This window comes from Osmerus eperlanus, chromosome 7 (assembly GCF_963692335.1).
Source record: "Osmerus eperlanus chromosome 7, fOsmEpe2.1, whole genome shotgun sequence".
NCBI lineage: Eukaryota > Metazoa > Chordata > Actinopteri > Osmeriformes > Osmeridae > Osmerus > Osmerus eperlanus.
This window is the reverse complement of record NC_085024.1, coordinates 7,195,139-7,267,227: the sequence shown is the minus strand read 5'-3', so window position 1 is coordinate 7,267,227 and position 72,089 is coordinate 7,195,139. Positions and strand designations below refer to the sequence as shown.

The 72,089-nt window shown below is 38.6% G+C and overlaps 2 protein-coding genes across 3 annotated transcripts; one reads left to right on the top strand and one right to left on the bottom strand.

The window, feature by feature from the left end:
- Positions 1–28,627: 28,627 nt before the first annotated feature.
- Positions 28,628–67,972, bottom strand: LOC134023903 (transmembrane protein 42-like). Its single transcript, XM_062466267.1, has 3 exons — positions 67,632–67,972; positions 29,493–29,639; positions 28,628–29,415 (listed from the first exon to the last, which is right to left on the bottom strand). The coding sequence occupies exons 1-3, from the start codon at positions 67,806–67,808 to the stop codon at positions 29,278–29,280; spliced, it is 462 nt and encodes a 153-aa protein (XP_062322251.1). The 5' UTR covers positions 67,809–67,972; the 3' UTR covers positions 28,628–29,277.
- A 741-nt stretch (positions 67,973–68,713) lies between these two features.
- Positions 68,714–70,750, top strand: kiaa1143 (KIAA1143 ortholog). 2 transcript variants are annotated; one of them, XM_062466265.1, is made up of 3 exons: positions 68,714–68,922; positions 69,611–69,752; positions 70,114–70,750. In XM_062466265.1, the coding sequence occupies exons 1-3, from the start codon at positions 68,815–68,817 to the stop codon at positions 70,305–70,307; spliced, it is 444 nt and encodes a 147-aa protein (XP_062322249.1). In that variant the 5' UTR covers positions 68,714–68,814; the 3' UTR covers positions 70,308–70,750. The 2 variants fall into 2 exon arrangements, with proteins under 2 accessions (XP_062322249.1, XP_062322250.1); XM_062466266.1 differs by having other exon boundaries at positions 68,782–68,965.
- Positions 70,751–72,089: the final 1,339 nt, after the last annotated feature.

Sequence of the window (72,089 nt, the reverse complement as noted above, 5' to 3'; positions counted from 1 at the left end):
ATGTTAATCTTGGTGGTTTATACATGAGAAAAGGGTTTTGGCATTGAAATTGAATGTTACTAGTCAGTCATATCATGTTTACTTCTGACAAGATCTTCAGACACGATTTTAGCTTCAGAATCCGTTTTCGAGACTTTCAGTTTTTTATTCCTTTAAAGTGCTTTTCAGCTCCTGAATAGCGTTTTCAATGCATTTGCAATGTTTTGTATGAAACTTCTGGGTGAATGGTTTCCCATCACTATGACTATTCTACCATGTTAATATTGGTGGTTTATACATGAGAAAAGGGTTTTGGCATTGAAATTGAGTGTTACTAGTCAGTCATATCATGTTTACTTCTGACAAGATCTTCAGACACGATTTTGGCTTCAGAATCCGTTTTCGAGACTTTCAGTTTTTTATTCCTTTAAAGTGCTTTTCAGCTCCTGAATAGCGTTTTCAATGCATTTAAAATGTTTTCTATGAAACTTCTGGATGAATGGTTTCCCATCACTATGACCATGTTAATCTTGGTGGTTTATACATGAGAAAAGGGTTTTGGCATTGAAATTGAGTGTTACTAGTCAGTCATATCATGTTTACTGTTAAGAAGATCTTCAGACACGAATTTGGCTTCAGAATCCGTTTTCAAGACTTTCAGTTTTTTATTCCTTTAAAGTGCTTTTCAGCTCCTGAATAGCGTTTTCAATGCATTTAAAATGTTTTCTATGAAACTTCTGGATGAATGGTTTCCCATCACTATGACCATGTTAATCTTGGTGGTTTATAGATGAGAAAAGGGTTTTGGCATTGAAATTGAATGTTACTAGTCAGTCATATCATGTTTACTTCTGACAAGATCTTCAGACACGATTTTGGCTTCAGAATCTGTTTTCGAGACTTTCAGTTTCTTATTCCTTTAAAGTGCTTTTCAGCTCCCGAATAGCGTTTTCAATGCATTTAAAATGTTTTGTATGAAACTTCTGGATGAATGGTTTCCCATCACTATGACTATTTTACCATGTTAATCTTGATGGTTTATACATGAGAAAAGGGTTTTGGCATTGAAATTGAGTGTTACTAGTCAGTCATATCATGTTTACTTCTGACAAGATCTTCAAACACGAATTTGGCTTCAGAATCCGTTTTCGAGACTTTCAGTTTTTTATTCCTTTAAAGTGCTTTTCAGCTACCGAATAGCGTTTTCAATGCATTTGCAATGTTTTGTATGAAACTTCTGGGTGAATGGTTTCCCATCACTATGACTATTCTACCATGTTAATCTTGATGGTTTATACATGAGAAAAGGGTTTTGGCATTGAAATTGAGTGTTACTAGTCAGTCATATCATGTTTACTGTTAACGAGATCTTCAGACACGAATTTGGCTTCAGAATCCGTTTTCGAGACTTTTAGTTTTTTATTCCTTTAAAGTGCTTTTCAGCTCCTGAATAGCGTTTTCAATGCATTTGCAATGTTTTGTATGAAACTTCTGGGTGAATGGTTTCCCATCACTATGACTATTCTACCATGTTAATCTTGGTGGTTTATACATGAGAAAAGGGTTTTGGCATTGAAATTGAGTGTTACTAGTCAGTCATATCATGTTTACTTCTGACAAGATCTTCAGACACGATTTTGGCTTCAGAATCCGTTTTCGAGACTTTCAGTTTCTTATTCCTTTAAAGTGCTTTTCAACTCCCGAATAGCGTTTTCAATGCATTTAAAATGTTTTGTATGAAACTTCTGGGTGAATGGTTTCCCATGACTATGACTATTCTACCATGTTAATATTGGTGGTTTATACATGAGAAAAGGGTTTTGGCATTGAAATTGAGTGTTACTAGTCAGTCATGTCATGTTTACTTCTGACAAGATCTTCAGACACGATTTTGGCTTCAGAATCCCGTTTTCGAGACTTTCAGTTTTTTATTCCTTTAAAGTGCTTTTCAGCTTCTGAATAGCGTTTTCAATGCATTTGCAATGTTTTGTATGAAACTTCTGGATGAATGGTTTCCCATCACTATGACTATTCTACCATGTTAATCTTGATGGTTTATACATGAGAAAAGGGTTTTGGCATTGCAATTGAGTGTTACTAGTCAGTCATATCATGTTTACTGTTAACGAGATCTTCAGACACGAATTTGGCTTCAGAATCCGTTTTCGAGACTTTCAGTTTTTTATTCCTTTAAAGTGCTTTTCAGCTCCTGAATAGCAATGTTTTGTATGAAACTTCTGGGTGAATGGTTTCCCATCACTATGACTATTCTACCATGTTAATCTTGGTGGTTTATACATGAGAAAAGGGTTTTGGCATTGAAATTGAGTGTTACTAGTCAGTCATATCATGTTTACTTCTGACAAGATCTTCAGACACGATTTTGGCTTCAGAATCCGTTTTCGAGACTTTCAGTTTCTTATTCCTTTAAAGTGCTTTTCAACTCCCGAATAGCGTTTTCAATGCATTTAAAATGTTTTGTATGAAACTTTTGGGTGAATGGTTTCCCATGACTATGACTATTCTACCATGTTAATATTGGTGGTTTATACATGAGAAAAGGGTTTTGGCATTGAAATTGAGTGTTACTAGTCAGTCATGTCATGTTTACTTCTGACAAGATCTTCAGACACGATTTTGGCTTCAGAATCCCGTTTTCGAGACTTTCAGTTTCTTATTCCTTTAAAGTGCTTTTCAACTCCCGAATAGCGTTTTCAATGCATTTAAAATGTTTTGTATGAAACTTCTGGGTGAATGGTTTCCCATGACTATGACTATTCTACCATGTTAATATTGGTGGTTTATACATGAGAAAAGGGTTTTGGCATTGAAATTGAGTGTTACTAGTCAGTCATGTCATGTTTACTTCTGACAAGATCTTCAAACACGAATTTGGCTTCAGAATCCGTTTTCGAGACTTTCAGTTTCTTATTCCTTATAAGTGCTTTTCAGCTCCCGAATAGCTTTTTCAATGCATTTAAAATGTTTTGTATGAAACTTCTGGATGAATGGTTTCCCATCACTATGACCATGTTAATCTTGGTGGTTTATACATGAGAAAAGGGTTTTGGCATTGAAATTGAATGTTACTAGTCAGTCATATCATGTTTACTTCTGACAAGATCTTCAGACACGATTTTAGCTTCAGAATCCGTTTTCGAGACTTTCAGTTTTTTATTCCTTTAAAGTGCTTTTCAGCTCCTGAATAGCGTTTTCAATGCATTTGCAATGTTTTGTATGAAACTTCTGGGTGAATGGTTTCCCATCACTATGACTATTCTACCATGTTAATATTGGTGGTTTATACATGAGAAAAGGGTTTTGGCATTGAAATTGAGTGTTACTAGTCAGTCATATCATGTTTACTTCTGACAAGATCTTCAGACACGATTTTGGCTTCAGAATCCGTTTTCGAGACTTTCAGTTTTTTATTCCTTTAAAGTGCTTTTCAGCTCCTGAATAGCGTTTTCAATGCATTTAAAATGTTTTCTATGAAACTTCTGGATGAATGGTTTCCCATCACTATGACCATGTTAATCTTGGTGGTTTATAGATGAGAAAAGGGTTTTGGCATTGAAATTGAATGTTACTAGTCAGTCATATCATGTTTACTTCTGACAAGATCTTCAGACACGATTTTGGCTTCAGAATCCGTTTTCGAGACTTTTAGTTTTTTATTCCTTTAAAGTGCTTTTCAGCTCCTGAATAGCGTTTTCAATGCATTTGCAATGTTTTGTATGAAACTTCTGGATGAATGGTTTACCATCACTATGACGTTTCTACCATGTTAATATTGGTGGTTTATACGTGAGAAAAGGGTTTTGGCATTGAAATTGAGTGTTACTAGTCAGTCATATCATGTTTACTGTTAAGAAGATCTTCAGACACGAATTTGGCTTCAGAATCCGTTTTCAAGACTTTCAGTTTTTTATTCCTTTAAAGTGCTTTTCAGCTTCTGAATAGCATTTTCAATGCATTTGCAATGTTTTGTATGAAACTTCTGGATGAATGGTTTCCCATCACTATGACTATTCTACCATTTTAATCTTGGTGGTTTATACATGAGAAAAGGGTTTTGGCATTGAATTTGAGTGTTACTAGTCAGTCATATCATGTTTACTGTTAACAAGATCTTCAGACACGAATTTGGCTTCAGAATCCGTTTTCGAGACTTTCAGTTTTTTATTCCTTTAAAGTGCTTTTCAGCTCCTGAATAGCGTTTTCAATGCATTTAAAATGTTTTGTATGAAACTTCTGGATGAATGGTTTCCCATCACTATGACCATGTTAATCTTGGTGGTTTATAGATGAGAAAAGGGTTTTGGCATTGAAATTGAATGTTAGTAGTCAGTCATATCATGTTTACTTCTGACAAGATCTTCAGACACGATTTTGGCTTCAGAATCCGTTTTCGAGACTTTCAGTTTCTTATTCCTTTAAAGTGCTTTTCAGCTCCCGAATAGCGTTTTCAATGCATTTAAAATGTTTTGTATGAAACTTCTGGATGAATGGTTTCCCATCACTATGACTATTCTACCATGTTAATCTTGATGGTTTATACATGAGAAAAGGGTTTTGGCATTGAAATTGAGTGTTACTAGTCAGTCATATCATGTTTACTTCTGACAAGATCTTCAAACACGAATTTGGCTTCAGAATCCGTTTTCGAGACTTTCAGTTTTTTATTCCTTTAAAGTGCTTTTCAGCTTCCGAATAGCGTTTTCAATGCATTTGCAATGTTTTGTATGAAACTTCTGGGTGAATGGTTTCCCATCACTATGACTATTCTACCATGTTAATCTTGATGGTTTATACATGAGAAAAGGGTTTTGGCATTGAAATTGAGTGTTACTAGTCAGTCATATCATGTTTACTGTTAACGAGATCTTCAGACACGAATTTGGCTTCAGAATCCGTTTTCGAGACTTTTAGTTTTTTATTCCTTTAAAGTGCTTTTCAGCTCCTGAATAGCGTTTTCAATGCATTTGCAATGTTTTGTATGAAACTTCTGGGTGAATGGTTTCCCATCACTATGACTATTCTACCATGTTAATCTTGGTGGTTTATACATGAGAAAAGGGTTTTGGCATTGAAATTGAGTGTTACTAGTCAGTCATATCATGTTTACTTCTGACAAGATCTTCAGACACGATTTTGGCTTCAGAATCCGTTTTCGAGACTTTCAGTTTCTTATTCCTTTAAAGTGCTTTTCAACTCCCGAATAGCGTTTTCAATGCATTTAAAATGTTTTGTATGAAACTTCTGGGTGAATGGTTTCCCATGACTATGACTATTCTACCATGTTAATATTGGTGGTTTATACATGAGAAAAGGGTTTTGGCATTGAAATTGAGTGTTACTAGTCAGTCATGTCATGTTTACTTCTGACAAGATCTTCAGACACGATTTTGGCTTCAGAATCCCGTTTTCGAGACTTTCAGTTTTTTATTCCTTTAAAGTGCTTTTCAGCTTCTGAATAGCGTTTTCAATGCATTTGCAATGTTTTGTATGAAACTTCTGGATGAATGGTTTCCCATGACTATGACTATTCTACCATGTTAATATTGGTGGTTTATACATGAGAAAAGGGTTTTGGCATTGAAATTGAGTGTTACTAGTCAGTCATGTCATGTTTACTTCTGACAAGATCTTCAGACACGATTTTGGCTTCAGAATCCCGTTTTCGAGACTTTCAGTTTTTTATTCCTTTAAAGTGCTTTTCAGCTTCTGAATAGCGTTTTCAATGCATTTGCAATGTTTTGTATGAAACTTCTGGATGAATGGTTTCCCATCACTATGACCATGTTAATCTTGGTGGTTTATAGATGAGAAAAGGGTTTTGGCATTGAAATTGAATGTTACTAGTCAGTCATATCATGTTTACTTCTGACAAGATCTTCAGACACGATTTTGGCTTCAGAATCCGTTTTCGAGACTTTTAGTTTTTTATTCCTTTAAAGTGCTTTTCAGCTCCTGAATAGCGTTTTCAATGCATTTGCAATGTTTTGTATGAAACTTCTGGATGAATGGTTTACCATCACTATGACGTTTCTACCATGTTAATATTGGTGGTTTATACGTGAGAAAAGGGTTTTGGCATTGAAATTGAGTGTTACTAGTCAGTCATATCATGTTTACTGTTAAGAAGATCTTCAGACACGAATTTGGCTTCAGAATCCGTTTTCAAGACTTTCAGTTTTTTATTCCTTTAAAGTGCTTTTCAGCTTCTGAATAGCATTTTCAATGCATTTGCAATGTTTTGTATGAAACTTCTGGATGAATGGTTTCCCATCACTATGACTATTCTACCATTTTAATCTTGGTGGTTTATACATGAGAAAAGGGTTTTGGCATTGAATTTGAGTGTTACTAGTCAGTCATATCATGTTTACTGTTAACAAGATCTTCAGACACGAATTTGGCTTCAGAATCCGTTTTCGAGACTTTCAGTTTTTTATTCCTTTAAAGTGCTTTTCAGCTCCTGAATAGCGTTTTCAATGCATTTAAAATGTTTTGTATGAAACTTCTGGATGAATGGTTTCCCATCACTATGACCATGTTAATCTTGGTGGTTTATAGATGAGAAAAGGGTTTTGGCATTGAAATTGAATGTTAGTAGTCAGTCATATCATGTTTACTTCTGACAAGATCTTCAGACACGATTTTGGCTTCAGAATCCGTTTTCGAGACTTTCAGTTTCTTATTCCTTTAAAGTGCTTTTCAGCTCCCGAATAGCGTTTTCAATGCATTTAAAATGTTTTGTATGAAACTTCTGGATGAATGGTTTCCCATCACTATGACTATTCTACCATGTTAATCTTGATGGTTTATACATGAGAAAAGGGTTTTGGCATTGAAATTGAGTGTTACTAGTCAGTCATATCATGTTTACTTCTGACAAGATCTTCAAACACGAATTTGGCTTCAGAATCCGTTTTCGAGACTTTCAGTTTTTTATTCCTTTAAAGTGCTTTTCAGCTTCCGAATAGCGTTTTCAATGCATTTGCAATGTTTTGTATGAAACTTCTGGGTGAATGGTTTCCCATCACTATGACTATTCTACCATGTTAATCTTGATGGTTTATACATGAGAAAAGGGTTTTGGCATTGAAATTGAGTGTTACTAGTCAGTCATATCATGTTTACTGTTAACGAGATCTTCAGACACGAATTTGGCTTCAGAATCCGTTTTCGAGACTTTTAGTTTTTTATTCCTTTAAAGTGCTTTTCAGCTCCTGAATAGCGTTTTCAATGCATTTGCAATGTTTTGTATGAAACTTCTGGGTGAATGGTTTCCCATCACTATGACTATTCTACCATGTTAATCTTGGTGGTTTATACATGAGAAAAGGGTTTTGGCATTGAAATTGAGTGTTACTAGTCAGTCATATCATGTTTACTTCTGACAAGATCTTCAGACACGATTTTGGCTTCAGAATCCGTTTTCGAGACTTTCAGTTTCTTATTCCTTTAAAGTGCTTTTCAACTCCCGAATAGCGTTTTCAATGCATTTAAAATGTTTTGTATGAAACTTCTGGGTGAATGGTTTCCCATGACTATGACTATTCTACCATGTTAATATTGGTGGTTTATACATGAGAAAAGGGTTTTGGCATTGAAATTGAGTGTTACTAGTCAGTCATGTCATGTTTACTTCTGACAAGATCTTCAGACACGATTTTGGCTTCAGAATCCCGTTTTCGAGACTTTCAGTTTTTTATTCCTTTAAAGTGCTTTTCAGCTTCTGAATAGCGTTTTCAATGCATTTGCAATGTTTTGTATGAAACTTCTGGATGAATGGTTTCCCATCACTATGACTATTCTACCATGTTAATCTTGATGGTTTATACATGAGAAAAGGGTTTTGGCATTGAAATTGAGTGTTACTAGTCAGTCATATCATGTTTACTTCTGACAAGATCTTCAAACACGAATTTGGCTTCAGAATCCGTTTTCGAGACTTTCAGTTTTTTATTCCTTTAAAGTGCTTTTCAGCTTCCGAATAGCGTTTTCAATGCATTTGCAATGTTTTGTATGAAACTTCTGGGTGAATGGTTTCCCATCACTATGACTATTCTACCATGTTAATCTTGATGGTTTATACATGAGAAAAGGGTTTTGGCATTGAAATTGAGTGTTACTAGTCAGTCATATCATGTTTACTGTTAACGAGATCTTCAGACACGAATTTGGCTTCAGAATCCGTTTTCGAGACTTTCAGTTTTTTATTCCTTTAAAGTGCTTTTCAGCTCCTGAATAGCAATGTTTTGTATGAAACTTCTGGGTGAATGGTTTCCCATCACTATGACTATTCTACCATGTTAATCTTGGTGGTTTATACATGAGAAAAGGGTTTTGGCATTGAAATTGAGTGTTACTAGTCAGTCATATCATGTTTACTTCTGACAAGATCTTCAGACACGATTTTGGCTTCAGAATCCGTTTTCGAGACTTTCAGTTTCTTATTCCTTTAAAGTGCTTTTCAACTCCCGAATAGCGTTTTCAATGCATTTAAAATGTTTTGTATGAAACTTCTGGGTGAATGGTTTCCCATGACTATGACTATTCTACCATGTTAATATTGGTGGTTTATACATGAGAAAAGGGTTTTGGCATTGAAATTGAGTGTTACTAGTCAGTCATGTCATGTTTACTTCTGACAAGATCTTCAAACACGAATTTGGCTTCAGAATCCGTTTTCGAGACTTTCAGTTTTTTATTCCTTTTTTTTTCAGCTCCTGAATAGCGTTTTCAATGCATTTGCAATGTTTTGTATGAAACTTCTGGATGAATGGTTTCCCATCACTATGACTATTCTACCATTTTAATCTTGGTGGTTTATACATGAGAAAAGGGTTTTGGCATTGAATTTGAGTGTTACTAGTCAGTCATATCATGTTTACTGTTAACAAGATCTTCAGACACGAATTTGGCTTCAGAATCCGTTTTCGAGACTTTCAGTTTTTTATTCCTTTAAAGTGCTTTTCAGCTCCTGAATAGCATTTTCAATGCATTTGCAATGTTTTGTATGAAACTTCTGGATGAATGGTTTCCCATCACTATGACCATGTTAATCTTGGTGGTTTATAGATGAGAAAAGGGTTTTGGAATTGAAATTGAATGTTACTAGTCAGTCATATCATGTTTACTTCTGACAAGATCTTCAGACACGATTTTGGCTTCAGAATCCGTTTTCGAGACTTTCAGTTTCTTATTCCTTTAAAGTGCTTTTCAGCTCCCGAATAGCGTTTTCAATGCATTTAAAATGTTTTGTATGAAACTTCTGGATGAATGGTTTCCCATCACTATGACTATTCTACCATGTTAATCTTGATGGTTTATACATGAGAAAAGGGTTTTGGCATTGAAATTGAGTGTTACTAGTCAGTCATATCATGTTTACTTCTGACAAGATCTTCAAACACGAATTTGGCTTCAGAATCCGTTTTCGAGACTTTCAGTTTTTTATTCCTTTAAAGTGCTTTTCAGCTTCCGAATAGCGTTTTCAATGCATTTGCAATGTTTTGTATGAAACTTCTGGGTGAATGGTTTCCCATCACTATGACTATTCTACCATGTTAATCTTGATGGTTTATACATGAGAAAAGGGATTTGGCATTGAAATTGAGTGTTACTAGTCAGTCATATCATGTTTACTGTTAACGAGATCTTCAGACACGAATTTGGCTTCAGAATCCGTTTTCGAGACTTTTAGTTTTTTATTCCTTTAAAGTGCTTTTCAGCTCCTGAATAGCGTTTTCAATGCATTTGCAATGTTTTGTATGAAACTTCTGGATGAATGGTTTACCATCACTATGACGTTTCTACCATGTTAATATTGGTGGTTTATACGTGAGAAAAGGGTTTTGGCATTGAAATTGAGTGTTACTAGTCAGTCATATCATGTTTACTGTTAAGAAGATCTTCAGACACGAATTTGGCTTCAGAATCCGTTTTCAAGACTTTCAGTTTTTTATTCCTTTAAAGTGCTTTTCAGCTTCCGAATAGCGTTTTCAATGCATTTGCAATGTTTTGTATGAAACTTCTGGGTGAATGGTTTCCCATCACTATGACTATTCTACCATGTTAATCTTGATGGTTTATACATGAGAAAAGGGTTTTGGCATTGAAATTGAGTGTTACTAGTCAGTCATATCATGTTTACTGTTAACGAGATCTTCAGACACGAATTTGGCTTCAGAATCCGTTTTCGAGACTTTCAGTTTTTTATTCCTTTAAAGTGCTTTTCAGCTCCTGAATAGCAATGTTTTGTATGAAACTTCTGGGTGAATGGTTTCCCATCACTATGACTATTCTACCATGTTAATCTTGGTGGTTTATACATGAGAAAAGGGTTTTGGCATTGAAATTGAGTGTTACTAGTCAGTCATATCATGTTTACTTCTGACAAGATCTTCAGACACGATTTTGGCTTCAGAATCCGTTTTCGAGACTTTCAGTTTCTTATTCCTTTAAAGTGCTTTTCAACTCCCGAATAGCGTTTTCAATGCATTTAAAATGTTTTGTATGAAACTTCTGGGTGAATGGTTTCCCATGACTATGACTATTCTACCATGTTAATATTGGTGGTTTATACATGAGAAAAGGGTTTTGGCATTGAAATTGAGTGTTACTAGTCAGTCATGTCATGTTTACTTCTGACAAGATCTTCAAACACGAATTTGGCTTCAGAATCCGTTTTCGAGACTTTCAGTTTTTTATTCCTTTTTTTTTCAGCTCCTGAATAGCGTTTTCAATGCATTTGCAATGTTTTGTATGAAACTTCTGGATGAATGGTTTCCCATCACTATGACTATTCTACCATTTTAATCTTGGTGGTTTATACATGAGAAAAGGGTTTTGGCATTGAATTTGAGTGTTACTAGTCAGTCATATCATGTTTACTGTTAACAAGATCTTCAGACACGAATTTGGCTTCAGAATCCGTTTTCGAGACTTTCAGTTTTTTATTCCTTTAAAGTGCTTTTCAGCTCCTGAATAGCATTTTCAATGCATTTGCAATGTTTTGTATGAAACTTCTGGATGAATGGTTTCCCATCACTATGACCATGTTAATCTTGGTGGTTTATAGATGAGAAAAGGGTTTTGGAATTGAAATTGAATGTTACTAGTCAGTCATATCATGTTTACTTCTGACAAGATCTTCAGACACGATTTTGGCTTCAGAATCCGTTTTCGAGACTTTCAGTTTCTTATTCCTTTAAAGTGCTTTTCAGCTCCCGAATAGCGTTTTCAATGCATTTAAAATGTTTTGTATGAAACTTCTGGATGAATGGTTTCCCATCACTATGACTATTCTACCATGTTAATCTTGATGGTTTATACATGAGAAAAGGGTTTTGGCATTGAAATTGAGTGTTACTAGTCAGTCATATCATGTTTACTTCTGACAAGATCTTCAAACACGAATTTGGCTTCAGAATCCGTTTTCGAGACTTTCAGTTTTTTATTCCTTTAAAGTGCTTTTCAGCTTCCGAATAGCGTTTTCAATGCATTTGCAATGTTTTGTATGAAACTTCTGGGTGAATGGTTTCCCATCACTATGACTATTCTACCATGTTAATCTTGATGGTTTATACATGAGAAAAGGGATTTGGCATTGAAATTGAGTGTTACTAGTCAGTCATATCATGTTTACTGTTAACGAGATCTTCAGACACGAATTTGGCTTCAGAATCCGTTTTCGAGACTTTTAGTTTTTTATTCCTTTAAAGTGCTTTTCAGCTCCTGAATAGCGTTTTCAATGCATTTGCAATGTTTTGTATGAAACTTCTGGATGAATGGTTTACCATCACTATGACGTTTCTACCATGTTAATATTGGTGGTTTATACGTGAGAAAAGGGTTTTGGCATTGAAATTGAGTGTTACTAGTCAGTCATATCATGTTTACTGTTAAGAAGATCTTCAGACACGAATTTGGCTTCAGAATCCGTTTTCAAGACTTTCAGTTTTTTATTCCTTTAAAGTGCTTTTCAGCTTCCGAATAGCGTTTTCAATGCATTTGCAATGTTTTGTATGAAACTTCTGGGTGAATGGTTTCCCATCACTATGACTATTCTACCATGTTAATCTTGATGGTTTATACATGAGAAAAGGGTTTTGGCATTGAAATTGAGTGTTACTAGTCAGTCATATCATGTTTACTGTTAACGAGATCTTCAGACACGAATTTGGCTTCAGAATCCGTTTTCGAGACTTTCAGTTTTTTATTCCTTTAAAGTGCTTTTCAGCTCCTGAATAGCAATGTTTTGTATGAAACTTCTGGGTGAATGGTTTCCCATCACTATGACTATTCTACCATGTTAATCTTGGTGGTTTATACATGAGAAAAGGGTTTTGGCATTGAAATTGAGTGTTACTAGTCAGTCATATCATGTTTACTTCTGACAAGATCTTCAGACACGATTTTGGCTTCAGAATCCGTTTTCGAGACTTTCAGTTTCTTATTCCTTTAAAGTGCTTTTCAACTCCCGAATAGCGTTTTCAATGCATTTAAAATGTTTTGTATGAAACTTCTGGGTGAATGGTTTCCCATGACTATGACTATTCTACCATGTTAATATTGGTGGTTTATACATGAGAAAAGGGTTTTGGCATTGAAATTGAGTGTTACTAGTCAGTCATGTCATGTTTACTTCTGACAAGATCTTCAAACACGAATTTGGCTTCAGAATCCGTTTTCGAGACTTTCAGTTTTTTATTCCTTTTTTTTTCAGCTCCTGAATAGCGTTTTCAATGCATTTGCAATGTTTTGTATGAAACTTCTGGATGAATGGTTTCCCATCACTATGACTATTCTACCATTTTAATCTTGGTGGTTTATACATGAGAAAAGGGTTTTGGCATTGAATTTGAGTGTTACTAGTCAGTCATATCATGTTTACTGTTAACAAGATCTTCAGACACGAATTTGGCTTCAGAATCCGTTTTCGAGACTTTCAGTTTTTTATTCCTTTAAAGTGCTTTTCAGCTCCTGAATAGCATTTTCAATGCATTTGCAATGTTTTGTATGAAACTTCTGGATGAATGGTTTCCCATCACTATGACCATGTTAATCTTGGTGGTTTATAGATGAGAAAAGGGTTTTGGAATTGAAATTGAATGTTACTAGTCAGTCATATCATGTTTACTTCTGACAAGATCTTCAGACACGATTTTGGCTTCAGAATCCGTTTTCGAGACTTTCAGTTTCTTATTCCTTTAAAGTGCTTTTCAGCTCCCGAATAGCGTTTTCAATGCATTTAAAATGTTTTGTATGAAACTTCTGGATGAATGGTTTCCCATCACTATGACTATTCTACCATGTTAATCTTGATGGTTTATACATGAGAAAAGGGTTTTGGCATTGAAATTGAGTGTTACTAGTCAGTCATATCATGTTTACTTCTGACAAGATCTTCAAACACGAATTTGGCTTCAGAATCCGTTTTCGAGACTTTCAGTTTTTTATTCCTTTAAAGTGCTTTTCAGCTTCCGAATAGCGTTTTCAATGCATTTGCAATGTTTTGTATGAAACTTCTGGGTGAATGGTTTCCCATCACTATGACTATTCTACCATGTTAATCTTGATGGTTTATACATGAGAAAAGGGATTTGGCATTGAAATTGAGTGTTACTAGTCAGTCATATCATGTTTACTGTTAACGAGATCTTCAGACACGAATTTGGCTTCAGAATCCGTTTTCGAGACTTTTAGTTTTTTATTCCTTTAAAGTGCTTTTCAGCTCCTGAATAGCGTTTTCAATGCATTTGCAATGTTTTGTATGAAACTTCTGGATGAATGGTTTACCATCACTATGACGTTTCTACCATGTTAATATTGGTGGTTTATACGTGAGAAAAGGGTTTTGGCATTGAAATTGAGTGTTACTAGTCAGTCATATCATGTTTACTGTTAAGAAGATCTTCAGACACGAATTTGGCTTCAGAATCCGTTTTCAAGACTTTCAATTTTTTATTCCTTTAAAGTGCTTTTCAGCTTCTGAATAGCATTTTCAATGCATTTGCAATGTTTTGTATGAAACTTCTGGATGAATGGTTTCCCATCACTATGACTATTCTACCATTTTAATCTTGGTGGTTTATACATGAGAAAAGGGTTTTGGCATTGAATTTGAGTGTTACTAGTCAGTCTTATCATGTTTACTGTTAACAAGATCTTCAGACACGAATTTGGCTTCAGAATCCGTTTTCGAGACTTTCAGTTTTTTATTCCTTTAAAGTGCTTTTCAGCTCCTGAATAGCGTTTTCAATGCATTTAAAATGTTTTGTATGAAACTTCTGGATGAATGGTTTACCATCACTATGACCATGTTAATCTTGGTGGTTTATAGATGAGAAAAGGGTTTTGGAATTGAAATTGAATGTTACTAGTCAGTCATATCATGTTTACTTCTGACAAGATCTTCAGACACGATTTTGGCTTCAGAATCCGTTTTCGAGACTTTCAGTTTCTTATTCCTTTAAAGTGCTTTTCAGCTCCCGAATAGCGTTTTCAATGCATTTAAAATGTTTTGTATGAAACTTCTGGATGAATGGTTTCCCATCACTATGACCATGTTAATCTTGGTGGTTTATAGATGAGAAAAGGGTTTTGGCATTGAAATTGAATGTTACTAGTCAGTCATATCATGTTTACTTCTGACAAGATCTTCAGACACGATTTTGGCTTCAGAATCCGTTTTCGAGACTTTCAGTTTTTTATTCCTTTAAAGTGCTTTTCAGCTCCTGAATAGCGTTTTCAATGCATTTGCAATGTTTTGTATGAAACTTCTGGATGAATGGTTTCCCATCACTATGACGTTTCTACCATGTTAATCTTGGTGGTTTATACATGAGAAACGGGTTTTGGCATTGAAATTGAGTGTTACTATCATGTGTCATATCATGTTTACTGTTAACAAGATCTTCAGACACGAATTTGGCTTCAGAATCCGTTTTCGAGACTTTCAGTTTTTTATTCCTTTAAAGTGCTTTTCAGCTCCTGAATAGCGTTTTCAATGCATTTTCAATGTTTTGTATGAAACTTCTGGATGAATGGTTTCCCATCACTATGACCATGTTAATCTTGGTGGTTTATAGATGAGAAAAGGGTTTTGGCATTGAAATTGAGTGTTACTAGTCAGTCATATCATGTTTACTGTTAACAAGATCTTCAGACATGAATTTGGCTTCAGAATCCGTTTTCGAGACTTTCAATTTTTTATTCCTTTAAAGTGCTTTTCAGCTTCCGAATAGCGTTTTCAATGCATTTGCAATGTTTTGTATGAAACTTCTGGATGAATGGTTTCCCATCACTATGACCATTCTCCCATGTTAATCTTGGTGGTTTATACATGAGAAAAGGGTTTTGGCATTGAAATTGAGTGTTACTAGTCGGTAATATCATGTTTACTTCTGACAAGATGTTCAGAAAACATTCTGGCTTCAGAATCCGTTTTTGAGACTTTTAGTTTCATATTGCTTTAAAGTGCTTTTCAGCTCCTGAATAGCGTTTTCAATGCATTTGAAATGTTTTGTATGAAACTTCTGGATGAATGGTTTCCCATCACTATGACGTTTCTACCATGTTAATCTTGGTGGTTTATACATGAGAAAAGGGTTTTGGCATTGAAATTGAGTGTTACTAGTCAGTCATATCATGTTTACTTCTGACAAGATCTTCAGACACGATTTTGGCTTCAGAATCCGTTTTCGAGACTTTCATTTTCTTATTCCTTTAAAGTGCTTTTCAGCTCCCGAATAGCGTTTTCAATGCATTTAAAATGTTTTGTATGAAACTTCTGGATGAATGGTTTCCCATAACTATGACCATGTTAATATTGGTGGTTTATAGATGAGAAAAGGGTTTTGGCATTGAAATTGAGTGTTACTAGTCAGTCATATCATGTTTACTGTTAACAAGATCTTTAAACACGATTTTGGCTTCAGAATCCGTTTTCGAGACTTTCAGTTTTTTATTCCTTTAAAGTGCTTTTCAGCTCCTGAATAGCGTTTTCAATGCATTTGCAATGTTTTGTATGAAACTTCTGGATGAATGGTTTCTCATCACTATGACATTTCTACCATGTTAATATTGGTGGTTTATACATGAGAAAAGGGTTTTGGCATTGAAATTGAGTGTTACTAGTCAGTCATATCATGCCTACTTCTGACAAGATCTTCAGACACGATTTTGGCTTCAGAATCCGTTTTCGAGACTTTCAGTTTTTTATTCCTTTAAAGTGCTTTTCAGCTCCTGAATAGCGTTTTCAATGCATTTGCAATGTTTTGTATGAAACTTCTGGATGAATGGTTTCCCATCACTATGACGTTTCTACCATGTTAATCTTGGTGGTTTATACATGAGAAACGGGTTTTGGCATTGAAATTGAGTGTTACTAGTCAGTCATATCATGTTTACTGTTAACAAGATCTTCAGACACGAATTTGGCTTCAGAATCCGTTTTCGAGACTTTCAGTTTTTTATTCCTTTAAAGTGCTTTTCAGCTCCTGAATAGCGTTTTCAATGCATTTTCAATGTTTTGTATGAAACTTCTGGATGAATGGTTTCCCATCACTATGACCATGTTAATCTTGGTGGTTTATAGATGAGAAAAGGGTTTTGGCATTGAAATTGAGTGTTACTAGTCAGTCATATCATGTTTACTGTTAACAAGATCTTCAGACATGAATTTGGCTTCAGAATCCGTTTTCGAGACTTTCAATTTTTTATTCCTTTAAAGTGCTTTTCAGCTTCCGAATAGCGTTTTCAATGCATTTGCAATGTTTTGTATGAAACTTCTGGATGAATGGTTTCCCATCACTATGACCATTCTCCCATGTTAATCTTGGTGGTTTATACATGAGAAAAGGGTTTTGGCATTGAAATTGAGTGTTACTAGTCGGTAATATCATGTTTACTTCTGACAAGATGTTCAGACAACATTCTGGCTTCAGAATCCGTTTTTGAGACTTTTAGTTTCATATTGCTTTAAAGTGCTTTTCAGCTCCTGAATAGCGTTTTCAATGCATTTGAAATGTTTTGTATGAAACTTCTGGATGAATGGTTTCCCATCACTATGACGTTTCTACCATGTTAATCTTGGTGGTTTATACATGAGAAAAGGGTTTTGGCATTGAAATTGAGTGTTACTAGTCAGTCATATCATGTTTACTTCTGACAAGATCTTCAGACACGATTTTGGCTTCAGAATCCGTTTTCGAGACTTTCATTTTCTTATTCCTTTAAAGTGCTTTTCAGCTCCCGAATAGCGTTTTCAATGCATTTAAAATGTTTTGTATGAAACTTCTGGATGAATGGTTTCCCATAACTATGACCATGTTAATATTGGTGGTTTATAGATGAGAAAAGGGTTTTGGCATTGAAATTGAGTGTTACTAGTCAGTCATATCATGTTTACTGTTAACAAGATCTTTAAACACGAATTTGGCTTCAGAATCCGTTTTCGAGACTTTCAGTTTTTTATTCCTTTAAAGTGCTTTTCAGATCCTGAATAGCGTTTTCAATGCATTTGCAATGTTTTGTATGACACTTCTGGGTTTCCCATCAATATGACTATTCTACCATGTTAATCTTGGTGGTTTATACAAGAGAAAAGGGTTTTGGCATTGAAATTGAGTGTTCCTAGTCGGTAATATCATGTTTACTTCTGACAAGATGTTCAGACAACATTCTGGCTTCAGAATCCGTTTTTGAGACTTTTAGTTTTATATTGCTTTAAAGTGCTTTTCAGCTCCTGAATAGCGTTTTCAATGCATTTCCAATGTTTTGTATGAAACTTCTGGGTGAATGGTTTCCCATCACTTTGACTATTCTACCATGTTAATCTTGGTGGTTTATACATGACAAAGGGGTTTTGGCATTGAAATTGAGTGTTACTAGTCAGTCATATCATGTTTACTGCTGACAAGATCTTCAGACACGATTTTGGCTTCAGAATCCGTTTTTGAGACTTTTAGTTTTATATTGCTTTAAAGTGCTTTTCAGCTCCTGAATAGCGTTTTCAATGCATTTGCAATGTTTTGTATGAAACTTCTGGATGAATGGTTTCCCATCACTATGACCATGTTAATATTGGTGGTTCATACATGAGAAAAGGGTTTTGGCATTGAAATTGAGTGTTACTAGTCAGTCATATCATGTTTACTGTTAAAAAGATCTTCAGACACGAATTTGGCTTCAGAATCCGTTTTAGAGACTTTCAGTTTTTTATTCCTTTAAAGTGCTTTTCAGCTTCCGAATAGCGTTTTCAATGCATTTGCAATGTTTTGTATGAAACTTCTGGATGAATGGTTTCCCATCACTATGACTATTCTACCATGTTAATCTTGGTGGTTTATACATGAGAAAAGGGTTTTGGCATTGAAATTGAGTGTTACTAGTCAGTCATATTATGTTTACTTCTGACAAGATCTTCAGACACGATTTTGGCTTCAGAATCCGTTTTCGAGACTTTCAGTTTTTTATTCTTTTAAAGTGCTTTTCAGCTCCTGAATAGCGTTTTCAATGCATTAGCAATGTTTTGTATGAAACTTCTGGGTGAATTGTTTCCCATCACTATGACTATTCTACCATGTTAGTCTTGGTGGTTTATACCTGAGAAAAGGGTTTTGTCATTGAAATTGAGTGTTACTAGTCAGTCATATCATGTTTACTTCTGACAAGATCTTCAGACACGATTTTGGCTTCAGAATCCGTTTTCGAGACTTTCAGTTTTTTATTCCTTTAAAGTGCTTTTCAGCTCCCGAATAGCGTTTTCAATGCATTTGCAATGTTTTGTATGAAATTTCTGGATGAATGGTTTCCCATCACTATGACCATTCTCCCATGTTAATCTTGGTGGTTTATACATGAGAAAAGGGTTTTGGCATTGAAATTGAGTGTTACTAGTCAGTCATATCATGTTTACTGTTAACAAGATCTTCAGACACGAATTTGGCTTCAGAATCAGTTTTCGAGACTTTCAGTTTTTTATTCCTTTAAAGTGCTTTTCAGCTCCTGAATAGCGTTTTCAATGCATTTAAAATGTTTTGTATGAAACTTCTGGATGAATGGTTTCCCATCACTATGACCATGTTAATCTTGGTGGTTTATAGATGAGAAAAGGGTTTTGGCATTGAAATTGAATGTTACTAGTCAGTCATATCATGTTTACTTCTGACAAGATTTTCAGACACGATTTTGGCTTCAGAATCCGTTTTCGAGACCTTCAGTTTTTTATTCCTTTAAAGTGCTTTTCAGCTCCTGAATAGCGTTTTCAATGCATTTGCAATGTTTTGTATGAAACTTCTGGATGAATGGTTTCCCATCACTATGACCATTCTCCCATGTTAATCTTGGTGGTTTATACATGAGAAAAGGGTTTTGGCATTGAAATTGAGTGTTACTAGTCAGTCATATCATGTTTACTGTTAACAAGATCTTCAGACACGAATTTGGCTTCAGAATCCGTTTTCGAGACTTTCATTTTCTTATTCCTTTAAAGTGCTTTTCAGCTCCCGAATAGCGTTTTCAATGCATTTAAAATGTTTTGTATGAAACTTCTGGATGAATGGTTTCCCATAACTATGACCATGTTAATATTGGTGGTTTATAGATGAGAAAAGGGTTTTGGCATTGAAATTGAGTGTTACTAGTCAGTCATATCATGTTTACTGTTAACAAGATCTTTAAACACGAATTTGGCTTCAGAATCCGTTTTCGAGACTTTCAGTTTTTTATTCCTTTAAAGTGCTTTTCAGATCCTGAATAGCGTTTTCAATGCATTTGCAATGTTTTGTATGACACTTCTGGGTTTCCCATCAATATGACTATTCTACCATGTTAATCTTGGTGGTTTATACAAGAGAAAAGGGTTTTGGCATTGAAATTGAGTGTTCCTAGTCGGTAATATCATGTTTACTTCTGACAAGATGTTCAGACAACATTCTGGCTTCAGAATCCGTTTTTGAGACTTTTAGTTTTATATTGCTTTAAAGTGCTTTTCAGCTCCTGAATAGCGTTTTCAATGCATTTCCAATGTTTTGTATGAAACTTCTGGGTGAATGGTTTCCCATCACTTTGACTATTCTACCATGTTAATCTTGGTGGTTTATACATGACAAAGGGGTTTTGGCATTGAAATTGAGTGTTACTAGTCAGTCATATCATGTTTACTGCTGACAAGATCTTCAGACACGATTTTGGCTTCAGAATCCGTTTTTGAGACTTTTAGTTTTATATTGCTTTAAAGTGCTTTTCAGCTCCTGAATAGCGTTTTCAATGCATTTGCAATGTTTTGTATGAAACTTCTGGATGAATGGTTTCCCATCACTATGACCATGTTAATATTGGTGGTTCATACATGAGAAAAGGGTTTTGGCATTGAAATTGAGTGTTACTAGTCAGTCATATCATGTTTACTGTTAAAAAGATCTTCAGACACGAATTTGGCTTCAGAATCCGTTTTAGAGACTTTCAGTTTTTTATTCCTTTAAAGTGCTTTTCAGCTTCCGAATAGCGTTTTCAATGCATTTGCAATGTTTTGTATGAAACTTCTGGATGAATGGTTTCCCATCACTATGACTATTCTACCATGTTAATCTTGGTGGTTTATACATGAGAAAAGGGTTTTGGCATTGAGTGTTACTAGTCAGTCATATTATGTTTACTTCTGACAAGATCTTCAGACACGATTTTGGCTTCAGAATCCGTTTTCGAGACTTTCAGTTTTTTATTCTTTTAAAGTGCTTTTCAGCTCCTGAATAGCGTTTTCAATGCATTAGCAATGTTTTGTATGAAACTTCTGGGTGAATTGTTTCCCATCACTATGACTATTCTACCATGTTAGTCTTGGTGGTTTATACCTGAGAAAAGGGTTTTGTCATTGAAATTGAGTGTTACTAGTCAGTCATATCATGTTTACTTCTGACAAGATCTTCAGACACGATTTTGGCTTCAGAATCCGTTTTCGAGACTTTCAGTTTTTTATTCCTTTAAAGTGCTTTTCAGCTCCCGAATAGCGTTTTCAATGCATTTGCAATGTTTTGTATGAAATTTCTGGATGAATGGTTTCCCATCACTATGACCATTCTCCCATGTTAATCTTGGTGGTTTATACATGAGAAAAGGGTTTTGGCATTGAAATTGAGTGTTACTAGTCAGTCATATCATGTTTACTGTTAACAAGATCTTCAGACACGAATTTGGCTTCAGAATCAGTTTTCGAGACTTTCAGTTTTTTATTCCTTTAAAGTGCTTTTCAGCTCCTGAATAGCGTTTTCAATGCATTTAAAATGTTTTGTATGAAACTTCTGGATGAATGGTTTCCCATCACTATGACCATGTTAATCTTGGTGGTTTATAGATGAGAAAAGGGTTTTGGCATTGAAATTGAATGTTACTAGTCAGTCATATCATGTTTACTTCTGACAAGATTTTCAGACACGATTTTGGCTTCAGAATCCGTTTTCGAGACCTTCAGTTTTTTATTCCTTTAAAGTGCTTTTCAGCTCCTGAATAGCGTTTTCAATGCATTTGCAATGTTTTGTATGAAACTTCTGGATGAATGGTTTCCCATCACTATGACCATTCTCCCATGTTAATCTTGGTGGTTTATACATGAGAAAAGGGTTTTGGCATTGAAATTGAGTGTTACTAGTCAGTCATATCATGTTTACTGTTAAGAAGATCTTCAGACACGAATTTGGCTTCAGAATCCGTTTTCGAGACTTTCAGTTTTTTATTCCTTTAAAGTGCTTTTCAGCTTCTGAATAGCATTTTCAATGCATTTGCAATGTTTTGTATGAAACTTCTGGATGAATGGTTTCCCATCACTATGACCATGTTAATCTTGGTGGTTTATAGATGAGAAAAGGGTTTTGGCATTGAAATTGAATGTTACTAGTCAGTCATATCATGTTTACTTCTGACAAGATCTTCAGACACGATTTTGGCTTCAGAATCCGTTTTCGAGACTTTCAGTGTCTTATTCCTTTAAAGTGCTTTTCAGCTCCCGAATAGCGTTTTCAATGCATTTAAAATGTTTTGTATGAAACTTCTGGATGAATGGTTTCCCATCACTATGACCATGTTAATATTCGTGGTTTATACATGAGAAAAGGGTTTTGGCATTGAAATTGAGTGTTACTAGTCAGTCATATCATGTTTACTGTTAAGAAGATCTTCAGACACGAATTTGGCTTCAGAATCCGTTTTCGAGACTTTCAGTTTTTTATTCCTTTAAAGTGCTTTTCAGCTTCCGAATAGCGTTTTCAATGCATTTGCAATGTTTTGTATGAAACTTCTGGATGAATGGTTTCCCATCACTATGACTATTCTACCATGTTAATCTTGGTGGTTTATACATGAGAAAAGGGTTTTGTCATTGAGTGTTACTAGTCAGTCATATCATGTTTACTGTTAAGAAGATCTTCAGACACGATTTTGGCTTCAGAATCCGTTTTCGAGACTTTCAGTTTTTTATTCCTTTAAAGTGCTTTTCAGCTCCTGAATAGCGTTTTCAATGCATTTGCAATGTTTTGTATGAAACTTCTGGATGAATGGTTTCCCATCACTATGACGTTTCTACCATGTTAATCTTGGTGGTTTATACATGAGAAAAGGGTTTTGGCATTGAAATTGAGTGTTACTAGTCAGTCATATCATGTTTACTTCTGACAAGATCTTCAGACACGATTTTGGCTTCAGAATCCGTTTTCGAGACTTTCAGTTTCTTATTCCTTTAAAGTGCTTTTCAGCTCCCGAATAGCGTTTTCAATGCATTTAAAATGTTTTGTATGAAACTTCTGGATGAATGGTTTCCCATCACTATGACCATGTTAATCTTGGTGGTTTATAGATGAGAAAAGGGTTTTGGCATTGAAATTGAATGTTACTAGTCAGTCATATCATGTTTACTTCTGACAAGATCTTCAGACACGATTTTGGCTTCAGAATCCGTTTTCGAGACTTTCAGTTTTTTATTCCTTTAAAGTGCTTTTCAGCTCCTGAATAGCGTTTTCAATGCATTTGAAATGTTTTGTATGAAACTTCTGGATGAATGGTTTCCCATCACTATGACATTTCTACCATGTTAATCTTGGTGGTTTATACATGAGAAAAGGGTTTTGGCATTGAAATTGAGTGTTACTAGTCAGTCATATCATGTTTACTTCTGACAAGATCTTCAGACACGATTTTGGCTTCAGAATCCGTTTTCGAGACTTTCAGTTTTTTATTCCTTTAAAGTGCTTTTCAGCTCCCGAATAGCGTTTTCAATGCATTTAAAATGTTTTGTATGAAACTTCTGGATGAATGGTTTCCCATCACTATGACCATGTTAATATTGGTGGTTTATAGATGAGAAAAGGGTTTTGGCATTGAAATTGAGTGTTACTAGTCAGTCATATCATGTTTACTGTTAACAAGATCTTTAAACACGAATTTGGCTTCAGAATCCGTTTTCGAGACTTTCAGTTTTTTATTCCTTTAAAGTGCTTTTCAGATCCTGAATAGCGTTTTCAATGCATTTGCAATGTTTTGTATGACACTTCTGGGTTTCCCATCAATATGACTATTCTACCATGTTAATCTTGGTGGTTTATACAAGAGAAAAGGGTTTTGGCATTGAAATTGAGTGTTCCTAGTCGGTAATATCATGTTTACTTCTGACAAGATGTTCAGACAACATTCTGGCTTCAGAATCCGTTTTTGAGACTTTTAGTTTTATATTGCTTTAAAGTGCTTTTCAGCTCCTGAATAGCGTTTTCAATGCATTTCCAATGTTTTGTATGAAACTTCTGGGTGAATGGTTTCCCATCACTTTGACTATTCTACCATGTTAATCTTGGTGGTTTATACATGACAAAGGGGTTTTGGCATTGAAATTGAGTGTTACTAGTCAGTCATATCATGTTTACTGCTGACAAGATCTTCAGACACGATTTTGGCTTCAGAATCCGTTTTTGAGACTTTTAGTTTTATATTGCTTTAAAGTGCTTTTCAGCTCCTGAATAGCGTTTTCAATGCATTTGCAATGTTTTGTATGAAACTTCTGGATGAATGGTTTCCCATCACTATGACCATGTTAATATTGGTGGTTCATACATGAGAAAAGGGTTTTGGCATTGAAATTGAGTGTTACTAGTCAGTCATATCATGTTTACTGTTAAAAAGATCTTCAGACACGAATTTGGCTTCAGAATCCGTTTTCGAGACTTTCAGTTTTTTATTCCTTTAAAGTGCTTTTCAGCTTCCGAATAGCGTTTTCAATGCATTTGCAATGTTTTGTATGAAACTTCTGGATGAATGGTTTCCCATCACTATGACTATTCTACCATGTTAATCTTGGTGGTTTATACATGAGAAAAGGGTTTTGTCATTGAAATTGAGTGTTACTAGTCAGTCATATCATGCCTACTTCTGACAAGATCTTCAGACACGATTTTGGCTTCAGAATCCGTTTTCGAGACTTTCAGTTTTTTATTCCTTTAAAGTGCTTTTCAGCTCCTAAATAGCGTTTTCAATGCATTTGCAATGTTTTGTATGAAACTTCTGGATGAATGGTTTCCCATCACTATGACGTTTCTACCATGTTAATCTTGGTGGTTTATACATGAGAAAAGGGTTTTGGCATTGAAATTGAGTGTTACTAGTCAGTCATATCATGTTTACTTCTGACAAGATCTTCAGACACGATTTTGGCTTCAGAATCCGTTTTCGAGACTCTCAGTTTCTTATTCCTTTAAAGTGCTTTTCAGCTCCCGAATAGCGTTTTCAATGCATTTAAAATGTTTTGTATGAAACTTCTGGATGAATGGTTTCCCATCACTATGACCATTCTCCCATGTTAATCTTGGTGGTTTATACATGAGAAAAGGGTTTTGGCATTGAAATTGAGTGTTACTAGTCAGTCATATCATGTTTACTGTTAACAAGATCTTCAGACACGAATTTGGCTTCAGAATCCGTTTTCGAGACTTTCAGTTTTTTATTCCTTTAAAGTGCTTTTCAGCTCCTGAATAGCGTTTTCAATGCATTTTCAATGTTTTGTATGAAACTTCTGGATGAATGGTTTCCCATCACTATGATCATGTTAATCTTGGTGGTTTATAGATGAGAAAAGGGTTTTGGCATTGAAATTGAGTGTTACTAGTCAGTCATATCATGTTTACTGTTAACAAGATCTTCAGACATGAATTTGGCTTCAGAATCCGTTTTCGAGACTTTCAGTTTTTTATTCCTTTAAAGTGCTTTTCAGCTCCTGAATAGCTTTTTCAATGCATTTGCAATGTTTTGTATGAAACTTCTGAGTGAATGGTTTCCCATCACTATGACTATTCTACCATGTTAATCTTGGTGGTTTATACATGAGAAAAGGGTTTTGGCATTGAAATTGAGTGTTACTAGTCAGTCATATCATGTTTACTTCTGACAAGATCTTCAGACACGATTTTGGCTTCAGAATCCGTTTTCGAGACTTTCAGTTTCTTATTCCTTTAAAGTGCTTTTCAGCTCCCGAATAGCGTTTTCAATGCATTTAAAATGTTTTGTATGAAACTTCTGGATGAATGGTTTCCCATCACTATGACCATGTTAATATTGGTGGTTTATACATGAGAAAAGGGTTTTGGCATTGAAATTGAGTGTTACTAGTCAGTCATATCATGTTTACTGTTAAAAAGATCTTCAGACACGAATTTGGCTTCAGAATCCGTTTTCGAGACTTTCAGTTTTTTATTCCTTTAAAGTGCTTTTCAGCTTCCGAATAGCGTTTTCAATGCATTTGCAATGTTTTGTATGAAACTTCTGGATGAATGGTTTCCCATCACTATGACTATTCTACCATGTTAATCTTGGTGGTTTATACATGAGAAAAGGGTTTTGTCATTGAAATTGAGTGTTACTAGTCAGTCGTATCATGCTTACTTCTGACAAAATCTTCAGACACGATTTTGGCTTCAGAATCCGTTTTCGAGACTTTAAGTTTTTTATTCCTTTAAGAAACGGTTGACATTTCAAGGTGAAATTGCATGAAATTGTGCATCGTATTTCAGAATGATGTCATCCTGTTTAACTAAACAGATAATCAAAATTATGACAGGCCAAAAGATAATGGCTGGATTCCAACCAACTACCTTATACTTTACAGGTCACCATGCTAGCCCATTGAGCTATTCTCAGTGTTGAATATTGTCATGTTCAGTTACTGTATAAAAAAGTAAGCTGTTTCTCCTGTGGTAAGCGTTGTTAGATTCAGCCAATGCTGAAACAGCTTTAATTCAATCATATTTTTACATACCAAGGTGAAATTGTTTGTGGTACTTCAGAAAGATGTCATCCTGTTGAACTAAACAGATAATCAAAATGATGACAGGCCAAAAGACTATGGCTGGATTCCAACCTACAACCTTATACTTTACAGGTCACCATACCAGCCCTTTTATCAGTGTTGAATATTGTCATGTTCAGTTACTGTGTAAAAAAGTAAGCTGTTTCTCCTGTGGTAAGTGTTGTTACAGCCTAAGTTGAAACTGCTTGTACATTTCCTATAAAAACGGGATGACTGGGTTGCTGCTGTAAAGAATAACTTTCTCATCGTTTTTTTTAACAGGTTGTTTGGAGTGCCATAACTTGTCATGGAAGGGAATTTTAAATCATGCCTAGCATCAGTGGGAATGTGTCCTGGCTTAGGTTACTGAAATGAATTTGTGCAACAGGGATCCACCTGAACAATCAATTGACTTCATTAGAGAAAACCATTAGAGTTATCTCTACCATGCGTAGACTACAAGTAGCTAGCTACTGTGGTGAACCTGGCTTGTTTTGCAGTGGTTTACACAGTCTCGCTAAACAGATGATCAGAGTGTTGTGATGGGCTCAAATAAACACGCATTGCTATGTTTTTACAACCGGAGGATTGATCGGAAGACTAGAAACCGTTTTGCCAGAATAAAAAATTAAAAACTATGCTTCTGACTGGTTTTGAACCTACAACCATTTGCTTACCAGCCAATTGAGCCATTCCCAGACATGGATTACACAAAACTGGATAATAAAAAAAGCTGTTTCTCCTATGGCGAGCATTGTCAGATTTGGTCGAAGTTCAAACATCTGTAATTCAGTCATATTTCGACATATCAAAGTGAAACTTTGCATGGTACTTCAGGGGCATCTCACCTTGGAGCCTTTTAAGTTTGAACCATCCTTCAAAAATACATTTGATTTAGTGACATAAACATATTGAGGCAATGTGTACATTTACATAAATACACCCATTTCAGCCATTTTGTACTTGGTTCAATTGCCTTAAGTAACGTTTTTAAATACGTCAATGATACATATCTGTACCAAATTTCAAGTCAATTTCACCTTTGGTTCAAGAGAAGAGGAATTTTGAAGGTTTTCCCAAATTATCACAGTACAGGAAAATCCATCATGGCGGACCTTATGGGTCCTTGAGGCTTTTTTGTTCCTCATGAAAAATGAGGCATGCACACCAAGTTTCAGAAGAATTGGAGCAATGGGGTGGAAATGCCATCACTTTGAAAATCGGACTTTTGGGCGTGGCCTGTGGCGCCCCCTATGGTCCGATGTGGCCCATATTTGGTGTGGGGGTACCCACTTGTATGTAGTATCAATGTGCCAAATTAGAAAATTTATGACCAGGGACTTTTTGAGATATTGGGGCGCAAGGAGAAGAAAAATAATAAGAAGAATAAGAATACCAACAATAACAATAGGCTCCCTCCTACCGGAGGAACCTAATAATAAGAATACAAACAATAACAATAGGTTCCCTCCTACCGGAGGAACCTAATAAGAATACCAACAATAACACTAGGTTCCCTCCTACCGGAGGAACCTAATAATAAGAATACCAACAATAACAATAGGTTCCCTCCTACCGGAGGAACCTAATAATAATACCAACAAACACAATAGGTTCCCTCCTACCGGAGGAACCTAATAATAATACCAACAAACACAATAGGGTCCTCCTGACGGAGGAACCCTAATAAGTAGGCCTATATAATCCCTTGGATAGTAAAATGGCTATCCCTGTAATCTCGACCAATGTCAGCAGTCAACTAAGCATGGTTAGTGTCTGTATTAAATTGATGAATTACTGTGCAGGAAAAACAGCACTCTGAAGCTACAGATGTAGAGCAGGTTGGTGATGAATCAGCATCAGGGGTTCAGGTGAGAAGTTAAATTTGTCCATTTTGGTAAAGATTGCATTAAATTGCTGTTTTTAAGGGATGTTTAGACAATGTTACCCATGAATGTTATCATTCACACTTATACTTGTAGGTAGTAAAAAGGTGCTATAAATTGGGATGCCCAAATATAAATAATTATGTCATTGCTCAGAAGTCCAGTACAGATGATGTAGGCCTAGTACAGCTCCATAAAACCTAAACCAGTTACCTACATACCCCCAAAAGGTCAGGCACTACAGTTAGGTCACTGACTAAAAACACAGGGACCACAACAAAACAGCTGTACATGCAAAACGTATATCAAGAATGCAAAACGTATATCAAGAATACATTGATAAAGAAGTAGTTTGTTCAAACTGTCAAGGACAGGGGCATTTCTGAGTGCCTCTAGCAAGGCATTCCACAGCCGTGGGGCACTACAGCAGAAGGCTTTGTCACCCTGACAGTATAGGTCCAAGAAGCCAGTTTGAAATGGCTCAAGCAATTTGTGTAAGGACAGGTAGTCTTGAAGCTGGGAGGAAACGACACATTCAAATACTTTAGCCAAGAAAGCAGAACTAAGAAATAGGCCTGTAGTCAGTCAGTTAGATTGATTACTATACTAATCCACAGTGGGGAAATTAAGGGGCCTGTAGGGGGTTTAATATTGTCCAAACAACCAAAACAAATTCCCCTAAAGTTTAAAGGAAGAGGGAAAACTGAACAGTGTATTAACGTTCACCAAATAATGCCAATACCAATATAATTACAGTTATTTGACTCTATGGGTTAAATCAGAGCAAGAATGGTCAAAGTAAGGTTAAAATTAACTAGATATTTAATAACATTGCAAATGAATGAAATCAATTACAAGGCGTTTGCCTTGTAATTGATGGGGCTAGGGGTAGGGGTAAGACAGAATATTGGGATTCGGCCTTAGTCTTGCTTAATGCAGACAAATGGCTTTTGGTTCCAAGTAGACCAACCATCTTATCTTTGCCATCTCACATTGTAATCCACTTCAATTTCTTAAGAGTGTAGTCAGTCTCTTCATCCAGGCTATGGTTCCTTTGAACGCGTAGAAAGCCATCAATTATTGGTCCTTCCTGTCTTTTTGCTGGATTCGAGCTTGGCAACCATTGAGAAGCAGTAACCCTGATAAGGTGAGTGAGATGCCCACCCACCAAAGTGCTGTATGGGTTTCTCCAAAGAGAAGTTTACCTAGGAAAGTCTGAATAAAACACATACACAGTGTAAGTTTTGTTCAAGTGGCCGTCCTCTGCATTTAGTACACTGTGTGTTACTTACAGAAGAAATGAAGTTGGAGGCAGTAGTAGCAACAGTGGCCCTGGCTGAGGAAAAGGAGTGTTTAAGGGCCTTGGAGAAGAAGGTCCACATCACTGTGTTGCATATGAACAGAAAACCTCCACACAGCAGGTGTAGTGGGATATGAAGCTGGAACACAGAGCTGCATTGTTATTCACTCATGGTCATAAGTACATTTAGCAGACGCTCTTATCCAGAGCGACTTACAGTAAGTACAGGGACATTCTCCCTGTGGCAAGTAGGGTGAAGTGCCTTGCCCAAGGACACAATGTCATTTGCACGGCCAGGAATCGAACCAACAACCTTCTGATTAATAGCCCGACTCTCTAACCGCTCAGCCATCTGACCCCCAAGATATAAGAGTATAAGATACTTGACGTAAAACATACAGATGTTTTACACATAATTCTCTCACACCCAGTTTCGTTTTTTGGTTTTGGATTCTCAATTGAAAAATCAAAACAAGAATCGTTTTTAGTTCTGAATTTTCCTTTTAAAATGAGAAAAAAAAAAAACGAGCTGTTGGAAATAGGAGAAAAAAATTAAAACAAAAAAACTTTCTTTGATGCGCGTGTAAATGGAAATCGGACATTAAAATACGGGTTTGGAAATCCTTCAAAATTTTGTGAAGATGATTGATGATTTTTTGCCCACAGCAGTCACTCTACATTCGGTCCCTCAAAAATCTTTTTTTAAGTCATGTGTTACCTGGCACCAGCCAAACTACAAACTATGAAAATAATTTAGGACTGGAAAAAAGCAGCCTCCAGAAGATATCGCTACTAATAACAAAATGACTAAATGTAAATGTAAATACTAGAAGTTGTTAACAAACTAGCTTACAGGCTTGATATCCCCCCCAAAAAGAATTCAGACCTCTCCCAGAAATTGGCAGAAAATTACACCCTGATTGCCGCGATAAGAGAAGAGGTAACCGTTAGAATTGTATTCTATTTATCACTTTATGGCACATTTTCTTTAAATTCAATGATCCAATAAATTTTAGAAAAATTACCACATGGAGAGGCCAATTCCTCTGGTATTATGTACACCACAAATAAAAAGTACACTCATATTAGATTTCTCATTTTTTAAGGCTCAAAATTGCAGACATTTTGCATATGCTCCCAAAATGTTATCTGTACGAACTCAAAATATATTTGGGAGTGTAGCAGACTACTCAATGGACAGGTTCAAGTGGACACTGCACCTTTAAGGACGCAGTGAGGTCTGGGCTAAGTTGTGGATAGCTCGCTACGTTTTCTGCTAAATGTTTTGTCTTTATACTTGAAAAAACGATTCACAAAGTTGTGTGCGAAAATTTACACCCGTGGGCCAACTCTGGCAGACTCGCTCCCTTCTCGTTTTTCAACATGGGGGGGGGGGAAAAGGTCACATTTGCAGGTCGCACATGTGCAAGTAGTTGTAAAAAGTACTTGCATGGCCTCACAAAATGGTTGCAGTCTAGAGCCTTGTCTTAGAGGTCCTTTTCAATGGAAAGCACACACAGAGCATAGACAGAAATGGTTTACAAGGCTGCTGTGCAAGCTTTTATTTGTTTGTTCCTCCCCTTTGTTGGGCGAATTATGTTTTCCCACCCTCCCATGTTATGGAAATAATCTAATATTATAGCACTATAGTGTACTATAGTGTTAGGACCCTTAAGCAGAGGGACATTTTGTGAACACTATAAAATTGCAAGTTATTGTGCCGCCAATATCATCCAAGACAAGTGTGTGTACATTGAAATCTTTCTTATGTTTCATACAGCTAGAACAGCCTGGGGTCAAAATGATCCTGAAGAACACCAATGCAACAAAATGTGTAGAGGACACTAAAAACATATCATGTAAATTGTGTTTACACAGTTGTCCACAAAAAAAAAACGAGCTGTTGGAAATAGGAGAAAAAAATTAAAACAAAAAAACTTTCTTTGATGCGCGTGTAAATGGAAATCGGACATTAAAATACGGGTTTGGAAATCCTTCAAAATTTTGTGAAGATGATTGATGATTTTTTGCCCACAGCAGTCACTCTACATTCGGTCCCTCAAAAATCTTTTTTTAAGTCATGTGTTACCTGGCACCAGCCAAACTACAAACTATGAAAATAATTTAGGACTGGAAAAAAGCAGCCTCCAGAAGATATCGCTACTAATAACAAAATGACTAAATGTAAATGTAAATACTAGAAGTTGTTAACAAACTAGCTTACAGGCTTGATATCCCCCCCAAAAAGAATTCAGACCTCTCCCAGAAATTGGCAGAAAATTACACCCTGATTGCCGCGATAAGAGAAGAGGTAACCGTTAGAATTGTATTCTATTTATCACTTTATGGCACATTTTCTTTAAATTCAATGATCCAATAAATTTTAGAAAAATTACCACATGGAGAGGCCAATTCCTCTGGTATTATGTACACCACAAATAAAAAGTACACTCATATTAGATTTCTCATTTTTTAAGGCTCAAAATTGCAGACATTTTGCATATGCTCCCAAAATGTTATCTGTACGAACTCAAAATATATTTGGGAGTGTAGCAGACTACTCAATGGACAGGTTCAAGTGGACACTGCACCTTTAAGGACGCAGTGAGGTCTGGGCTAAGTTGTGGATAGCTCGCTACGTTTTCTGCTAAATGTTTTGTCTTTATACTTGAAAAAACGATTCACAAAGTTGTGTGCGAAAATTTACACCCGTGGGCCAACTCTGGCAGACTCGCTCCCTTCTCGTTTTTCAACATGGGGGGGGGGGAAAAGGTCACATTTGCAGGTCGCACATGTGCAAGTAGTTGTAAAAAGTACTTGCATGGCCTCACAAAATGGTTGCAGTCTAGAGCCTTGTCTTAGAGGTCCTTTTCAATGGAAAGCACACACAGAGCATAGACAGAAATGGTTTACAAGGCTGCTGTGCAAGCTTTTATTTGTTTGTTCCTCCCCTTTGTTGGGCGAATTATGTTTTCCCACCCTCCCATGTTATGGAAATAATCTAATATTATAGCACTATAGTGTACTATAGTGTTAGGACCCTTAAGCAGAGGGACATTTTGTGAACACTATAAAATTGCAAGTTATTGTGCCGCCAATATCATCCAAGACAAGTGTGTGTACATTGAAATCTTTCTTATGTTTCATACAGCTAGAACAGCCTGGGGTCAAAATGATCCTGAAGAACACCAATGCAACAAAATGTGTAGAGGACACTAAAAACATATCATGTAAATTGTGTTTACACAGTTGTCCACAAAAAATATTAATTATAATCATGTATTCAGTGGCCCAAAGATAACAAGACGGCTAGGGAAAACCAGAGACTGGGACCATTTGCCTGAGGGTTAATTATGGTTCAACTCTGATTGCACTGAAAGATTGTATTAATGATAAGAAGGGCCATGGGACATCTGTTCACTGAGTTTATAATGGGAAAGGATGTGACTGACGTTCATACTGATTGATTATTTACATTTTGTCATTTAGCAGATGCTCTTATCCAGAGCGACTTACAGTAAGTACAGGGACATTCCCCCGAGGAAAGTTGGGTGAAGTCATTTGGCACGGCCGGGAATCGAACTGGCAACCTTCTGATTGGTAGCCCAATTCCCTAACCGCTCAGCCATCTGCCCCCTCTAGATTATTGCCTAGAATGACCAGAGGTTAACCCTTGTGCTGCCTTCGGGTCACATGACCCAAAGGTTCATAACGAACCACCGTTGTGTTTACCCAATTTTACCCAATACAAAAACAAATAACAATTATTTTCTTTTAACCATTGCAATGTGGGGGGTCTGAGACAGCCCGACAGTTAAAAGAAAATGCTTCACTTTGTTTTTGTAGGAGGTAAATTTGTCGCAATACGACGGTGGGTCACAATGACTGATGGGTCAGAATGACCCGAAGATAACACAAGGGTTAAGAGCCTAAGCCTAAGACTGTATAGTTTTTTATTTGAGAGTTTTGGCTAGCTAACCTTGCTGAAAAAGTGCTAGTCCAGGGGCCAGTTACACAAAACACCTTAAGTTAAGATTTTCCTTAAAGTCAGAGTTAAGGTTTCCTTAAAATATAATCAGTTGCAAAAAACACCCTTAAGTCTTCTCCTTAAGGTTTCCTTAAATGTTCCCTTAAGTATTTCAGGTTTTGTCCTTATCTTGGTCTTATACTTCCCTTAAAGTTTGTTAAACCATTGCACGAAAGACATTAGCAACCAAAGTAAGGAAGAAACTTAAGGTACCTCTGACTTAATCTTAACCGCAACATACATGGCCGAGTTTATGGAGATAAATTAACCTATCCCACACCTATACCACTCTGTTAGGCTTCTGTGCTGCAGTCGAAACATGAAGGCTATTTTACACGTGGGCTACCGCTGTAATTAGCTATACTAGCGGTAAATTCAGAGTGACTGTTGATATCATTTGTATCTACACAGTTAGAACAACACTGCTTAAACGGTTACCGTTAGAAGAAGTAGAGCTAACTTAAAGGTCCCATGACATGCTGTTTTTTGATGCTTTTATATAGGCGTTAGTGGTCCACTAATACTGTATCTGAAGTCTTTTTCCCGAAATTACAGCCACTACGAGCAGTCCCACAATGAGCTTTCCACAGGACATGCCGTTTCTGTGTCTGTAGCTTTAAATGCTAATGAGGAGAGACCATGCGCTAATGTTTACGGTGGACGTATCGCAATGGCTCGTAGCCCCGTTGCTGTAAGATGCCTCGAATTTGCCCATTCTCATCTGATCATCCTGGTTTGCAGAGGTGCACACTCAGTCATTTCAATGAGGGGAAAGGCGAATATCACGCACACCAATATCCTACACCAACAGCAGAATGGTTATCCAAATAACAAAGAAGTGTACAACTCACGTTACAGTGTGTGTATTCACACACATACTTGATTGTTAAAATGTAAGCCTATTTTTTATGTTCTCAGGTTACATGACTGTAAATATGATTTACTCTTAGCGATCGCCGCAGTACCTCGGGATACTGTGTTAGTCTTAGTGAAAACAGTGCACTTGTTTCATGGAAGTCTAAGAAGCAACCTACTGTTGCACTTTCCACATGCGAAGCAGAGTATATGGCACTTGCTTCTACTGTTCAGGAATGCCTTTACCTAGAACAATTACTGGAGAATATGGATGGTTACCAATACACACAAATGGTAATACACGAAGACAATCAGGGGACGATTGCTCTTGCCAGAAATCCTGTAAATAGAAAGCGTTGTAAACACATAGACATTAGGTATCACTTTATTAGGTCTACTGTGAATGAGGGTAAGGTGAATTTAATGTATTGTGCTACTGATGAAATGGTCGCTGATGTGATGACGAAGCCTGTCAGCAAGTTCAAACTGGGAAAGTTTGCAGGTCTTCTTTTTGGTGACTAATATGTGTAAGCCAAAGGTACACATTTGTTTAACTTGTTTTGGTGTTTTTTGTGTTACCAACCTGAGTACAAGTGGGGGTGTTAAAATGTAAGCCTATTTTTTATGTTCTCAGGTTACATGACTGTAAATATGATTTACTCTTAGCGACACAAGAGGGCGCAAGAGCACACAATAATTAATGTGATGAATGTTCATGTATTGTATTGTGATCTAATGGACTTCCCGTACATGGACATTTTTATGCGTAACGTCTTTACTTTAAAAAGTTAGTTCGCGATCAACCCAACTGGCAGATGGCCACATTTCATTGTTCTGAAATAAATGTCCTATAATGAGAGAAGTCGTCAGCCTCCTTCATACGCATCGTCAGCAGCACCACTCTGCTGATAAAATTCAACATTGATGCTATCTACCTTTACATTAGCGACAGTAATTGAGATGTTAGCTGCAGAGCTAGTGTTACAGCCACATTCTAAGGGTAGCAAGCTAGGTAGCCATTTAATTTTTAGGGATGGACTGAATCCATATTTTTGGGGTTCGGCCGAATACCGAATCCACTGGTTAAGATTCGTCCGAATCCGAATACCGAATCCTACTCCCATCCTCAGTCCATTGACACAGTAAACACATTAAAGGAGTAAACAACGTCCACAGCATTGTATTTTTTATGTAAAAAACAAAAATTAAAGATCCAATCAATATCCAAAATATTAGCCTTTTAGATTTCTTGAATTTCTTTTGGATGTTTCACACGTAAATGTTTTAACAGCGGAGATGTGTATTGTTTCGGATCCTTGCCACCACGAAACAAATCGGCATTGCAAACTGAACATGTAGCTCGACTTGAATTGCCTTCTTTTGACTGAAAGTACTGCCAAACAACACTTTTTCTGCTCACAAGTTCCATTTTCACTTTCTCTCAGCCTACTGCATTGAACGGTCCACCTACGTAAACACCTTCGAGTAATCTACGGTGGCGTCTTATGTCGACCAGCGTAGGGCGCGTAGTTCTCGGTTCGGGTTCGGTGGAAAAAATTCAAAGGTTCGGCCGAAACCAAATCCTGTATTCGGTGCATCCCTATTTTCAGACGGTCAGCAAGGCCAACTTTGTATTGGCCCAAGTTGAGGAAACAGCCGTGGCTGAAATGTTTGGCGCAGACATACACAACTTTGGGAAGTTGTGTCAGCGCATTTCCTAGGGGAACTCATATTAATGTTAAATAACTTCCTAAAGTGACATTTTCATGTCATGGAACCTACGTTACTGTGTAGCAACTAGACCAGGGGTCGGCAACCCAAAATGTTGAAAGAGCCATATTGGACCAAATATTTTTTTTTTTTAATCTGTCTGGAGCCGCAAAAAATTAAAAGCCTTATATATGCCTTATAATGAAGGCAACACATGCTGTAAGTGTCTATAGACCAATTATTTGTTTGTAAACATTCGGGATGCGCGCGCAATGTGGCTGCAGAAAACCGGGAAAGGATAGCCTTTATAATGGTTACAGAAGTACACGGATTATACAATAGTACGATTTAAAAAGACCAAAAAGGTCGAGAAGGACAGCCTTTAAGAGAAAAGTCGATTCCCCATTGATCTGTCACATCAGAATTTTGATTTGGGTTACGAAAGTCTTGAAATTTGAGTGAGAATGTCGCCCGGTAGACCGCATCTTATGCGGCAGCTATGTCTTCACGTCACAAAGTTCATCATTTTACAGTTTTACAGTCAATTATACACCTTAACCCTTGTGTTATCTTCGGGTCATTCTGACCCATCAGTCATTGTGACCCACCGTCATATTGCGACAACTTTACCGCATACCAAAACAAAGTGAATCATTTTCTTTTAACCGTTGGGCTGTCTCAGACCCCCCACATTGCGATGGTTAAAAGAAAATTATTTTTATTTGTTTTTGTATTGGGTAAAATTGGGTAAACACAACGATGGTTCGTTATGAACCTTTGGGTCATGTGACCCGAAGGCAGCACAAGGGTTAAAGTAAAGCAGGGCAGCTTTAAAGAGATATGGGAATTCTGCTTTTAGCCAGCTGGTCCGATTATTTTTGTGATTTGTGTAAAACTGGCAATCTGAGTGAGTTAGCCTCAGAGTTAGCCTCAGTCAGACTCGGGTCGCTCACTGGCAGTGTGCACAATGTTGTATTTCACTCCATTCTCCACTATAAACGTCAGGGAGGACTGCCTTTTGTAGATACAAGCCTGCTGAAGATAGCCAGCATCTCGGATTTCTTTAACCAAGCCTGTTTCATTCATCATTTGCCTGAGAAAGCGACCTTCGTTAGCCAGGCTAGTTTTGTCCGAGCCAGCCTAGTTTGGCCCGTTCACTCCATTCTACAGTAAAAACGTCAGGGAGGACTACCTTTTGTAGATACGAGCCTGCTGAAGATAGCCAACATCTCGGATTTCTTTAACCGAGCCTGTTTCATTCGTCATTTGCCTGAGAAAGTGACCTCCGTTAGCCAGGCTAGTTTTGCCCTATCACTCGGTCAGGATATTTAAGGTATCGGGGGTCAAGTGACTTTTGTGCATGGACAAATGAAACGTAAATGTATTTGTTCAAAGGACAAGTGCCTCAAAAAGTTAATGTCAAGCTCTGAAATCCAGTGGCCAGAGATATATGATGACCTGATCCAAGTGTATACCTGGGAGAAGTCCGTCCTTTGCAGCCGACATGCGCAGTTGAGCATGCTTGACAGTGGTGTGACGTAGGGTGATAATTGGTCTATATTAGCTATATTACTATCAAAATGATAAGTAGGCTACAAATACATAATGAGCATTCATGCAATCGCACTTTTTCTCTCACTCCCAACTGGGTACTCGGCTGCAAATGTAGCATGCCTTCCCTGGAAATGTCTGTTACTCTTTTTGTTATTTGACAACTTCTCATTACAAAGCAAACATGCAGGCAATCCTTCCGCATTGGCAATGAAAGCAAATGATTCGGTCCAAAAACTGTTGAATCCTCTGTTCTCCTCACCTATCTTTCTCTTTTTCCCTTTGGGATCCATGGCCCATGACACACCCGCCGGTTTGTTTGCAACAGCCATCTGTCTGGCATTACGCCGAGCTGAAAGAAATAATTTATTGAATTGACCGCTTCACCAAACTTCTTGAGTTTATTTTTGTTGTAATTTCAACCCACATTCGTTGTTCTTTGTTTGCAGTTATTTGTGGATCAAATGTACTTTTTAGTATGTCCTTTATTTTGTTGTATTCCTGTAAAAGCACAATATTTTCCTCCTCTGACCAATTTGGTTTTCTTGCCTTCTTTTCTTCAATTATTTTCATAGATCTATAGGCTAAGCTTTTGTAAGGTGATGCACTAGCGATACAACTGAACACACCGTGGAAACGGACGAATTTTACTGCTGTGAAATCACGTTCAATGTAGTAAATCCCTTAACGTTTCTCCTTAGCTAAGGAAACCATTAGGGGATTCTGCGCAACACCCTTAAGTAAATCCCTTAGCTAAGGAGTTTTTTTTCTATGGACCTTGGAGTCTGGCATTGCTACTGAGGTCAAACTCACATTGTTTTTGTTACGTTCTAGCTTCTACATTGCTAGCTAGCATCAAAAAATCTCTGCACTTTAAGATAATGCAACGTTAGCTCTAAATCTACTAAGCTAGATGCCATTAAATGGTCCAAGAACAATGCAAAAACTATTTTGATGCCTCATTCGACTGCCCTTCGAGTCAATGTTAGCTAGACTCTATCTCATCTGCTTTTTATTTATGCTGATTTGCAAGGAATGCAAGAACAGCTAGATAGTGAAAACACCTAGACTGTAGGCATGTAACGTCACTGTGTCCAATCCCGACCGCTGTAAACTACTAATGTCCAAACCCGAACGGGGTTTGGACTCAGTTTCCGGTCTTTTTGCCAGCATTTTCTTTTGCTATCGGCAGCAAAGTGTAAGTAGTATTATTTTAGGCATACCAAACAATCTACGTGTAAAATTTCATGAACATATATGGACGTTTACATGTCTAAATAATATAGGAAAGTTACTTTGGCCGAAAGACCACTCGGCGACGCTTGGGCGACGATATTTACTCTGACAAGTGTGTCTTTGTTGTCATCGTACTGCTACTATGGGTTAGCATATGAGTGTATTTCAATGCTAGCTTAACACTACTTTGTCTTGCCAATGAAAATACACGATCATGTGTGACGTGATCTGTAGTCGAGGGGAGGAAGGGATGGGGGCTATCAAACTTTGAGAAGAGTTCAACAAAACATCCAGCAGGTGGTGGTATACAGTCAAATTGAGATTTTATCGCATAGTTTGGAGATGTTGAAGCGTGATATTTTATTGTGGAGGACATAACTATGTCCCCGGATATGTTGACAGCATTGATGGTCAGTTTGGTGACCCTGGATCAAGTTAATATCCCGAGAAAAACAGCAGCGGCCAGTGTTTAGAAGTGCGGTCGGGTTTGGACAAGGGTAGCGCAAGGCTAATTTACCGGCGCCAGCGTCTTTTGACCGGCTCTAGTAAAGGCTAAGCTAACTCAAAATGTTTAAACAATATTTAGTTCGAAAGGTAAGAAGTTAAAGCTTAACGTGAAATTAGTAAATCAGCTGAAAACGTGATACGATTATTTTTATCAATATTTGAAGTGGCATTTTCTCAGAATGTTAGCTAAAAAACGGTCGGGATTGGACACAGTGACGCTAAACTAGTTTAGCTTGCTAACGCAAGAGCATAGGTAGAATGTGTGATGATTTAGCCTAGTTTATTGACAATGGGGCTAACGTGTTATTTCATGACTGTTTCATTCGAATAAATAACCTGTGTTGTCATGAAAATCTAAAATTCATGATGCATGTTTGTCCAGGGGCCTGTACTACGAATCAAGATCAACATGCTCTGGATTACTTTCAGTTACCCGGCTATACAAAGCCTAACAAATCGCAATCACGTGAAGCGGTATCACGACGGCGGTTATCAACTCTCTAACTCAACCTAGATCTTTCCAATCTAAAGACGTGTGCATTCACATAAAGGGGCGGTGTTTGCACCGTATGTCCAATCGCAAACATGGACAAAACAATAGCGGCATATTTCACGCAGGAGGAGCAGACAATAATCTTACAAACTTTGTCTACTCCTCCTGCGTGAAAAATTGTAATACAAACATATCAAGAATACAGACATATAATATATGCAAAAATCAACAAAGTCGCTGCTGCCAAGCTGGCAGAAAATAGCAGATGCTGTAAATGCGTAAGCTACATGACTTATTGATATCACTGCCCCAGGCACAAGATGTGACCATAATTACACTTGTGCATTCCATAACGTTAAACTTTTGTTGCTGTATTATTTTAGTTGCAACCCAGGCAGTGGCAAACGATCGTGGGAGCAAATAAAAAATAAATATAAAAACATAATTCAAAAGGGTAAGTAGCAGTAGGCAATACTTGCATATATTTTAAGGCCAACAAGTACAAGGCTGAATTGCCTGAGTCCATTTTGTAGGATATTGGTATACAAAGGGCCTATAGAACAATGAAATTGCTTGCAGCCAACAGGAAAAAAAAATTAGGCAAAGAAAACTGGAGGGGGCCCTCCTCCATAGGACTTCACTCCTGCTGAGGAGATGGCCCTCTCCAGCTATCAGGGTCGCCCCATGATGGAAGGAGTGGAAGGGGGCATTTCTTCAGACCCTGGTGGCAGCAGCCCGGAAACCCAGGCATATGTATGTTTCAAGTAATCTATGTGACCATGTTCATTCAACAATTATTTATGAATATTGTAGGAGTGAAATGTATTACTGTTCTCTGCAGTGACAGGAAATACAGTCCGTTTGCTGCCACCACCCACTGTCGTCCCACTTGTGCCATACAGAGGTAACAGTGAAGCTAATAGTCATACGCCAGTATGTATGCCATACGTAGTTGCTGAATATTGATCAAATATGCCATTTACTTTCTCAAGTGGAGGTCCTAGATGATCAGGAAACTGTCTGCCTGCTCAGAGAGCATTTTGAGGGTACACTTTTGAGTTTTCTTTACCACTTGCAACACAGATGGTGAGAGTGTGTGAAAGTGTGGATGTGATTGAAGTGTCTGTAATGACTTGCTAATGGTGGTGGTCTGAACACGAGACACAAGTCCTTAATGTGCTCATTTCAAATATGACTCAATTGATTAAACTGCTTTGGTGTTAAACTCAGCAGGAAGAGGAACTTCTTCCTCCCCCTGAGCCTAGGGCCTCCACTTCAAGGCCAAGACAAAGACACGAGGTATAAGCAATGAACCTTGAAACACAGTAGTCAAATGGACACCTTCAACTTTCTCCAAGTGTGCCTTGCAAAGGGACAATGTTCTTTATTTGTTTCAGGTTGGAGCAGACAATGTGAGGGCCCTGTATAAAAGAACCCTGGAGCTCCATATAGAGTATAAGAGGCTTTTAATTTTAAAGAAACAAGGCTGGAGATAGAAAAACTGGAATATGAGAAGAGATAATACATAACTGAATGAATGACACTAAACTTAGTTACACTGACATTCTTTTTCTGTGTTCCTAGGAAAGGGAGAACACATGAGGATGTATTTGTTAAACTTTTTTTCTACGTTTTGGTCTTTTTATACCTTTTTGTGGCTTTTTTGTTGTGCCTGTTGAGTCTTTTGTGGGGGTTTTCACAATTTCTTTCTTTCAATGTCCTATTTATTCTCTTTGAAAAATGCTATAAAAGTGAATGAAACATCCAAATTCAATGAAAGTAGTGAAATGATCATTTATTTAACTTGTGAATAGCATTGTACAGTAGTATACACATTGTTCTTTTTGGTTTGAAATGTTTTGTTTGAAGGAAACCCACATTTCTGATATGGAAATAATTAGAAAATGGGTCAAAGCAACCCAAAGACAACAGAAAGGGTTAAGGGGAGACACCCCAGTGAATAGAAATAACATATCAACATGACACTGAATACAGAAAACCCTGGGTTGAACCTGAAGTTACCTTCTTGATTCGTAGTACAGGCCCCGGATCTTTGGCAGGTTATTTTTATTTGTCAGCAAGATATCTAGCTAACTGAAGCTGAGTTGAATCATGATATAGTTTGGTTGCTAAACTGTAACGTTACCCCCCTAAGTCGATCCTGTTTGTTTCGACAACAGAAGTGGAAACAACTTTATCGTCTTAACACACCTCACACCGAGGGAACATCTGATAAAATTATCTGTAGAACCATCAAGATAATCGGGACATTACCTAGGATTGTCGGAAGGGGGGAAATCGGCCCGATTATCCTGTGGTGTGTTCCCAGCATTGCTCAGTGAGAAAAATCCAGTCTGTCTTGGGCTTGAACAAGTGCATTGAAGTCTGATTGAATGTCTGAGGCAGATATGCGAAGGACAGCTGACAGGTGATCATCAGGGTCTGCAGCTTAACAGCAAACCCTCAGCAGCCCGTGCCCACTCTGCATCAGTTAAGTTCTTGTATTTGTCCTTGTGTTTAGTCCCGTAGTGCCGATTCAAATTGTAATCCTTCAACACAGCAACATGTTCTCCACAAACTAAGCGCACAGCTTTGCCTTTGACTTCAGTAAACAGATACTTGAAGTCTACGTCTTGTTAAAAACTGTACATTCTGTATCAACTTTGTTTACCGTGAGCGGACATTTTTGAGGGCTAACCAACAGCTAACTCAGTGTCTCCTGTCGGTGAGGTTGCGTAAGCGCACATACGTACATCGCCTAATCCCTGTAGTCTTTCAGGACTACAGATTTCCTATCGCTCAACACATTTATTTTACATTTTTTATTTACCTCACGCGTCTGGGACAGCCAAAGGGCCGGGTGTGGCCTGCGGGCCGTAAAATGCCCAGGTCTGTTCTAGACCATGGGGGGCCAAGCTGGGGCCAGTTGTACTGTTAGAAAGGCCAGTTACATTAAACATTATGGCGTGGTATATATGGCACGCGAAATAGAAGTGTAAGCCAGTGCGTATATACACCAAATCCCTATATTGCATGCAGTTTATACGCGAAATCTATATTAGATCTATTAGTCTATATTACTCGCAGAACTCTTATCATTTAACGTCATCATCCAAACTCAGATTTTACGAAGTTCACTAATCGATATTGACGTGTGTGGTAAATATTGAGATGATAGTTGTCTCGAGTTATACAGAGTTAAAACAGAATACATTTATAAAACATGGAGTCAGGTGGCAGAGCGGTTAGGGAAGCGGGCTTGTAATCAGAAGGTTGCCAGTTCGATTCCTGGCCGTGCCAGATGACGTTGTGTCCTTGGGCAAGGCACTTCACCCTACTTGCCTCGGGGGAATGTCCCTGTACTTACTGTAAGTCGCTCTGGATAAGAGCAATAAGAGCGTCTGCTAAATGACTAAATGTAAATGTAAAAAATGATCTCCATAATTTATCCCCATAATTGCCCACTCAGGATATCTGCCAGCACGCCCTTCCATAGCTGGCAAGAACCAGGCCTGTATACAGCCTATATATGTATTTTGCCTGTGTGTGTTATATTTTTTCTTATTTTTATTTACAAGAATGCTGCTTGGTGTTGGTGGCAAATAATAATTGCTGTTTGTTATTTGGACGCATCTGCAACGCAACTGTCGGAGCTAATCGCATCCACAATGGTGCAGTTTCAGATGCGTCCCAGACGCGGTCACGTCCAAGCCGTAGGTAAATACAAAATAAAAGTCTGAAAATCGGGGGCCTGTTCCATAAAGCAAGTTTTTTTAACCAAATAAACAGGAAAGTAACTGACATGCCTGGCTTCAATCCGCTTTTTGGAACATGCACCCTGTTACTTCAAAGTAAAAACACAGTGTGCATTCAAACACTGTGTGCATTAAAGCACCGTGTGCAGGCTCCTGATCGTAATTCACTTCACTACATTGGTGAAAGAAGGCCAGAAGTCAAAGGATTTTACATTATGGATGACAAGACAAGACACAACAAATAGCCCACACAAATTGGTATCTTGCAAACTCGCCAATACAGCAGCCTCGCAGCTTCTCTTCTGAAATGTTGTGAAGACAACTAATCTGGTCATGCCGCAGCCGTAACACGTCCGGTGTAAATTGAGGTCTGGTCGAACTTGCCGCAGACACGTCTGGTGTGAATAGGGGGTTACGCCTGGAACGCACTGGCTGCAAAGCGCCACGATCAGGAGCGCCGCGGCCATGAGCGATCGTTTTGGCAGTTGGTAACATTTTTGGCCTTGCAACTTTTGACATAAATCTGAAGGCTGGGTAGGCAATGTTGTTGAGAAGCACTTTTGGTCCTATTTGCCAAAATAAACTTCCCATCTTGATAGCAACCAATACATATAAAGGTTTGACGGTAATATGAAATCAATCAGACATATGTGGGCGTCACAAGACTGTAACTAACGCTTAATACACTTAATAATCATTAAGCCGGGCCCTGATATGATTGGACGGGCTGTCTGTCTGTCTGTCTACCTACCTGCGTGCACTCATACCCCCTTTACACCAAAGTGAACAGGGAGCTAGTTCGGAGCGGGTGCTAGAACCGGTTTGCTTTTCCACGGGCTAGAGAGCCACTACAGAGCCACGTCATTACGTCACTGTATACGTCTCATCTTTCCCAGCAACGCTAGCGCGGCAGCGCCAAACACAAAGTTGGAGACTTGCTGGTGTTTTGGAGACTCTGACGTGAAAGCACGGATCGTTTTGCACTACTGTCCTCAACGAGCAGCGGGTGCGGTCTTGAGCTCCTCCGCGTCTCAAAGCATAGGCGGTCAGTCTCACAATAGCCTTGAGCAGCAGTCCCAGCTGCAGACAGCAGCAGACCCACACACTCTGCATCCAGACTGCAAATTAATCACGCATGCGCTAAGCCACTGTTGTTCCTGCCCTGGCTTACAGAGCAAAATAAATACTGTACAGAAATATATATAAACATGGACGGCGCTAGGGAGGGGCTAGCAGGTGCTTCAGCACCCCCAAGAAAGACAAAAGCACCCCGATAGCACCCCCTAAAATATTGCTAATTTAGTAATAGTATTCAGGCCCGGAGTGGCCATCGGGAGAATTCCTGGTCTGCCCGCTCTGCCGCTCATAAATTGTGCCAGCAGATCGCCTGCTTTGTCTTTGTTTTTTCACACACCAAATAAAACGATTTAAGTTTGTTACTGTGTGACTGATAAGTAAGCTAATAGGCTACACTAGGTTTTAATCTAAATAAACGCATGATCAGACCGTGCATTAAAAAGTGCCGTTTTCAGTTGTCGCGCATGCTCTCTTTCTCAAACACAGGTGCGTGTACCAAGACAACCCTAAACCATCATTTACTGTTGTGGAGGGAGTTTGCAAGATTAAGATGTCAAAATAATAAAATGGATGGGGAAAAAGATGCCAGGAGGAACTGAAAAAGACAGGTAAAAAAAGAAAGATCTGTCACTTCAGAAATCTAGGTTCCTGCAAGGGTGGGAAAAATGTTTTCTCAAAAGCCCCAAATCTTTCAGGTAAAAATGTGGGTTGTAATTTCGAGAAAATATAACAATGAGTCCAACGTAATGTTTATATTACATAAAGCTCAAAAAACTATTTTGCACTGAAATTTATGCAAAATATCTCGCTTGCGTGCTCGCATTAACGTGAATTTCAGATCACATCAAAACCTTGACTAGGTCCTAAATTTGGGTTAAGCCCCGAATGTTAAACGTATGCCTCGGCCCCTGGTGGGGATGGGCTGGTTTTGGCCATTACACTCGCGGGCTGAAAATGGGTCCCACTCTGGCCCTGATAGTATTTATATAATATATATAATATATATATAATTGCGCAGCTCCCCCTGTCAATGATCTAGCACCCCCTCAGCCCTCATCAAAGATTTGCTGAGATACGACACAATTTTCTGTTTGGCGGCTCTGCTGCCGATTTCGATTGGCTATACCGGACAAAAGGTTTCGAAAATCTAAAATCATTTTGATAGTTTGTGTGAGGATTGCATTGACTATATACAGCTTGACTACAGGTAGCTAGCGACTGCGGTGTACCTGGCTTCCTTTGCAGTGGCTTATAGTCTTGCTAAACAGAGATTCAGAGACATGACAAGCTCGTCGGCTTTGGCTGGATTTGAACCTCTGACGTTGCCAGGACACCAACTTATCTTAGTGAGCTATTCTCAATGCTGGAAATCACAGAGTTCGGTTACTGCGTAAACATATAAGCAGTTTTTCCTGTGGCACGCAGTTGTCAGATTTGGCCCAAGTTTAAACATCTGTAATTCAGTCCTATTTTGACATGTCAATGGGATTGTGGTCTGAAGATAATCTGTGCCAAATTTGGGGAATATTTGATATTCACCAAAAACGTTTTATTCATTCATTCATTCATTCAAAATGGCAGTCGCATCAATTCAACTGGTATCACAATTTAACATGATCGCCCCCTAGCGGTTAGATGACACAACCTTTTATGGACCTCTTTGGAACAGGGTCCCAAGCACCTGTTTTGGCGGCTTCATCTCCGACTTTGATCAGCTTTACCGGAAAAACGGTTTTGAAAATCAAAAATCCTTTCGAAATTTATAGTGAGGGTTGCTGTGACGATGCTGTGTGCCAATTCTGGGGAAGATTTGACAAAAATTGAAGGAGAAGCGAAAAAACGTTTTTTTTTTGTGTGAATCCATCAAAGATTTGCTGAGATACGACCCAACTTCCTGTTTGCTGGCTTAACGGCACATTTTGATTGGCCGTACCGGCAAACGGTTTTGAAAAGCCCAAAAACATACGATGGCTTTTGTGAGGCTTGGTCTGAAGATGATCTCTGCCAAATTTGGTGAATATTGGAAAACATTTGTAGGAGGAGTAAAGAAAAAAAGTTTTTTCAGTCATTCAAAAAGGCGGCCGCATCAATTCGGCTGTTATCACAAGTTATCATGTGTCACTCATGGGATGTCCCAAGATATCATGAGACAAAGGAATCACTTAATAAAGGCAAACAAAAAAACATGTAATGGGCTTTGTGAGGCTTGGTCTGAAGATAATATCTGTCGAATTTGTTGAAGATTGGACAACATTTGTAGGAGGAGTGGAGAAAACGTGTTTTGGGTTAGCGTGTAAGTGGCTTCGCCGCTTCGCGGCTTGGCCACCAATAAAACTAGAGAGGGTACAATTTCTGGGGAAATTGTAGGGTGTGCTTGCATGCGTCGGTTGCAGGTGGGTCCGTCCTCTAAGTTTTTCCCTTCTAGTGATATTTTCAAGCATTTAGCCTACTCATATTGCATATTGCATATTTCATTAAGAACACCCTTTGAAACAGCTGCGAACCCCCTTGAAACAAGCTACTGTAACAACGTTGTCACTGGCAGTGTGGAATCGCAATTAAAACAGTACCGTCTGTTAACTGAAAATATGCCCCCCAAAACGTAAATAAGTTTGACATTAATGTAGGGGGAAATGGCTAATTCAAAATAAGTTTGCTAGAGGCAAGCTAGCTGCTGTTGCTCCACATTTCACTGATTGTTTGAAAGCACCGGAAATGAGAAAGTTTCTTTTGACATAAAGTTTAGCTGTGGCTTTGAAGACAGTACGACACACTGCCAGTGGGCGAGCAGAGTCTGACGGAGGCTAATGTCAAAACAAGCCGCGGTGTCACTCAAATTCCAAGTTTTACACAAATCACAAAAATATGCTGACCCGCTGGCTATCTTCACAATCGCCAAATCTTTAAAACACTGCCCTCCTTCTGATTTTTGATGTAGAATTGACCCTGGTACGAAATTAAGAAAATACTCATCAGAGATCGACAACAGCTGACACAATCGTCAACGGAGGCTGACGGGACTCTCACGTAGCAAGTTTTCAAGTTTTTACAGCAACCTACATTAAAATCTCACCACCTGGCTGTCTTCACAATAGTCATATCGTCATAACATTGCCCTCCTTCTGTTTTTTGGTGTAGAATTGACCGAACTATAAAATTACGAAAATACTAAACTACTATGACGCTTGCATGGCTGCCGCCTAGGCAGTCTCACAGGCGACGCGCACTCGCTCAAATTACAAAGACTTTCACGACCTAAATAAAAAATCCGAGATGGCAGTTCCACTCGAAATTGCTTTCTCAACAAAACCCAATGGTTGGTAATTTTGGTGGTTGGCATTTTTCACTCATAATCCAAGCTCCAATTTGCGTGCTAGAACGTCTCTATCACGTTGTATCCATGCGTTGTTGCTAACGTGTGCTGACGTAGTGACGTAGGCTAGCATTGGTACCCTTCGTTGACAGAAGACACTTTTTGCCACAAAACCGTTGTAACCTCCTAAACTGTGCAACAGAGTGTAAATAAAAATACAAGCAACTCAATCGCTACCAAGACGAAACTTTTGACACCTAGGTTGTCTATGTAGTCCAAATATTGACTTGAGGCTTAGGGGGGCAAAAATAAATAATAATAAATATATATGTGAGAGAACAAAGGTTGTGCTCTCGGCGAAGGCTTGAGCACACCTAACTAACAATAACAATAGGTTTCCTCCTTACAGAACAAACGACTGTAATAACGCTGTCAACGGCAGTATTTCAGATGGAATCGCAATTCAAACAGTACCATCTGCCAACTGAAAATATGCCCCCAAAAACGTAAATAAGCTTGACATCTATTTAGGGAGAATTGGCTAATTCAAAAGAGGTTTGCTACGAGCAAGCTAGTTGCGGTGGCTAGCCATACTTCACTGAGTGAGGGGACTGTTTGAAAGCGCCGGAAATGAGAACGTTTCTTTTGACATAAAGTTTAGGCTGTGGCACTGAAGCCAGCGACGCACCACACAAGCTTGAGTTTAATACATTATTTAATGTTACATTACTTACTGTACATGCAAGTCTTGATTTGCTTAAATGTACATGTATGATCCTGTTAGTACACCACGGCACAATACTCGCTGTGCAACAGCACATCTATGCACGTTGTATCCATGCGTCGTTGCTAACGTGTGCTGACGTTGTGACGTAGGCTAGCACTGAGTACCCTTTGTTGACAGAAGGCACTTTTTGCCACAAAAACTTAAGTTCAGCCTAAACTGTGCAACGGAACGTAAATCCCAATAGAAGCAACGCAATCGAGACCAAGACGAACATTTTGACACCGCCGTTTTCTATGTAGTCCAAATATTGACTGATCCTTAGGGGTGGGAAAACAATAATAACTAGAGTGGGTACAATTTCTGGGGAAATTGTAGGGTGTGCTTGCTTGCGTCGGTTGCACAGGGGTCTGTTTTTTAATGAAATTTTTACAACTGATATTTCTGTACATTTTATATAAAAATGCATAGGGCCTACTTATTATTTATAAAGATTACATAGATTTAAAAGCATCTTTTTTGGCTGCTCATTTACAACTCAAAATACGAGTGAAGTGTAGAATGAAATATGATGTCTACTCATTTCCCCTGCAAGAGGCAGCCTCATAGCTGAATCAAAACGAATACATTCGGTGTAAAAATTTACCTAATCTCTATGACTTAAACGTCCTTTTAAGTGTTCCCTTCTCGTGATATTTTCAGGCATTTAGCCTACTCATATTGCATTCATTCATTAATAACCCCCTTTGAAGATTATTCTACGACATTACCGGCAGTAGAAGATGGAATCGCGATTCAAACAGTACCATCTGCTAACTGAAAATATGCCCCCAAAAAGGTAAATAAGCTTGACATTTACTTCGTGGAAAATCGCTCATTCATAAAAAGCTCACTGGTAGTGATCATTGTCAGCAACAACTCAAAATGCGATATAGCCCTGTGTGGAGAAGCTGCCCCGGTAAATTGTACTACTACAGTACAGTACTAGACCACTGCTGTGTTCGTCTTGGTAGCGTTTGCGTTGGTTGAATTTGATTTAACGTTCCGTTGTACAGTTTAGGCTGAAATTGATTATTTTCATGAACAGATTGACAAAGTTTAGGCTGTGGCAATGGAAGTTCAGGTTAGTAGTTAGATAAACTTTTGATTTAAGTAAGGGGAGTGCCGAACATGTTCTGTCGCCGTTTGACTTCCTAAACAGCTGTGTACAGTAGATGTTTTTGTAGTGTCTCGCGTAGGCTACAGCATTGCAGTGAGCTACACTGGTTTGAAATAGGGCTGCAACTAACGATTATTTTAATAATCGATTAATCTGTCGATTCTTTTTTCGATTAATCGATGAATCAGATAAAAAAACTAAATATAGCTGCAAGCAGCGATGCGGGTTCCTCCGCAAAATGGCAAAATATAAAAACATGTACACTGTTGAAGATGGAGAGTTGGACAACAAGTGAGCAAAACTACTTCATGTTTGGCCAACACAGGGTTCCCGCGGGGTCTTAAAAAGTCAAAAATTCGGAACTTGAAATTTAAGGCCTTAAAATGTCTTAAAAACGGCCATATTTTCATCCGAGGTCTTAAATTTCATTTAGTCAGGTCTAAAAAAGGTTTTACCCTCGTTCATTTCCAGAACTGCTGGCCGCAGAAAGTTATGACAAAGTAGCAAAAAAGTATTGAGTCGCAGCCTACAAAGCGGAACTCTACAAACGAAACCAGCAGAACGCTGCCCTCAGAACGTTGGTTCGGTGTGTTGTAGTTCTTTCTGGGGGATATTGGTGTTGGTATGTACACGGTGATAAAACTACAAATCCTGTTATAAATGCAATACCTGGCCGCGAAATACATCTGCGCTTCCTCAGAGTTTGTTAAAGTTCGGCTACGTGTGGAAAATGGGAAAGTGTACTTTCAACGAGACATGGATAGATCACAGCGTTTATGCTGTTGGTTACAAGTTGTGGATGGGCATTCCGGCTCTTTTCGTGAGCCGGCTCGTATGGCTCAGACTCACAAAAAGAGCCGCGATCTTTGGCTCACGAACGGCTCTTTAAAAATTATATGTTTTAACTTGAATTTGACTATTATGGGTGTGAAACATTTGAATGAATTATGAATTGAAATTCATACTCAACGTAACCTACATATCTTAAAAATGCATTGATTTGTCATGGCTATCCTCCGAGTTTTGACTACTCTATGACTGGTGGGTGTTGGCTCGGTCATGCAGACTACAGAGACAGGAGGATGTGATGGATCAGTTGTGTGTGATTTAGCCTTAAAGTTACTATTTTTTGTTGTTCTTTGAATTAGTCAATTATTTTAAATACAATTAAAATTCATTATTTCATAATCATTTAGTTTTTATAGGCTGTATTAATCTATTAAAAATAGAGTCGGCTCTTCAGATATGCGAGCCAGCTCCCGACGCTCACCTTCAAGAGCCGGCTCTTAGAGCCAGATCGTTCGCGAACGACCCATCACTAGTTACAAGCGGTATACCCAGCTCCAGGTACAAGGCTCGCTGCAAACTTTGCCAAAAAAATATTCAAAAATTACTAATGTGATTGTTTTATCTGTAAATTACATTTATGCTTTTTCAATGACTGAATTCATTGAAATAAAATGTTTTTTTCAGAATTTCTTTGATTTGAATATTTTTGGGGGTAATGCGTCGTGTAGGTCTTAAATTTCAATCTTTATGGTCTTAAAATGTCTTAAAAAGGTCTTAAATTTGACTTGCTGAAACCTGCAAGAACCCTGCCAACAACAATAGGCAACAACAATAGGCTGAATGGGGATGTGAACTAATGAGCATAAGGTCACAAGTCAGTCTCTCTATCCTCTCTGCTACACACCAACTGTTGAGATTGTATGAGTAGAAAGGGACGAGTATGAGCTTTGGTCAGATTTGGGACAAAGGTTAAGAAACGGTTGACATTTCAAGGTAAAATTGCATAAAATTGCGCATGGTACATCAGAATGATGTCACCTTGAAGCCAATAAGGTTTGAAAAACCATCAGTCAAAATTATATTTGATTTATTGACACTAAGATATTGAGGCAATGTGGACACTTACATCAGTACACCCCTTTCAGACATTTTGTATTGCATTTCTCATTCCATTTCACCCTATATAAAGACACATCTGCCCGCACACTATCCCCATCCATGCTGTTCCCTCTCTCCGAGCGCAGGTCATGCCAAAGCAGAAATGCTGCAGCAGCCGCATGAGGTTTAGATGTAGTCCACAAACTACCTCCCACAATCAATACATATCATCCGCAACATTGTTTTCAAACTATCTCGAAGATCACTTGAAAACCACAGATATTGACTTTCTCCTTGAGTAACTCTCAAGAATATCCTCATAGGCAACTGGCTAGGGTGCAGCCCAGGTACAGTCCACATACAGCTCTTTGCAATTGTAGCCTCTGATAATTAAATGGTCGACTCTTTGTTCCCTTTAAACTACACGACATGCACACTCAGGGTGACCAACAAGATTATATTAACTAACAAACAATAACATTACAAACATCTAACTGAACGAACACAACAACTGAAATCCCTCGCATGGCCGTTGTAACCAAACTATTTTCCACAAGTCTTTGCATTTTTTGACATGCCGCACTGCATGCTGGGTACTCAAGAGCGCTGACAGCTGATTATCTAGCTGTGCGCCGACTGCGTGATATGACGAGATGCTAGTGACGCGCTAAGGTCTCTGCATTAACAAGTTCTGCTGGATTAGCAAGCTATTTTTACTAATGTTTTGTTAGCTATTGAATGGTAATGCAAGCTAGCTAAAAACAATGTTAGTTAGCTTGGCTAAACTGGTTTTCATAGCAACAAACATCAAAAAATCTGATCAGTCGAACTTTATTCAGAAAGGGGGGGATCTGTATTTTTTACTCTACTCTTAACGCATGACTATGTTTAACTTAATGTCTGCACCTCTCGGTCACCAGAGAGGTGCAGACATTAATTTGTTGTATCCAACAAATTACACCCCTGAACTTTTAAAACAGATCTATTGGCCTACTACAATTGTAAATATCCTATGGCTTCTTCTCCAATTGGGTCTCGATACAATGTCATCTAATATTTTCTGCCCATTCTGTTTTTGGGGACTTTCCACACCAGCACCCTTTGCCCAGTCCCTCTATTCTGCCCTACTACATGTGTTTTCCAACACCAGTTACAATCAACTCTGGGCAGGGACGGCGCCAGAGAATTTTTAATACAGGTGCTGAGGAGGTGCTAGATCATTGACAGGGAGAGCTGTGCAATTATATATACATAAATACTATTAATAAAGAAGCAGTACTTCTCTTGACTGGTTTTTATTCAGATGAATAATCATTGGATTCAGGTCAAAAGTCTATCACTTGAACTGGTTTCATCACTTAAGAAACTCAAAGTCAGCAGCTTGGCATACTGGGACATGGAAAGGATTAAACATTTAGACTTTCATCGAAGTAAAAAGTGCTGGTTTGTCCTTTTTCATCAATGTCCTCAAAAAAGCAGTCTGAAGAGCTACTGTGTCTGTGGGGTGACTGTCTCTGGAGGGCTGGCAGGCAGGGGCAAGCAGGGCAGGCAGGCAGGCAGGCGGGCAGGGCAGGCCAGCTGAATGAAGCTGTCCAGCTAGAGAGGGATAGTCCAGCAAGGGGTCTGTGATGCTCTCAGCATTCTCTGTTGTTGCTCTCAGCATCCTCTATTGAACTCTGTTGAGCAGGCCTCTGCATGACCCTCCAGACCTGTAAAAGGATCCATGTCAGTTCAGTTGGGAAAAACGCAGCTTTTTCCATCTACACTTGACATAAACTACAGTTTAGACTGTGAAATGCAGTGGCATTACTTGAACTTGAATCCAAATGTGTTGACCTGATGGAGACCCATGCAAAGTCACTCAAAACACAGGTTTGATTCCAGGCTCTGGCAAGAGTATTTAGCTCTAAACTGGTCAATATATACACATCTGACAAAAGACCAGCTCGACCTTTGCCTGTAAACAGTGATTCTGACTGTCAGAGACCTTTAAATAGCCTGACTTACTGAAATTGGCAAAAATAGCCTGGCTAACGTAGGTCGCTTTCTCAGGGCATATGACGAATGAAACAGGCTCGCCTTGAAAAATCAAATATACTGGCTATCTTTAGCAGGCCCTTGTCTACAAAAAGCAGTCCTCCCTGACGTTTTTGGAGTAGAATTGAGTGAAATACAAAATTGTTTACACACTGCCAGTGGGCGAGCCGAGCCTGACTCTGAGGCTAACGTCAAAACAATGTACCCCCGGGACGCAGTATCACTCCAATTGCAAGTCCACAAATCACAAAAATAATCGGAGCATCTGGCTAAAAGCACAATTCCCACATCTCCTAAAGGCTGCCCTCCTTGACCTTTTTTGTATAGACCTAACTGTAAAATGGTGAACTTATGAACATGACGCGACCAAAACATGGCTGCCGCCTAAGCCTATGCGGTCTCCCTGGCGCATAGGCTTATTACAAAGTCTTTCACGCCCCAAATCAAAATTCTGAGCCGACAGGTCTGTGGGGAATTGTTTTTTCTCCTAAGGCTGCCCTCCTCTACCTTTTTGATGAACAATTCGCCGAGATGCAAAATGATTCACTAATTAAAAACACAGAGGAAAAAAGCTAGAGCTAGCTACTTTTCGAGTTCGGTTTTCCGTCACTTCAGACTCACGATCTAAAGGTCTAAAACTGCTAAAACCTTCACCATCATTCAAGAGTAGTGTACTTTCACGAACCCAATCATTGATTCTAGCTTAAAATGTGTAAAAAATAGGTGATATGACTTACCGAACGTGGCTGCCTCCAACACTATCAGTCGATTCCAGTTGAAAACAAAAATGGCCGCCGAAAAATAATTTATATTCGTAATGTAAATGTAATGTAACGGCGAGCTGCGATTGGAAGCGAAATGAAACAGGAGCTAAAAACCGAGGTTGGGGGCTTGGTCAGCACACAATTTCCAGAAAGCATGTGTGTGCGTCTTGCCAAGCTCGCGCGTGTGTCAAGTACTCTCCCATGTTACCCCGCTCCTCATCTCTCTCCACTGGCTACCTATCACGGCCCGTATCAGATTCAAGACCCTGGTACTGACCTTCCGAGCAGTGAATGGGACTGCACCCGACTACATCAAGTCTCTCCTGCAGCCTTTGTCGTGGAAATTTGGGAATACAGTTATAATGTGTGTGTTTCATATATGAGGAATGTGTTTTAACGGAAGTCTAAAGTTGATTAAGAGTCAACTCCATTTGGTAGAGATGCCATTTGCAGTTTATGACACCTGGGGAGGAAGAGACAGCTGGTCTGGAGACAATGTGGATTCAACTGTATTGTTATTGTGATCTGCTGCTCTGACCCTTCCTGTTGCATTGGGTGGGGTTAATCAAATACTTGTTTGAAGTGCCCACACAAAGGACAGTTGACCATTTGACTGGTGAACCCCTGTGGTTTTACTATCTACTGGTTTGGGGAGAGAGGCCACATTAAAGAACCGTGGGAACTTGATATGAAGTCAAACTGTCACCAGAGATGTATTGTTTCAAACTGTCACTGAATAGTGCTGACCAATCACAGAGTTCAGAAAAACCATTTGATCTAAAGTTTATATAAGGCAGGGTTTTAGGGTTGTTCTGCATCACTCTGGCGAACGACCTGTGGCTAGCACCTCCTTCGTTATGACTGATCACAAAGTACTTTGTTAAATCATGATCTGTATAAGCAAAATAAATTGTAGTAAACCCACATCTCTTGACTACTCAGATCTACACAGTGCCGCTAGAATTTTTCCATATCACCTTACACCCCCACCCGTCACCTACGGTCTTCTTCAGACAACCGTCTGGTGGTCCCACCGCTCAAGACCGCCCGGTCCCAACACAAGCTCTTCTCCTGTCTGGCCCCCCAGTGGTGGAATCAACTCCCCACCTCCATCAGATACACTGACTGTCTCTCCACCTTCAAGAAAAGGCTCAAGACGCACTTAGGACGTCTTGACGTCTTTAGGACGAACGGTACTTAGGAATGGTTTGCTTGACCCGATGTTAGTTTCCTCAAGGATCACAATGACTCTTGCTTAGAGACTTGTTGCTCTTGTGTTTAGTGGTAACTGATTTACATTTTTGTACTCGCTGTGATATATTGTTTTTATTATTGTTGCTTGTTTTTCTACAGGTACACTTGCACTTATAGCGGTTCATGTTGCTTAATTGTAACTTGTTTAACTACATGCTCTTATGGTTCTTCCCTTTGGCACTTATTTTGGTTGTTCACAATATGTGCTTCATGTTTTGGCTACTCGCAATGTTTTTGGGGCTATCTTGTTGTTATTATCAGTGACCTATGCACTTTGTAAAGCTCTCTCTTGGAAGTCGCTTTGGATAAAAGCGTCTGCTAAATGAATAAATGTAATGTTAATGTAAGTAGGGTGACCACCTGTCCCGCTTTGCGCTGTATCGCACAGCATTTTCAATATGGGACGTGCGGGACAAGGGGTGAAAATGCTGTGCGACACAACGCAAAGCGGGACAGGTGGTTACCCTAGTGTCAAGGGGCAGGATGAGTCTGAGAATTTGGAGCACGCGCGCTATGGAGCAATTCAATTGAATTCAATCATATATTGACATATCAAGGTTAAATTGCGTATGGTACTTCATAATTATGTCATCTTGAAGGCACAAAGGTTTGAAAAACCATCAGTCAAAATTATATTTGATTTATTAACACAAAGATATTGTGGCAATGTGTACATTTACATAAATACACTTCTTTCAGCCATTTTGTATTGCATTCCTTATTCAATTTCACCCTATAGAAAGACATGTGTTCTACAAATCTGGAACAATTTTCAAGTCGATTAGATCTATGGTTCATGAGGAGAAGGGTTTTGAAGGTTGTACCAAATTTGGACAGTACAGCAAAATCTATCATGGCGGACCTTATGGGTTTTTGAGGCTTTTTTGTTCCCCATGAGAAATAAGGCATGTGTACCAATTTTCAGGCATTTTGGAATAATGGGGCGCTGGGGAAATCACGTAGACTTTAGGCGTGGCTTATAGCGCCACCTATGGGCGTACATGGGCCATTAGCGGTCTGGGAGTAGTGAGTGACCTGTTGTATCATTGGGCCAAATTAGAAAAAATCGTGTCAAGGACTTTTTGAGCTATTGAGCCATTTAACTGAGAAATATAATAATAATAGGAATACTAACAAAAACATAGGTTCCCTCCTACCGGAGGAACCCTAAAAAGCATTAATTTCCAACCCTTTATTCAAAAACAGAACGGAGAGTGCAAATTCAAATTGCAAAAAACTTGCACAAACAGGCACACAATTTTGAAAAAGTTATTAATATTAGCATGGATTTAATGCTATTTTCCAAGATGAGCAATTTATTTGAGTTTTGTTTAAAATTTTATTGAAAATTGAAATGTTGTGGAAGTAGGCCAGACTTTATTAGAATAATCTGGTGTATATTTAAGATTTGACACAATTTTGAAAAAAGTTAAGATTTGCGAGGATCAAGCTATTTTCAAAGATTAGTGATTTTCTATCATTTTATTTGAAACTTAATTGAAAAAGTAAAGGCTGTGGAAGTATACCAGACATTGTTAAGATACTCTGGTGTCTGTTTGAGGTTTTATATTCCTAAAAATATTATAAAAGTCTACATTTTTCAAAATGGTATGGGTTGTTTTCACCCGGTCCCTAACGCGATGCTGCAAAGTAGCATCTTCCGAATGTGAGACAAATGTCGAATATGAAACTAACTTCACCTCGGTCAATTAACACACTGTTTCGATGTATTTAGTGTGAAATGCTCCCACACCTTGGATGACTTGGGTCGTGCTGAACGAATCGATAATGAAATTCGTTGCCAACGCTTTTAATAATCGATTTTAATCGATTTAATCGATTCGTTGTTGCAGCCCTAGTTTGAAACCACAGATAGTAGTAATGATAATTTCACTAACAAATCGTTTACTTGTAATCTAATGTCATAATAAATCCTACAACGAAAATGTATTTGTGAGGAATGTTTATTTTAACGATTGAAAACAGATGCATCATAGACCACTGTAGTATGTGTTGCCCGGGCAACAGAGGCTAATTTCATGATGCTAATACTTCATTGAAATAGTACTGTTTCCCGAAAGTAGATGTACTTCTTAATAATATCAGCTTATATTGTACATTACACATCACAATTGTGTGTCATATCACAAAGTAAAATGAGTAAATAGTTATCACCCTGGCCACTTTGCTTGTGGCGTTTCTGCAGCTGCCTTGTAGTAAAGCAGTTAGCCTAGCCATCTCCCAGAAGTTAACGAGCTGCTAAACTAATGTTCTGCTAGAGGTAGTCAAGCGAGTTTTCATGACGTTAGTGACGTTAGTAACGTCAGTGACTGTGGCTAGCAAATTAGCCACCGTTAGCTTTACTTTTCACCACAACAACGCAATTTCTACTTAAACCATGCAACTGAACGGAAATAAAAATACAACCAACGCAATCGCTACCAAGACAAACCTTTTGACACCGACGTTGTCTATGTAGTCCAAATATTGAGGGATCCTTAGGGGTGCGAAAATAAACAATAATAATAATAAGAAATATATATGTGAGAGAACAAAGGTTGTGCTCTTGCCGAAGGCAAGCACACCCAATAATAATATATATGTAAGAGAACAAAGGTTGTGCCCTTGCCGAAGGCAAAGCACACCCAATAAATATAGCTGCAAGCATCGATGCGGGTTCGTCCACAAAATGGCAAAATATTACAAAAATGTACATTGTAGAAGGTCAAGAGTTGGACAACAAGAGAGCAAAACTACTTCATGTTTGGCCAACAACAATAGGCTGTATGGGGATTTGAACTCATGAGCATTACGACGTATCTGTGCCAGATAGCACACATACGTCTTGCCGACGTCGGCTTAATATAGAAACGTTGTATTCTATTCATAACGTCGGATAAGCATCGGCAAATGATCGGATTTCTTCTCATCTCTTAGCTCTATTTCAAACGTTGGATAAGCATTGGCAAATGATCGGATTTCTTCTCATCTCTGTGCTCAATTTCAAACGTTGCAGATATGTCGGCTCATCGTCGGCTCATCACTGACTGTTTCAGGAAGAACGTTCCATTATGCTCAATCCTGTCTTGTATTGCAAGCATATTTCGAGCCAGAGACTTTTTAAACCGTCATTTATCTTCACATAGAAGGAGCAGTATTATTCGTTGTTAGGTAAGTAAATGGAAGTAGAAAAATATCAAAAAGTTTTGCAATAAGTATGTTGCTTGTAGCCTATGCCTACAACAATGTGTAAAGTTACTGTAATGAGCTCGGTTTGAGTGAACTCTAGGCTACAGAGCTAGCGCAAAGGGACCCCAACCGGCTAGGCTAGCCCTCGACACACTGGTCAGACATTTTACAAAAGTGTAGCTAACAGCAAAATAAACACATACATGTTATGTCAAAGCGTTGTATTGTAATAAGTAACCTAGGCCTACATACACATAGGCTAATCCATTATGGTTTAACAGTGATATGTCGGATTTATTTTCTTCTAATTCCGGCAGTTAGCTACTGTAACCAAGGGAGTCAAGACAGAGTCCGAGGATGGCGGAGACCAATGGAAGACGCGGAACTGTAGGCACAGCTGTATATATTTATGTTTCTCTGTTCCGTTGTTCTCTCTTTTCTGTGTTGGAGTTCTTTTAAGAGCTTGATGGCATCAACATCCAGTCTGATGATAAAAGATCATTAACTTGAATTGTGTCTCTTCATTATAATACCCACACACAGAAAGTCCAGGTTGAATCAAGTAACTAGCTACTGCTAATAGCCCATTGTATGTTCATTTTTGCTAAGTGTCATTTCAGATATAATTAAAGATATAAATAAATGTAGAGCTAGTAGTTAAGAGGAAATATCTGTAGAACGGCCGGTTGATGCAGTTTTGATTCGTCGTCCCGACATCGTCTGGAGGTCAGTTTCGATCAAATGCAGACGTCTCGGCGACGTCTTGCCAATGAGCAAACAATGTCGTTAGGAGAGGATAGACCCAGATAGCACACATATGTCTTGCCGAAGTCGGCCCGACGTATACAACATACATCGGGACGACTTCGGCAAGACATATGTGTGCTATCTGGGTCTATCCTCTCTGCTACACACCAACTGTTGAGATTTTATGAATAGAAAGGGCAGAGTATTAGCTTTGGTCAGCTTTGGGACAAAGGTTAATAAACGGTTGACATTTCAAGGTAGAATTGCATGAAATTGCGCATTGTACATCAGAATGATGTCACCTTGAAGCCAATAAAGTTTGAAAAACCATCAGTCAAAATGATATTTGATGTATTGACACAAAGATATTGAGCCAATGTGGACATTTACATAAATACACACCTTTCAGACATTTTGTATTGCATTTCTCATTCCATTTCACCCTATATAAAGACATGAATCCTACACATCTGTAACAAATTTCAAGTCGATTGGATCTATGGTTCATGAAGAGAAAGTTTTTGAAGGTTGTACCAAATTTGGACATTCATATGACAATATGAATTTTGCCTTGAGGCTTTTTTCTTCCCCATGAGAAATAAGGCATGTCTACCAATTTACAGGCATTTTGGACTAATGGGGCGCTGGGGAAATCACGTAGACTTGGGCATGTTTTATAGCGCCACCTATGGGCGTACATGGGCCACTAGCCCTAATAATAGGAACCCTAATAATAAGAATACTAACAAAAACAATAGGTTTCCTCCTCGCAGTTTCGCTGCTTGGCCCCTAATAAGAAGAAGAAAAGGTAGAAACACAAGTTGGCTTCGCTGCTTGGCCACCAAATATAGCTGCAAGCAGCAATGGCGGATTCCTCCAAAACATTGCGAACCATCGAAAGATGTATATTCTTCAAAAATTGTCACTGTATAGAAAAATCCATGCTGCAGACTTGCCAATGGGATACAAAATCTGGAATCCTGATGGAGGAATCCTAATAACAATAGGTTTCCTCCGTTAGGAGGAATCCTAATAATAAAAAGTAGAAACACTTAAGGTGGCTTCGCAGCTTCGCTGCTTGGCCACCAAATACAAAGTTTCTTCACTGTCACACAAATAAATAATTTATGTAGCCTAATGTGGGAATAGACAAAGCATTAAAGTCATTCAGTTATTTAGAGATTTGATGGCCTTTGTCAATGCCAAAACACCCAAAAAACCTCAACAATCAACGGAAGAAAATTCATTTGTAGTTCTAAACATTTTTACAGGGCTTAAAGTATTCCGGCACCGTGCCGGATGTCCGGCGAGCGGCCATGAGAAAAAAAAAAATTGTGAACTTGCATGCGGTTTAATATTTTAGAGTCAATTGATTTCCACTACCAATCATATGAGAGGAACACAGCTATAACTAATGTTACAAGCCTTTCAGAAGCAGAGCAGGGTGGGTCCTGGCAACAGTGTGAATGAGATCCATTAGCGTTGTCGGTGAAAGCATGGAGCTCAAATTCATGAAGCCTGGGGATGAGGTAAGTCGCTGTGGATAAGAGCGTCTGCTAAATGACTCAAATGTAAATTATGTCCTACCCATACTCAAAAATAAATGGCGCTGGGCCTGGATAGAAGAAGGTAGAGAAGGCGAGCCTTTTGGCAGTTGGTGCAAGAAACTGAGAGAGCCTGGTGCTTATTTCTGCATGTTTTGCTCGAGGAAGCTACTAAATGCCAGCAACGGTAAGAAAGTGCTTGCTCGTCATTAGTGATGGGAAGTTCGGATCATTTAACTGATTCGGTTCTTTGAATCTCGTTCAGTAAAATGAACGAATCTTTTTTCGAGTCATTCGTTCATTTCAATGGGGGGGGGGGCTACCGTCCACTGCAAACACGTATCATATTCTCATGTAGGTTAGTGCATGACATGTGCCCCAGCAGATACTATTTTAAAAGAAATTCCTGCATTAAAATAATGTATCATGACAGTTTGTATGATTTGGTCATTTATTATCACACTAGAATTTAATTATCACGGCAAACAATTACACTGCACTAAACTGTAAGTGTAAATGTAAAGTGAAAATAACAAAACCAGTCACTATGATGACTTGAGCGAATATCATTCACGTCTTACTAAAACAGCGGCCAGGCGAAAGGGAATGAGGAAACTGTTTCCTCTACTAAAAAATATAATGCGGGTCACGTGAAAAAAGGATCCAAAGACTCTTAGAAAGACCGAGTTGGGAAATGAACGAATCGTTTGTTTCCTCCAGTGCAGAGCCTATGCAGGTCACGTGAAAAATGATCCAAAGACTCGTAGAAAGACCGAGTCGGGAAATGAACGAATCATTCGTTTCCTCTAGCTACCAGTAGAGAGCCTATGCAGGTCACGTGAAAAATGATCCAAAGACTCGTAGAAAGACCGAGTCGGGAAATGAACGAATCGTTCGTTTCCTCTAGCTACCACTACAGAACCTATGCAGGTCACGTGAAAAATGATCCAAAGACTCGTAGAAAGACCGAGTCGGGAAATGAACGAATCGTTCCCTCTAGCTACCACTACAGAGCCTATGCAGGTCACGTGAAAAATGATCCAAAGACTCGTACCCGAAGACCGAGTCGGGAAATGAATGAATCATTTCTGTTTACTTTGACGAGCCTATGCAACAGTCCCGATGCGCGGCCACGAGAAAATGAACGAATCACTCTTTGAGAGGACTCGTTACTCCCGAGTCCTTGTAAGGATTTGTTCAAAATGAACGAATCGTTCACGAACGACACATCACTACTCGTCATGTCATAGAGCCGCTGCCCATGCACTCAAACTTACCACGACATGCCGGGAGCAACTGTTACAGCTGACACACCGTTGTCTATGACTGACCGTGTCTGCGACTTAGAAATACGTTTGATCACATTTACATTTAGTCATTTAGTCATTTTAGCAGACGCTCTTATCCAGAGCGACTTACAGTAAGTACAGGGACATTCCCCTCGAGGCAAGTAGGGTGAAGTGCCTTGCCCAAGGACACAACGTCATTTGGCACAGCCAGGAATCGAACCGGTAACCTTCAGATTACGAGCCCGACTCCCTAACCGCTCAGCCACCTGACTCCCTACTACCTCCCTCCACTACATTTATTGCGGAACATGACTTGTCATTCACAACTTAGCCACTGGTCACCCTGTGTAGAAAACTAGCAGAAGACAAAAAAGCGTTTCTCTCCAACCCCCCCCCCCCCCCCTCTCAAAAAAGTTCTGGTTCAGGATTTTGTTTTCACTTTAACCCCTGTATTTAGGGTGTTTTTACTATTTGTCTCTCCAGCAATGCTATTCCTCTCTCCCACACAGCAGCCGTGAAAATTATGCAAATTAGGCGATGACAGTGACGTGCAGTCAGGGTAGGCAAGGTAGGCACTGCCTACCCTGCCAAAATTCAAACGTAAACATGTTTATTAGATCATTTTATTTAATAAACTTGTATTTGTATTTTTACTGATTATTCTTGTGATTTATATATGCAATATGTGTGTTATTCCAATTGTTTAGACGTTACGATAACAAACGGAGCAGTTACGCATAATCAAATACAAAAAAATGGTAGAATAAGCAGTGCTTTTACTGTCCATTCATTGTGGACGACAAGCGAAAAACGTATGAGCACTTCGATCCTGTATTCTTCAACATCAAAGGCACAATTCTGCTGTGCCTTTGCACGTAAATATGTTATGCCAGTAATCATCTACGTTGCGTATCAAACATTGACCAATTAAAATTGAGATATTACTGGACATTTGCGCAGCTAACGTCATTACATTGTAAGCGTAATCCCCGCAAAATTCAAGCCAAAATGACAGCAGCGGTGTCTGCCGATATCACAGAGTTGAGGAATTTCTCCTAGCTCGATTTTATTCAAAAAAGGAGTTAATAGCAAGAGGGAGGTCTACGCCAGACTTAGATGGACTACTGCAGCAAAAGGGACAACATGTTTTCGATCGTTTCAAACAGACTGGTATGGAAGAAAAGATTGGCTATTTGGCTGTGCTAACAGTCAGCGGCTGTAAACTACTGCTTGTACTGTTTACTGTGTTTTGACATATTAGCCTAACAATAAATTAGGTAATCTGGCTTTCATAACTCAGTGCCTTGCCTCTTACTGACATCACTGCACGTCACTGGGCGATGATGATGTCATCTAGCGACTTTAAATACAGCCAGAGCCTGTTTAACCCTTGTGTTATCTTCGGGTCATTCTGACCCATCAGTCATTGTGACCCAACTTCGTATTGCGACAGATTTACCGCATACAAAGACAAAGTGAAGCATATTCTTTTAACCGTTGGGCTGTCTCAGACCCCCCACATTGCAAAGGTTAAAAGAAAATTATTTTAATTTGTTTTTGTATTGGGTAAAATCGGGTAAACACAACGATGGTTCGTTATGAACCTTTGGGTCATGTGACCCGAAGGCAGCACGAGGGTTAAGGAGAGCCTGGCCACTCCCTATTAATCCTTGTGTTATCTTCGGGTCATTCTGACCCATCAGTCATTGTGACCCACTGTCGTATTGCGACAAATTTACCTCATACAAAAACAAAGTGAAGCATTTTCTTTTAACTGTCGGGCTGTCTCAGACCCCCCACATTGCAATGGTTAAAAGAAAATTATTTTTATTTGTTTTTGTATTGGGTGAAATTGGGTAAACACAACGATGGTTCGTTGTGAACCTTTGGGTCATGTGACCCGAAGGCAGAACGAGGGTTAAGCCCCATTGTACCGAATTTTGTTGCAGTTCCACCAGAGTTCCCCTGGGAGTGATCGCAGTCGAGTGCAGAATGAATGGGAGTCTATGGGGCTAAACGGCTAAATGTGTCTCTTTCACTTGATTGTCGTTGAGAAATCTCAGATTTGATTGTAGTTTTTGCATGTTCAACATGGATTACAGGTCGAAAGTTGAATTAACGAGTACTTATGTCCTTTCGATTTCTTACAGGGCAAGTGGTTGTTGCCCATAACACGCTAGCATTCTGCTAACGAATGCTGATTGGTTAGTGAAGGACTGACTACGACCAGAGATCCCGCTTGATGGCATCCGAAGCAGAACCAAAATGTCAGAGCATTAGCAACATTAGCAACAACATTAGCAAACCAAAACTCTTTCTAGCATGTGTATTGACAGGGAGAGCCTAACCTGTCAGCTGTGTTGTCGATGCCTCGAGAGAAAAGTGGAAGTAACCAGAGCTTGCCGTCAAGCAGTATCTCAGGCTGTACAATGTGTATGACGTCAATTACATTTTAAAAGGCTTTTTAGAACAGAAAGGCGACTTTAAAAAATCTATCACACAGCGGTGTGTATTTTTTTTGCCTCCCCTTTCGAATTCAGAATTCAAATTACTATACAAAAAATGATATCCTGACAAAAGTGGATTTTGAGGGGTATAGCTCCATAGACCTCCATTCATTCTGCACTCGACCGTTAGCGCCCTCATATGGAAATAGAGTGGAACAGCAACCAGTTCAGAACCCGGAAGTTTCCCGAGAGTGGCAGTTCTCTCTATATTAGACATTCTCTGCTATTAGCATATTATTCTCTGGTACAGCCAATAGCTAATTTCCTTACTGAGGAGTTGGCAACACTGCGCGAGGTTGAGATGGGGGATTTATTGGCTATTCCGCAATACCCTGGCCTCGCAGCAGTATGACAACACTGGCATTATCTGCGCAACAAAACTTTTGCTGTATAGGGCTTGTGTACTACATTTGTGTTAAATATAGGCTCAATAGCTCATAACATTTGTGTTTGTCATTTCACTCATTTTATAGGATTATGATCAAATGCAGCAACTAGTGTCCGCACTGCAATGCTAGCTAGGTTATCGAAAAGTCTGAGCAAATTTACGAATTAGCCGTTTCATCAATAAAATAAGCAAATTTTCAGGAACTACACTGCCAACTTCTCGTCACATTTTAATTCAGATGCTGATTTACACGTACCGTTTAGCTGAAATATGAACTGTAAAAACTTGGATGAGCAATGTCGGTCAAATGATTCTGTTCATCTTGTTGGTCACGGTAACCCCGCCCCTGACGCAAGCGGTTCTTACATGGTACCCACACCAGCCCAGCTCCGATGTGGTGCTACTTGGGAACCACTTTCCCTGGTTTGGAGACGGTTCTCAGACTGTCGAACGAGAAAGAACTGGTTCGAGATAAGCACCGGTGTTGTGCCATCCGATGCACGGCTCTGGAGAGGCACCCCCTCCGCGGAAACGTGCGCGAACCACTCGGAATCGGAGCATTCGGAACATTTAGTCATTTAGCTGACGCTCTTATCCAGAGCGACTTACAGTAAGTACAGGGACATCCCCCCGAGGCCAGTAGGGTGAAGTGCCTTGCCAAAGGACACAACGTCATTTGGCACAGCCGGGAATCGAACTAGCAACCTTCTGATTCCCATGTGAAATAGTAGGATTTTAGCAACACTGTTTTTCATACCTGACGAAATCCCCGTGACAATTTCGTGACAGTGACAGTTTTTGCCATTCCTAATGTTTGATCATTATCAATCCACAAATTCGTCTTAATGTTGATCCAAAATTTCAGGTTGGCTGTGACAGCTGCCTCAGATGAGCACTGTTGTGCTCAAATCAAACTGAGAGGAATATGTATGTGCTGCCTGCCGTAAACAGCTCTGAGATGTTTTCATGATCAAGCCTCAAACTTGTTAAAACTATTTCAATTGTCAATATTTCTTTCTTTTTTTCTACCTTTTGTTAAATATATCATTATAGTTTTTGTTTAAAATAAATTGGATGGAATCTATCAACATGTCATCATTTATTATGTTTTCCACTAACCAGTCACAAAGGGAAGGTCCAGGCTGGGCTTATCAGGTACTAGAACCAAGCACTGTACATTGCAAGTGAGAAGATACTAACAAGGCTGTGGGAAGCAGGATCTATAAAATGGATATGATATAAACACAAAACAGTTGTGTGGCAAGTAGTTTACTGAGAGAGAAACATAAGTTGAACTCTGGTAGGAGGGACCTGTGAGCAGGGGCCTTTTTATATACATTTGTAAAATAATGTAGCTATACTCATTTACCAGACAATTCTATTACAAAACGAAAATATTGCAATGCATAACAATGACAGATATACTTTTAACACTGTCTCACCATTTTGGTTTCAATGCAACACTTTTTTTCACCTTCATACTGCTGACATACTTTTGTCTGCTATGATATTGATAACTGTTATGCAATATACTCTTCATCACTATATTTGCTCATTTTTCTTCAAACTTGTTTTCTGTTTCTCAGTCTTTCATTCTTTAATACTTTTAACGCTTAAAAATGTATGAAAGTCAATAAGATACTCTTTTCATCACTGTTTTTTCTCCATTTTCAACAGTAATAAAATATCGCAATGCATAACAGTGACAGATATACTTTTAACACTTTCTCGCCATTTTGTTTTTAAAGCACATACCTCTTGTAAAAAGAAAAAAAAATTGTAAAACCTTCTTCACTATTCAAGCCATCAAAACAATCGTTTCAACTGCTTTCAGCAAACACACACATTTTCTTCAGGAAATGTACCTTTCTAGTTATGCTTACAAACGTTGACTTAAAAACCTATGTTTAAAAATGTTAACATGTAAAGTCACAAGTCTAAAGTTTTCAAATGTGCTTTCAAATGTGTGTACTAGCTTGCACATTTGTATTGCCAGTTTGCAAATCTGTTCTTTCCACATTATGGAGTTTCAAATCGTGTCTTCCAAAGTTTCAGAGTTCTGACAATCTCACCCCAATATTCTTCTCAGTCAGTTGGACGAAGTAGTAATGATCTCACCCGTTCACAGAGAGTTGTGACATTCTGATTAGGCCAATGTTTACCACCAGCCCAATTTTTCAATTCTGTTTCACATATCTCTCTGAGGTAGTCTGCCCCAATGGATAGCTTTGCTGATGAGGAGGCAAAGGCACCAAGGAAGCCAGCCAGTAATGCGTAGAATGTTCCTGAGGTCATGTTTAGAGATGTAGAGAAACTAGTATTCTAATCAGTGCTTGTCTGACCTCTGCTCTCTCATAACCCAAAGCCTACAGCCCGATTACAGCATGAATTCTCCACATGAATCACATCAATTATTCCAGTCGTTCTACGTCCCATGCAAGTATGTATTCGTTATGACGAAGGTACCCTACAGCGGGCAGTTAATGATGACGAACTCAGTGCTTGTAAGCAATGGCGACAGTCTTTTCCGGTTTTGCAAAGTTACCTTCAAAATAAAAGCGTGGCCTAAAATGTGCCAGAATCTGAATTTGGGTGGCAAGCCACATCCATTTTTTGATAAAATAAGTTATTATAAGTTATTGTGATTACAATTTGTAGAATTTTATTATTAAAAAAAAGACATTTCAGACTGGTTATTTAAACTAGCGATATGTAAAATAAGACACTTAGCATGTCCAAAGTGGGGATGGGTGGGGGGAGACGACCTTCTTTATCATCTACACAGGTGTGGGAGACCCATTTTGGGTGCACATGTGTACTATTCTCAGTGTCACTGTCCTGAAGGTCCAGACACCAATTTTTCCAATATCCACTCAGTATGCTGTAGTAAAACCCCTCCTATAAATAAGCTTTCCAATAGTATTAGATATTCTGATTCACCTTCCTGAAATCCTGTTAGCCCAATATTAATGGGGCACACAAGCTAGTTTTTAACACTATATTTGAAAAGTTACTGATCTGAAATATAATTTATCTTAAACAGTGTTTTATTCTGTTGATTATTGTAAATATATATTGTGTATTTAGTAAAATATTTGGAACGAAAGTTTACATTTCACTTTCCAATCATATAAAAAAGATTTTGTCTCGTGACCTTTATTTTGAAATTTTATTTTTCAATCTACCGGAAAAGAGTTTCCTAATTGACGTTGTTTTAGTCTCTCATCGAGGTGACATGAACAGGCAAGACAATAAAGTATATTGTACATAGGTGTGGTCCGTATATTTAATAAAGCTAACGATGAACAAGAAAAGCAACGTTACATGGGTTAAGCCAGCTGAGCCAACCTTTTTGAAGAAGTTCAAGGATGATGTTGGTTTCCAGGAAGGACCCACAATTGACGCCAAGGTATTGGCACCCGAGCAAACCACATTGTTCCTCGAAATTGCAGGTATTAATTTGCTCAGATTATAGGCTTTAGACTGACTGTTGGAAAACATGTGACATTAATCAAAAGCATTTGGGAATGGCTGCGATATTAAATTAAAAATCATGGAATTAAAAACAAAAAACGACATAGGCTACATTTTGGTTTCAAATTCAAATGATCACAACTGAGACTGAGACTATCTCTACCGACGCAGGGTTTTGTGTTGTATGCTGTTAAGTAGCCCAACACAACTTAAAGACTGTTATAAATGTAAGAGCTGCGTACTGGTATTTACCATTGCATAATCGATAATTAACGATAGCAACTAGCTGCATCGCAGTACCCTCCAAGATAAGTGTGTTGGCTAGTTCTGCAGTAGTTTTCTATTAATGTAAGGAAACTATGTGCTTACATTTGTGTATTTGTATTGACTGAACTGTGTTTCTGTGAAATGCATAAGAGTGCCTTTGTGCAAACGGAGCAATCAAGCTACCGCATAGTAGCTAGGTCTCTTGGATTTTTTTTGCATACTATAGTATTGTATTGACATGCTATTTATTGTGACACATTCCCTTGCAGTGATTAGTTCATGTTGAGCCATTGTAATCTATATGTTTCCATATAGTCAAAACATTATATTGCTAATAGTCTACTCTTTCTCATCAGCGCCAAGAGATGCCAGTACTGGATGATGACAGTGGGAGTGATCATGAGGATGAATTGCCACAAGTCGTGGTCTTAAACACGGGAGATCTCAGTGCTGACGAAGTAAAAAATATAAAGAATGGCACTGCAAGTGTCACAAAACGTAAGATAAATGGATCAGGATTCACAGTTATCATCTGTACAAGGCCTTCATGTAAAAGCTATTTTAATATAATCCTCAAGATATATTGCTGTGTAGTTGAGTATTGATGAAACAGTATGATATTACATTAACATTACATTTAGTCATTTAGCAGACGCTCTTATCCAGAGCGACTTACAGTAAGTACGGGGACATTCCCCCGAGGCAAGTAGGGTGAAGTGCCTTGCCCAAGGACACAATGTCATTTTGCACGGCCGGGAATCGAACTGGCAACCTTCAGATTACTAGCCCGATTCCCTAACCGTTTAGCCACCTGACTCCCATATAAACAGTAACATTTGATTGGTCCACCTTTCCACAGAGGAGGAGCCTGCAGCAGAGGGGAAGATAATGTTTAAGAAGCCAACAAACAACTTCTCTGAAAAGTTCCAGGGCATCACTGCAAGCTCTAACAAGAAGAGAAAGAGTGGACAGGATAAGAAGGGGAAGTCAGGAAAGAAAGTAAAGAACAACAGTCTTTTGTCTTTTGGGGGAGACGATGAGGAAGAGGACTAGATGGTATCGATCAATGGAAGATTTCAGACGAGAGACTTCTCATTGAGAATAGAACTGATAGTCCTTTCTGTTGGCCTCTATGTACACATCACTAGTCAGTCCTCTTTGCTAGGCATTTAGAGTCTGGTTTGTAATAACTGAAATACAACTCTAGAACTACAAATGTTATGAAGATAAGCCAGATAGTTGAGTTCTATATCAAAGAAATACAGGAAAACATTATAGGATATGTAAACAATAATCATTTTATAAGTTGCATTCAGTAAGGCACTACATGTATAGGTTTGAGCTGTGACAGCAGCATTTTGAATTAAATAAGGCATTATTGAATTGCCACGTTTAATTATTTAATGCGTTTTTGTTGAATAGATTTTGTGACTTTCCTAAGATAAATAATGTGACAAACAAATATTATACCTGTTTAAATCAATCATCAAATAACTTACCAGCCTTTGTGTTGTACTTTTAATATTATAATGGTTCGATGTGTTACAAACAATTTCGGTTGTTCGGTCCCTGTATGACCGGTGCCAGAGTTTGGTCCGCATTGCCGGTAGTAAGTCGAACTTGTTCCCGGTGAGGGTTGGACTCTGCCAGGGCTGCCCTTTGTCACCGATTCTGTTCATAACTTATATGGACAGAATTTCTAGGCGCAGCCAGGGCGTTGAGGGGGTCCGGTTTGGTGACCTCAGGATCGGGTCGCTGCTTTTTGCGGATGATGTGGTCCTGTTGGCTTCATCGGGCTGTGACCTCCAGCTCTCACTGGAGTGGTTCGCAACCGAATGCGAAGCGGCTGGGATGGGAATCAGCACCTCCAAATCTGAGGCCATGGTTATCGACCGGAAAAAGGTGGAGTGCAATCTCCGGGTCGGGGAGTGTCGAAGTACAATAATCCAAATTTATATCCAATATCCAAGTTTTCATCCAATATCCAAGTTTTTAAAACAGCACGGAAAAGGCAGCAAAGTATGATGCAAAGTGTTTATTAGAATCCAACACAGAGGAACGATTACAACAAACGTGAGTAGACCCCGGAGTCTGACTAACTTTTTCTCCGGACATTTGTCTATATATCTGCTTTCCATTATTTTGAGATATTTTGTCATTGGTACATTATCTCTGGTCACAGATGCATGTATGCATTTCACGCCTGGTTGGTCAATGGTCACAAAATTTACATTGCCCGTACATTCCCCCTACTTTCTCTTTCCAAGGCCCACGTGGGGCTATGCAGCCCAGCTGCACAGGGATACTGAGTCTAAGGACATAAATCTGTCCCCTGATATCAGGCGGTTGTAGTTCTCAATATCTGGGCTATGTAGTCCTTCATGGGAGAGGCCTACACACATTCTTTTCTCTCTGGCACTCAAACCCCATGTATCTGGACTTCCACATTTGGCCATGTTTTAGTGGCAATTCTAATCCATCAACAGCTTTGCATCTGGTTTTCAATAATATAGCGTATACAAGTAAAAAAGGTGATTAAGTGGTTCTATATCAATATTATAAACCATGATCATTTCTCCATCGTCATAATTACAGCAGTGTGATGTTTTTTCTACAACACTTCCCCCTGTGGGACTGACAAAGTCCCAACACAACCCATACTGGAAACACTACTGTAATTATTCAATAGAAACAACACTGGAAGAACATAAATGCTGATTGAATACAAAACTTTCAAAAACACCTTAGGCAACTAAATCATACACTTCCCAAGTATGCATTGTAACAGTAGAACCATCACAAATACAGAACAGGGTATTATTAATTTCAATCTTA

Excerpts from the sequence above, each read along its gene's own strand:
- LOC134023903 (XM_062466267.1), bottom strand. The coding sequence starts at position 67,808 with ATGACCTCAGGAACATTCTACGCATTACTGGCTGGCTTCCTTGGTGCC. Across the intron at positions 29,640-67,631 it reads TCACAACTCTCTGTGAACGG|CTTCATATCCCACTACACCT; the intron begins GTGAGATCATTA and ends TCTGTGTTCCAG. Across the intron at positions 29,416-29,492 it reads CCTCCAACTTCATTTCTTCT|ACTTTCCTAGGTAAACTTCT; the intron begins GTAAGTAACACA and ends TGTTTTATTCAG.
- kiaa1143 (XM_062466265.1), top strand. The coding sequence starts at position 68,815 with ATGAACAAGAAAAGCAACGTTACATGGGTTAAGCCAGCTGAGCCAACC. Across the intron at positions 68,923-69,610 it reads GACCCACAATTGACGCCAAG|CGCCAAGAGATGCCAGTACT; the intron begins GTATTGGCACCC and ends CTTTCTCATCAG. Across the intron at positions 69,753-70,113 it reads CACTGCAAGTGTCACAAAAC|AGGAGGAGCCTGCAGCAGAG; the intron begins GTAAGATAAATG and ends ACCTTTCCACAG.